This window comes from Xenopus tropicalis, chromosome 10 (genome assembly GCF_000004195.4).
Source record: "Xenopus tropicalis strain Nigerian chromosome 10, UCB_Xtro_10.0, whole genome shotgun sequence".
Taxonomy (NCBI): Eukaryota; Metazoa; Chordata; class Amphibia; order Anura; family Pipidae; genus Xenopus; species Xenopus tropicalis.
In genome coordinates, this window is record NC_030686.2 from 49,869,760 (window position 1) to 49,941,848 (window position 72,089).

A 72,089-nucleotide genomic window follows, 5' to 3' on the forward strand; every position below is an offset into this window, starting at 1 on the left:
CTGGCAGGACTGGGGGAGACAGTAGGAATATGCAGGAAAATGAAGCTGTTAGCGGGAAGTAAATGTGGTGTAATGATCAGTTGTTCTATCAGGTACCAGTATAGTAGGAAGGTAAAGTAAAGGCTTTGCAGATACAGTAAGCACAGCCAGCAAGGGTTAACAGCGCAGTCTTTGCAGGGAAACAACCAGCATTTATAAGTTTAGTTAAAAAAAGGAGGTTAGTCTGGGAATGTGCCAAGTCACACCAGAGACCCGTACACACAAGTGAAGTACAGGAGGGGAAACCAAAAGCCTAAGATCCACGTTCCCAAGTTCTGCGCGGCAGGAAAGCAGAGTTTATTTTTTGACTTTACATCCCCTTTAAATTACAAACCAGATTGAATGAACAGCTCAGGGGATTTAGATTTAGGCATTTGTCCAAAGGTGAATGTGTCTTTTATCTTTACAAATTGGTCTCATTTGCTAAGAAATAAAGTGCAGAGAAGAAATATTTCTATTATCCCCCCCTGCTGCTATAGGAACCGTCACTGTTAAGTGCAACTAAATATGGAATAAAAGTAACCAGGGTTTATGAGCTCCATGAACATTGCTGTTCCCATCAGTGCCATATAGTGTATAGTGTGAGTGCCGGACTTACCTGTGTATAAAGCCGCCCAGAGTCTTCCTTCCAGATGTGACAGAAGCTGGATTCCCAGTCTGTATAACAGTGAGTGTAGGAAGGGTCAATATATTCCCATTATTTCCCGGGCAAGTAGCTCTGCAGCCGGCGTCACTGAACCAATAGGAACCTGACTTTGTACTTTGTTACATTTATCCCCAACTTTAATATTAACTGGAAAATCAAATGTAATAAAAGGTGCAAAGGTTCCTAATGCTCAATACTCCCAATTAGCAAGTCACAATATAAGCAAACATCTTATTGGCTGCTATGGGTTATTGCACCGGGGCAAACTTTGTACCTTATATTATATATGGGGGGGAAGGGTACTTCTGCTATATTTATTTTAGACTTTGGAAAGTAAAGTTAAAAAGTTATACAGGGAATTCTAAGAATCACTCATGTATTGTAAGGGATAATGTACCCCCTACTGTAAATGATAAGGATATTAGCAGTCACTGAGGGGTTCTGTGCCCCCCATATAAAGGCACAAGGCTGCAGGCTGAGTTATACAGGGAACTCTGAGTATCACTCATGTATTATAAGGGATAATGTACCCCCTACTGTAAATGATAAGGATATTAGCAGTCACTGAGGGGTTCTGTGCCCCCCATATAAAGGCACAAGGCTGCAGGCTGAGTTATACAGGGAACTCTGAGTATCACTCATGTATTATAAGGGATAATGTACCCCCTACTGTAAATGATAAGGATATTAGCAGTCACTGAGGGGTTCTGTGCCCCCCATATAAAGGCACAAGGCTGCAGGCTGAGTTATACAGGGAACTCTGAGTATCACTCATGTATTATAAGGGATACTGTACCCCCTACTGTAAATGATAAGGATATTAGCAGTCACTGAGGGGTTCTGTGCCCATATAAAGGCACAAGGCTGCAGGCTGAGTTATACAGGGAACTCTGAGTATCACTCATGTATTATAAGGGATAATGTACCCCCTACTGTAAATGATAAGGATATTAGCAGTCACTGAGGGGTTCTGTGCCCCCCATATAAAGGCACAAGGCTGCAGGCTGAGTTATACAGGGAACTCTGAGTATCACTCATGTATTATAAGGGATACTGTACCCCCTACTGTAAATGATAAGGATATTAGCAGTCACTGAGGGGTTCTGTGCCCCCCATATAAAGGCACAAGGCTGCAGGCTGAGTTATACAGGGAACTCTGAGTATCACTCATGTATTATAAGGGATAATGTACCCCCTACTGTAAATGATAAGGATATTAGCAGTCACTGAGGGGTTCTGTGCCCCCCATATAAAGGCACAAGGCTGCAGGCTGAGTTATACAGGGAACTCTGAGTATCACTCATGTATTATAAGGGATAATGTACCCCCTACTGTAAATGATAAGGATATTAGCAGTCACTGAGGGGTTCTGTGCCCCCCATATAAAGGCACAAGGCTGCAGGCTGAGTTATACAGGGAACTCTGAGTATCACTCATGTATTATAAGGGATAATGTACCCCCTACTGTAAATGATAAGGATATAAGAAGTCACTGAGGGCTTCACTGCTAAACAACTTTCTATTATGCATTAATTAATACATTTCAATAGTTCTTTGTAAAAGAGAAAATTATTTAATGTTTACCAAGATTTTCCTGGCCATCCCCTGGCAGCATAGCAATTTGGATTTTACCCCCAGTACTGGCCGGACACAGTTAATGATTAAAGCATCTCATAAATACCCCTGCCCTGCCCAGTCTTTGGCTGATGCCCCGAACAGATATGAAAGGGTTGGGCATGGTGCCAGGGGATGGTCAGGAAAGAAAATCTTGGTGAGTATTAAATAATGTTTTTTTTCCCTGCCCATCCCCTGGCACCATAACAAGTTGGGTTAATACCCTAGCGATCAAATGGACGGGAGATAGAACTAATGTTTGACAACAGAAATGTAATTAAATAACAGCTGCGATTCCAAACAATCACCTCTCACATTCTCACTTTAACTTGGAAAGGAACGAGACTCAGGCTTAAACTGGCCTTATTAACGGACCCCACTACAGCTTACCCCTCCCCACAGTTGCAACTAACACAAATTTCACACTAGTTCCAAGGACAGAGTCAGCACAGCGCAATATGAATGGGGTTTACTGGCCAAATACCTAAAACTAGGTACCCAACCTAAACTGTTACCCCGCCCAGCAGGACTGAGTCCTACACTCCCCTATGGGAAAATCGTTCCCTACCCGAATGTTGTACAATGCAGGACACTGAGCTCTGGGAAGGGAAAGGCATCTGGTACTTGGGCCAATACTATCAAGTCATTTGAACAGCTAAACTAAGAATACAACCACCCTAACCCTCCCTATCCCACTACCTACAGTTACATCAGGCCCTATCGACACAATACCCCACAGGGTAACCTACCCTTGATACTGGCCCCTATATTACCAACATCCAAGCTGGGTACGCCAACGACATGATATCCCAACACCCAGACAAATATCTGGGGCCAATGGCTGGAAAACCCCCATACACTCCAAAACCATGGTGTCTTCTATTACTAACCCATAGTTAACCCATAGATTCCTTTACAAACTAAGTAAAAACATATGATGCACTACTACATGACTTGCCAAATTTGAATCTTACTGTAAATGTACTACAACTCAGCTATTAACCCTGTTATTTGTGTTTGTAAACTCAATAAAGTGTTGAATAAAATAACACCGGCGGCCTGTAGTACTGAATGGCCCAACGGCGCCAACGGCTCAGCCCTAATATCTAATTTGTAATGTGTGATAAATGAGTTTGAGGAGCCCATGTTGTAACTCTGCAAAGTGACTGAGGTTGTGGCTCCTGCTTCTGGCGCCCATGATGGTGCCCCGGCCCTGGTGGAATGGGCCTTTATCCCCTCCAGCACCGGCTTCCCCTGTTCCTTATAGGCCTTCTGTATATCTACTATCCACCTTCTTACTGGCACCGTCATGGCCGCCTCTCCCTTCATGAACAGCCTGTCAGTTTTCCTGATTTTTCTGTTCTCTGAAGGTTACTTGCAAACAGGATCGTACATCTAAAGCTTTTGACCTCCCTTGTACTTCAGCCTCTAGAGCGAAGGCCGGTGAAACGATTGGCTCAATGATATGCTGCTCCGTGACAACTTTAGGCAGGAACTGTAATATCAGTGTAAGAATCACAGAATCTGCCCTATAAATAGTATAATGTGGTTTCGCTGACAAGATTTGTAACTTGCTTTCCTGGCCAACATCAGGGCCACTAACGGGACAGTTTTTAGAGTAGCTTTTCAAAGCGTAGCCTGATCCATAGGTTCAAAAGGACTATCTGAAAGGGCCATGTAGATCCCAAACAGGAGAAACTGTGTTGACTGGTTGTACAATTCTTATTGTTGCCTTAAAAAAACTGGAAATTAAAGGCTCCATCTCCTTCCTAGAATTGCAGATAAGGCTGATAATTGTACATTCAGTGTACAAGAGGAACTTAAGGACCTCTGGCACTAATGGACCCCATTGATCAACAGATCTCCCCTTTGCCCATGACTGGAACACTTTCCAAATGGCATAATATCTCTGAGACGTATTGCTCTTCCTCGACCTCAGCAAGGAATTAATGACAGCTTCTGAGCAACCCTGCTGCCTTAGCATTCCCCTCTCAGCCTCCATGCCATCGGAGTCAACTTGTCAGGGTCGGATGCCACAGATGTCCCTGAAGCAGAAGATCTTCCCTGTTCTGTAGGCAAATTGGTCGGCCTCTCACCATCCTCTTCAGCAGTGAATACCATGGGCAATGCGGCCAGTCCGGGAGTATCGCCACAACCTCCATTTGGGTAAGAAAGATCTTCTGCAGAACCCTGAAGATGAAATGAAAGGGGGGAAAGACATATGCCTGCAAGTCTGTCCAATCCTGGACTAGGGCATTCACCGCTGCTGCTTGGGGACAGGGGAATCTGGTGAAAAAATTCTTCACCTTCCAGGTCAGTGCTGTGGCCATCAGTCCTACTTCTGGCTGAGCCCATCTGGCTGTGATCATGTTGAATACTTCTGGATGAAGACTCTACTCCCCATTGGCGATTCTACTCCTGTTGAGGAGATCCATCTGCACATTCATCGTTTTAGGTATATGCAGAGCTGGGATGTGTAACAATTGTGTATGAGCAAACTCCATAACTGGAGATAGTTCCTCCATCATGTTGTGGTTCCCAGTTCTTCCTTGCTTCCTTATGTATGTAACAGCTGCTACATTGTCCGAACTCTGAAAGGGAGGCCTCGTAGTTGTTCCTTGAAGGTCTGAAGAACACAAACTACTGCGCTCAATTCAAGGATATTCGATGGAAGACAAGTCCCTGCCTCAGCTCCCGTGAGCTGACAGCTCCTCTACATGGGCTCCCCATCCCGGACCTGAAGTGTCTGTAAATACATCTATGTACTCCGGCTCTTGCAAAGGCATTCCCTTCCTCAGATTGGACATAGTTGCCAACCACTGCAGATGACTTCTTAGATCTTCTGGCAACCATATCATCTGACTCCATTTAACCTGCAATGTCTCCACTGATCTAGAAACACACGTTGATTCAGGCGCATCCACCACCTCGCCCATTTGACCAATCCTATTGTTGAATTCAGGGAACTCAAGTATCTCCTGAATTGCCTGGCAGGCAGATAACTTAGCTCGGATATGGTTAAAGTTAACTCTCTGATCTTGGTGATCCTTACTCAAGGAAGGGAAATCATTCCTAGAACAGTATCTATGGATGCTCCTAAATTCGTTAATCTCTGGACCGGCCTTAGTTGCCTTCTTCCCTCGTTGAAAATTGAACTAAACTCCCGAAGAGTTGATCTGGCCTTGTCCCTGTGCCGTTCCACCACCTCCCTCTCTCTCGCTACCAATAAGAGGTTGTCTAGGTAGTGATATATTTCCAGGCCTTCCTCTCGCAGCTTTGCAATAACCAGCACCAGTACCTTGGTGAATGTTCTGGGAGATGAGGACAAACTGAACAGCAGGCAAGAAAACTGAAGGTGATGATGACCTATTGGAAACAAAAGAAACCTTTGGTGTTCTAAGGCCACTGGTACATGCAAATAGGCATCTTTTAAATCAATGGTGCAGAGCCAATCTCCTAGATGTATGACCACCTTCACAGTCTGGATCGTCTCCATCTTGAAGCCTTGGACCCTTAGCCGCTTGTTCAGTTTTCTTAAATCCAGAATAGGCTTCATAATAGAATCCTTTTCCCCTCTCCTCTCTTGGGATTTCTGTTGCTGCCCCTTTGAGAAGCAACTCAGAAACGTAATGTTTAAGTGCCTCTTCTTCTCTGGTTCTTTGTTCTAGATCCTCTATCCACAAGGTAAAGGCTTTCACCACCGAAACCAAAGATACGGATGGTCTTGGCATAGCTCCTGTCCCCATATACAAGATATAATTGTGGTTCCATCCTTCTTTCCATAGGGTGTTTCAATGCGGATACATCATCTATTGGGAGGGCAGTCATCTTGGCTAGCCTTGCCACTGGAGCACCTACCGGTGGAGACTGCTTCTTCTCTTCCCTGAGACTCTGAAGGAAAGGGGTACAGTTTCTCCAACTTTGGCCCCACAGGCACTTTCCTTGACATCTTCTGCCATTCTGAAGGAATAGCAAATTGCACTTCCTTGGACTGCAATGCACTCCCCCAGCCGCATAGGGGGCCTATGGAAAAGGTGCAAAAACTGCACCTGGAATCTGATCCCGTAGGACCAAGTGGGTAACCCAATTGTCTGGTCCAGCCAGGGCAAGAGAAAAAGACTGGTGAGGGCAGGGAAGGGGGGTATTTATGAGATTGCTTATTAACTCTTCTGTGTCCAGCCAGTACAGGGGATAAAACCCAAATTGTTCAGCAGCCAGGGGACGGCCAGGAAATGTAATGGCTATTGAAAGCAATATCTGTCTGGCTGTTTCTCTTCTCTGTACTGCTGGTTCAGACTTCTGAAACAATGTAGCAGAAGCCACTATATTATAGACATGGCGGAGATCTGACTTCTGGTATATTGTTACAAGACTCAAAACGAGAGAACAGAGAGGGGCAGGCAGTTGGTTACACATAAATCTATTTTGTGAAAAGGAACGGATATTTGGAAGTTGCTGAATGACATTTTCTTTCATTCCTTTGAACATTTTTCCAAGAACGCAGCAAAAACCACAGTTTTCCATGGGTTCTGTACGTACGTTTACAAGGTCCCAAAGGGAAGCTACACATAGAAATTCACATTTATTATTATTTGTGTGTGTGTTTGTGCAGTTGTACAGGAATATATGCACATTATCTACTAATAAAAGGGTTGGGGAATGATAAGGGCACATTACCAAGTCTAAAGGTCAGTATAAAAAATATATAAAAATAAACTACCTTCTATCCGTAATGGCATCTGCCGAGGGAGGAGCAAACCTGCTCCGTGTAATGTGAGTTAATATTAACCCTGTAATGGTGGCGCGTGGGCACGACTTCTGCCTGGACTGTGTTACTATAAATCATGGCCCTATCTGCTAAATATAGGGGCTAAATTTTAAAGGCAAAATGTTGGGGTTTGAAAAACACATAATGAGGTGGTGAAACTTTCAGTCCACAGTATTTGGCACCCCCTTTAGCCCTAATGACCAGGATATGCCTCTATAATCACTGATAGGGTTTAAATTGCTTAATGCTGAATTTACACAATTTTGTTTTGAATCACGAAGGTCTGAGAAAGTATTACTTCAGTTGTTATGATTATCCTCACTATCTTGTCTGTCCAAGTTGCTCCGGCCTTGTTTATCTCAGCTAATATTCAAGGCTAAGAGATCATAATAAAGCTTCAGCAGTAGAGATGTAGCGAACTGTTCGCCGGCGAACTAATTCGCGCGAACATCGGGTGTTCGCAAGTCCGCAAATTTGCGAACTTTTCGTGATGTTCGCAATTTGGGTTCGCCGGCACCGAAAAAATCGCAAAACTTACGATAACGGTACGAATTCTCCGAAAAAATCGCAAAACTTACGATAACGGTACGAAAAAGTCGCAAAACTTACGATAACGTTACGAATGATCCGAAAAAGTCGCAAAACTTACGATAACGGTACGAATGATCCGAAAAAGTCGCAAAACTTACGATAACGTTACGAATGATCCGAAAAAGTCGCAAAACTTACGATAACGTTACGAAAGCTCCGAAAAAGTCGCAAAACTTACGATAACGTTACGAAAGCTCCGAAAAAGTCGCAAAACTTACGATAACGTTACGAAAGCTCCGAAAAAGTCGCAAAACTTACGATAACGTTACGAAAGCTCCGAAAAAGTCGCAAAACTTACGATAACTTTACGAAAGCGCCGGAAAATACGAAAAAGTCGCAAAATTACCGATCATTTCGAAAAACGGCGTGTGTCAATTTTTCAGAGGTTTTTGCCCTTGATCCCCCTCCTGCATGCCACTGTCCAGGTCGTGGCACCCTTTAAACAACTTTAAAATCAGTTTTCTGGGCAGAAATGGCTTTTCTATTTTTTAAAGTTCGCCTTCCCATTGAAGTCTATGGGGTTCGCAAAGTTCGCGAATATTCGCAATTTTCGGCGGAAGTTCGCGAACAGGTTCGCAAACTTTTTTTTTGAGGTTCGCTACATCCCTATTCAGCAGCTACTTAAATAATTTCTGTATTTCTACTAATAATTGCAATGTACCCACCCATGATACCTAAGCATGATGGGATGTGTTTTTCTATCTACTATATAAGTAATATCAAAACAAAATAAAGTTGAACTTGTTTGCAATACACATACTGGTTGTATCGTTTGTACAAGTTCCCTGATCAGCGCACATGCGCAGACGATATCAGATGTTTCGCCGACGCACAGATTAAATCGAACCGGTTCGTGACTGCTTAGATACAGTGCAGAGAAGCACAGACGGAGTTAAAGAGATTAACCCTTACAGTTTGGTGTCAAGAAGTGGGGTCGGCGGGAGAATCCAGCGGTAAGTAGAATTTACATCTTAATTGATGGTTTTCCTCTTACCTCTGGCTCTTCCCTACAAGCCGATCTAAAAAGGGTACAGTTAGCAGTCTAATAATAATCCTCTAGGGTAGAGGTGAAACAGTCTCTAGGGTAGAGATGTGATTAAAATAGTCTCTAGGGTAGAGAAAGTCTCTAGGGTAGAGATATAGTTAATAAGAGAATAGGGAATTCTCAGGACGTGTGTGGGAAACATTATTTTCTGACTGATTCGTCTCTGCATGTGTATTCCTGTGTTGTCCTGTCTTTGTTATATGTACCTGTAACTGTATTTTATGTATCTGCTCATATAAGCACACCTGGTATTAAGAGTGATCGCAAGTCATTGTGGGTCTTGTTGGGACCTTGATCTCAGTTCAGCCCTAATGATTTTGCTTTGCCAAATGTGTTTATATTTTTTCAATTTTGGAAATTTATGGTATTAAGATTTGATCGTGAGAGAAAGTCAAAGGTAAACCTCTAAAGGAGGGGCGTTAGGTAGGTACGGGTCTCTTGTTGTGATACTGTTGGATGAATTACTGTTTGCCTGTGTTGTGTCTTTGTTATTTTCTTTAGAAGTAAATGTTTTTAATATTGTAACACTTATATTTTTAAACTGGTCATCTAAAATTTATTACAACATTAAGGAATACCTCTGACTGAGCTAATAAGGTTTTGTAGGGACCTTGATCCCAGTACAGCCTGTTTGCTTTTTTGGAATTGTTGCAATTAATTTTCATTATACGAAATTGAAAATAAAGGAAATAATAATGCAACTTTGGTGGGTTAACCTAGTACAGTGTGCGTGGGAGCTATGAGTTAGAAATTTAGGACCCTGGGTATCTCTTTCTACTGGGTTCCAGTGATCAAACCAATAGTAAGGTGGAGGAAGGGATCTCAGTATGTGAGCTGGTGGCAGTCAGAGAGGGGAAGAAATATCAGATAAAAAGGAAAGAAAGAAATTGTAAACTGTATTTCTTTAAAATTTTGTTTGGGTCGGTTCCCAGATTAAGGTGTTACTATTATTATTATTATTATTATTAACATTTATTTATAAAGCGCCAACATATTCCGCAGCGCTGAATGTTTGTTTTCCCAACAGTTACAATTACACTCTGATGCTTTAACTAATTTTGTATCTCTAAAAATGGTCCATCTATCTACATACAGAAATTTCCCCAGAAACCTTAACAAATTGCATAAAGCGTTTTGATAAACTCATCCATACAGAAATCTGGAGGGAGCAAAACTTTAGACTAATCCATCTAGCCTATAAAGGTTTTAACTTTGATTACAAAAAAAAAAAGAAAAATTTCCTTAAAAAATTGTCCCAAATGTAATATACCGCTTCCAAACATTATTCATCTACTTTGGGATTGCCCTCATATTAAAAGTTTTTGGCAAGTCATTGAGAGCCATTTAAAATCTATATTGGACTTTAAACATAATCTGACTCCAAAATCTGCCTTATTACATTTTTCAGAAGACATTATACAAGTGTCTCGCCTAATTCAGCCTAAATTCGGGAACATTTCCTACTCCATAAATTACCTGAACCTTATTTTGGCAGCAGCAAAGAGGATTATTTTCAAAAAGTGGATCGATCCAAACTCCCCATTATTATTGGAGGTCATTTCGGAGTTACAAATTCTCTGTACAAATGAAGCCATTGCTTTCAAATTTAGTAATACAAAAACCCGCACAAGATTCTTATCTAAATGGAGATTCCTCATGCATACCCTTTCTCCCAATGATAGTTCTCATTTGGACTCATTTCCTTACTATCCATAGTTCCATGAATATTTCCAAACTCTACTAGCCTGTTTAATTGTATCAATAAGAATTGTTTAATGTAGTATTAATCTTATCCAATTGTATCACAAAAATCCATGTTTTTCTGCCATTACCTTTTCATCCATAGTCACTTGTAAAATTGTTTGAATTGCTCATTGTATTGATCTACTTATGTACCTTATTAATCCCGTTTGGGATTGTTTGTTTCCCAATGATTATTGTACTTGTCTAATATAATAAATTAATAAAAAAATAATTTTGTATCTCAATTAACTTATGAACTAACTAAAGTGCATGGCCAGGTGTTCTCTTTTGTAACAGATCCCATCTTCACTGAGGGAACTGCAGCCCGAGGACTAAGTGATGCTAAAGAAATCTGTTTGGAACTACACCTCCCACTGCAAAAGACCCCAGCACTGGAAGGAACACTTACATCCGTGCAATGATAACTTATATCCTTTTATATTATTATTATTCTTGTTAACATTTATTTATAAAGCAATCAATAACCGATACAAGAGGTGAAGAGGGCTCTGCCTAAAAGAGCTTACACTCTACAAGGAGTAACATATAAAGCAATCAGTAACCGATACAGGAGGGGAAGAGAGCCCTGCCCAAAAGAGCTTACACTCTACAAGGAGTAACATATAAAGCAATCAGTAACCGATACAGGAGGGGAAGGGCGCCCTGCCCAAAAGAGCTTACACTCTACAAGGAGTAACATATAAAGCAATCAGTAACCGATACAGGAGGGGAAGGGCGCCCTGCCCAAAAGAGCTTACACTCTACAAGGAGTAACATATAAAGCAATCAGTAACCGATACAGGAGGGGAAGAGAGCCCTGCCCAAAAGAGCTTACACTCTACAAGGAGTAACATATAAAGCAATCAGTAACCGATACAGGAGGGGAAGGGCGCCCTGCCCAAAAGAGCTTACACTCTACAAGGAGTAACATATAAAGCAATCAGTAACCGATACAGGAGGGGAAGGGCGCCCTGCCCAAAAGAGCTTACACTCTACAAGGAGTAACATATAAAGCAATCAGTAACCGATACAGGAGGGGAAGGGAGCCCTGCCCAAAAGAGCTTACACTCTACAAGGAGTAACATATAAAGCAATCAGTAACCGATACAGGAGGGGAAGGCAGCCCTGCCCAAAAGAGCTTACACTCTACAAGGAGTAACATATAAAGCAATCAGTAACCGATACAAGAGGGGAAGGGAGCCCTGCCCAAAAGAGCTTACACTCTACAAGGAGTGACATATAAAGCAATCAGTAACCGATACAGAAGGGGAAGGGAGCCCTGCCCCAAAGAGCTTACACTCTACAAGGAGTAACATATAAAGCAATCAGTAACCGATACAGGAGGGGAAGAGAGCCCTGCCCAAAAGAGCTTACACTCTACAAGGAGTAACATATAAAGCAATCAGTAACCGATACAAGAGGGGAAGGGAGCCCTGCCCAAAAGAGCTTACAATCTACAAGGAGTAACATATAAAGCAATCAATAACCGATACAAGAGGTGAAGAGAGCCCTGCCCAAAAGAGCTTACACTCTACAAGGAGTAACATATAAAGCAATCAGTAACCGATACAGGAGGGGAAGAGAGCCCTGCCCAAAAGAGCTTACAATCTACAAGGAGTAACATATACAGCAATCAGTAACCGATACAGGAGGGGAAGGGAGCCCTGCCCAAAAGAGCTTACACTCTACAAGGAGTAACATATAAAGCAATCAATAACCGATACAGGAGGGGAAGAGAGCCCTGCCTAAAAGAGCTTTTCTGTGTGTTTACAAACATCTTACTAGCCCAAGAGGTAGCAATTAGATAGAAAAATGGGGTTACGTAGTTCTGGTACAACTCCTTTAATACACAGCCTAACAAAGCTATGCCCTTTCTCACTTTAGGAGATTCATTAATTATGAAACCCCTAACTCCTTCAGATTTTAGGAACTTTTTAATAAATGCTCCAGATCCTAGAAAAATCCTGGTGCCTGCCTTATCTATCTTGTATGTATGTGTCAGGGTCAATGCATGTAGAAATGGAAAGATTATGGACTGATAGTCTATGGCAGTTGCCTTAGCCTGTAAACAAAAGGTTTCAGAGAATATTAGAGGACATATGGCACAATTAAAGTTATAAACTTGTTTTAGTTAATTACTGAATGGCCTAGCCTCACTGCTATTTTTATAAGAAAGATAAGAAAGTGTTAGAGAAAGAAGCAGCATGTTTGAGAGTACAAAGAAAGAGAAACGGGACACTGACAATGCCTATCGGTAACAGCCCAATGTCCCATTCCAATAGAGGAAAGGGGGAATAGAGATTGAGGTTATTATGTTAATAAGCCACAAAGCCGCATTCAATATTTTTGTTCCCAAAACCAATACTATCTTCCCTTTAATAGGAATTCCCATTTCAGTGTCGGTAGATTTCAAACGTAACTTGTTGACTGTACCCCATACAAAGCTTCTATACGCCCGCATTCTCACCCTGTTCTCTCAAACAGTATCCTATCAGTAAATGGTATTTGTCCCCTTGTTAACTCCTTCCTACAGCAAGGCATTTCACGCCTGATTGTTCTCCCCTTACAACACACCAGTCAACCCAGTCTGAATATTGTTTAATCCAAGACCTAAGGGCCATTAACACTTTAATTACACTTATTGTGTTCATTATTCCTGATGTGACAGTTCTACTTACATCTATACTCTGTGATGTGTCTGTATTCACAGTTATGATTTAAAGTAATGTTTTTTCCTCGGTCCCAGTTGACCTTGAGACACAGTTACTATTGGCTTTTATTTTCGATGGGACCTAATATACCTAGACCCATCATCCCTAAGGTTATTGGATTTCATCAGTGGCCATTCCCTGATGCTCCAATACTCCTTGAAGTCATGGACTCCTAGCCATGGTTCCGTCCTGCTTCAGTACGGCAATGACCTACTGTTGTGTAGTCCTAATCAGGCTACTAATGTTGCTCACATGGTTAGTCTTTACAACACTTTGCACTTGACGGTCACAAAATTGCTAAACACAAAACTCAGATGGGGGCTGAGTCTGTTGAATACTAATACAATATTCTTGGGCAGTGCACAAAGAAAGATCAATATGTGTTAATTATATGGTCACCAGCTATGCAAAATGTGTTTTATCAGCTTAATAAATCTCTGGTTCAAGCCCCTGCTTTAGGACTACCAAATTATTGTAAACCTTTTCTTTTGTATGTTAAGGACCCCTGTAAAACCATGACTGCAGTCTGTGCTCAGGAGTCTGGAGGCAATTTGCGTCCGGTAGCCCATTTTTCCAAAGTAATGCTTGTTCCGGTACAGGGGATGCCGGCGTGTCTCAAAGCTTTAGCAGCTAGTGCTATGGCTGTAGAAATGTCATAGTCAGTCACGATTGGTCACAATACTATCTTGCATACTTCACACCAAGTCACACATTTGCTAGAAAACATTACCACCCAACATAAGACTTCCCAATGCCTTAGTGGAGACATCTTACTTGACACGCAAAATTTTAACTATTGAATATGCTTCTACAACACAAGGTCCCGCAGCAGTTTTCAATGCATTATTATATTTTTCTAATCCTGATAGCAATCCATTGTTACAAGCTCTGTGTGTTACTGAAATTCATAATAGTACTACACCAAGAGGGGATTTATAGGATATCCCTTAGAGAATACTATTAACATTTTTGTTGAGGGTTCTTGTTCCAGGACCTTAGATCACGAGTACCAGGCAGAATACGCAGTTGTGCAACTCCCTGATATAGTCATTTAGTCAGGTCCATTAACTGCTAACTCCTTGGGTTAGAAGTCCACTTATTATTCCCGGTGATTTAGAACTAATCTTCGAAGAATATGTACATAACTTTATCATTACTTTGAATGGCAACTATGGTGATGTCTCTTTATCTTTTCCTTTACACACACAGGAACCTACATATACCTCCCGCCCTGAAGACTCTCTTGTTGTTCTACAGATGCATCGTTATCGAAACGGGGGATTTCCATTTGGACCCAAAGCCACAGTGATTGCCATCACACCAACCTCCATTCTAACAGACTCCAGTGACCAGTGGATTCACGCTTCGAGAGTGAAACTTGCCCGAGTTGCTACCACCACCAGTACCTTCTAAAGATTATAACACTACCAAAGATGACCTCTTCTTGCCTGATAACACCGCCCCAAGACATCAGGACAGACAGAATGACCAGGATGACCAGGAGGATGATCAGAGAGAAACTCAAGAACTGATAACTACCTGTAATGAACAGGAAATAGACAAAATATGCACTTTGGTGCAGCCTCTTATTTTCCTTTTGATGTTTATCCCATTGTGAATATTACTTAACTGCATCTACTCTTCTTCATTTGCAGAAACTCTTCAGTCTCTGTTATAAGCCTCCCATTAATGACATTTTTTCTATTTCTACAACCAATTTATCTATAGTATCTAGGGTTAAACATGAAGTTTAATCACCTTACCTTATTAGTTTCTTTGTTTAAAGGTTTTAATGGAATTGTGATAATGCAATGAGGTTGGTTCAATGCTATTACTATTCACACTTAAAGATAATTTAACTTGCTCTGCTAATAATCACTGTACTATATGGAATATGTCTGCAACTTTCTCTATCTATAAGGTTCCAGATCTGTTAAAAGGTTATTTTATGTTTTCTAACACCACCTGTAACTGTTCCATATCTAATATCACTGCATTCCAATCTATTATTCTTTACTTTTCTGTTGTTTATGATTTAACCTTTTTTGAATAACATTGTGTCCACTACTTATACCTGGACTTATGTCACTAATTTTTCTCTTCCTGTAGACCTTGCGTTAGTTTTTATTAATTATACTCCTATCACTAACCGCACATAGTTTATTTTTAACATCAAGTGTGTCCATCTTGATACACCTTAACACATAGTTATTCTATTATACCAACACTCGTTACTTGTGTCAATGTTACTACTATACTAAGATCTCACTATAATTGTTTCTATTCCAGTAGTTCCCATTTGCTATCTTTCTTCCCGTACTAAACGTGGGACAGGTACCACGCTAGAGGTTCTTAATGGTGTTGATATGAAAATTTTACCTACAGCTGCTTCTCACCTTAAAACTGCATTCCATATTATTGCTAAATGAGCCCTACTGTTGTTGAATCACAAGTTACTCCATTAACATTAGACAAGCAAATGATCCAATACCTAGGTAATCTAACATATAACCCTTTTAGAACTTGAAAATATGCTTACAATTCCTAATATGTTTGATATTGTATGTAGTAGTAAGGTTGATATTTTGTTGTAGCAAATACAGGATCAGGGGATGATAGACGACAACCAATGAGAAGAGGTTTTATCTATTGGGCCCCTGAATAAGAAATATACATTCTTCTTCTAGTCAGCGGACTCTGTGCTTCAATTTTCTAAGCAATCACATCTAAAGAAACTAGATAATCATATGTATAGTTGATCATTTCATGATCTAAGAGGGGATTGAAGGGTTAATATGATTATGAACTTAGTGCTAAAAATCTGTATACATGTTTTTTTTTTTGTCTCTGTCCTTCTTAAATAATCTTAGCCATCCTGTTATTGGACAAGCTGTTTTTGTTTTTCTTTTTGCCAATACCATCAAGGTTAAAATGCTCAAGGCTGAATACCAAGTAAACCACAGCTGAACCTTATTTTTTACACAAAGATTTGAATGTATGTCATTAGAATGTTTATCTGACTATTCTGTAATGATTACAGTTGTCCCACAGTATGTTTGCCTAGCTACAGACTGTCCTGTCGGTGCTTATGCTGTTGATTCTTCTCTACCTTTTAGTGGCTGCTTTGCCAATGTCACTCTGCTACGATGGTCCAATTGTATTTACTATTTTTCTCCTATTTCCTACTGTTCATAAGTCATTCATGTATTTCCCATCTGCTTTACCTTAGATCAGTATCAGATCCCTATATCAGTGTACTGTTCCTTAATCACTGATAATACTAATGCTATAGCCGCTTGTCACATGACCAATAACTGTATGACACAGCTATTAAAACCGTAGCAACTTAGAACAAGTTAATATCCCTAGGATCTCAAATACAGGACAATTTACAGCATCATTGGTATGATATATTCTCAGGTTGGTCACACATTGGCTATTCTATTGTTCAAAGCTTCTTCTATCTGTTTATCATTGTTGTAGCTATATTTGTTTTGCTTATTTTTTGTTCAACTTGTATTTGTCATGTACATTTTGCAAACACATACAAAAGATGATTTCCATTTCTCAACTAGAACAACTCAAATGAATTCCTGCTATAGATTCCTCACTACCTTTCAGTGGTTGCCTCACTAACGTCACCCTTTTACGTTGGTATAATTATACCTATTATTTTTCTCCTATCCCCACTGCCATCGTTTCTTTCTGTATTTCCCACCTACCTTACCTGTAGGATCAGATTCCCAATACTGTACATCAATCACTTATTATCCATAACACTAACATGATTGCTGCTTATCGTAAGCATGATACCCAATTGCATGACACTGCTATTAAGACTGTTGCTCCCAAGAACAAATTGCTCTCTCTGGGCTCTAAAATACAAGATGAGCTGCAACCCCATTGGTACGATGCCTTCACTGGCTGGTCTCCAACAGGTTCTACTATTATGCAAAGTCTTTTTATCCACTTTTTGCTGTTATTACTGTGTTTGTTTTACTTGTATTTTTCAATTTATATCTCATATGTACTTTTCGTAAACGTATTCAAAAAAAAAAATGATTTCACATGCTCAGTCTGAACAACTTAAGCTTATTTATGCTTCACATATGTAGTCACTATTGTGACTAAAAGGGGGATTGATAGGGTTTAAATTGCTAAATGCTGAATTTACACAATTTTGTTTTCAATCACGAAGGTCTGAGAAAGTATTACTTCAATTGTTATGATTATCCTCATTATCTTGTCTGTCCAAGTTGCTCCGGCCTTGATTATCTCAGCTAATATTCAAGGCTAAGAGATCATAATAAAGCTTCAGCAGCTAATTAAATAATTTCTGTATTTCTACTAATAATTGCAATGTACCCACCCATGATACGTAAGCATAACGGGATGTGTTTTTCTATCTACTATATAAGTAATATCAAAACAAAATAAATTTGTACTTGTTTGCAATACACATACTGGTTGTATCGTTTGTACAAGTTCCCTGATCAGCGCACATGCGCAGACGATATCAGATGTTTCGCCGACGCACAGATTAAATCGAACCGGTTTGTGACTGCTTAGATACAGTGCAGAGAAGCACAGACAGAGTTAAAGAGATTAACCCTTACATCTATAAGTAAAAACGCTGATGAATATCATGTGAGACTATATATACTATATTTATCATGCTGGGTAAAAAGTGGAGTGAAGCATTACCAGTAATGTTGCCCAAGGCATCCAATCAGCAATTAGATTTCAACAGTTAGAAAACCAAAGCAAAGCATCTGATTGGCTGTTATGAGCAACATCACCAGTAATGTTTCAGTCAACTTTTTACACAGCATGATAAATATACCCCTAAGACATCTTGCCTCTACTTTGCAGATGCAGACAAAGACATTGGCATGTAGCTTATACAGGCACTCAGGGACCCCGCTATGACTTTAGCGAAATTACTAGAGACTGCCCGCATTAATGATACAGCAGAGAATCAAGGTAAAATGATTGAGCAAACTGATAGCATTCCAGATCAGTCATTGTCTTTAGCTAATTTCACACAAAAACCCCATCAAGCCCATAAACCAACTGCAACCTGCTGTAACTGTGGGGCCCATATCCACACCAGCAAAACTGTCCAGCAAAAGGGGTAATTTGCTATAACTGTGGGAAACACAATCACTTTGCAAATGTATGCAGATCAGCTCCCAAACCGCATCTACCTGTACCTGTACCTGTTCAAACATCTCCCAGAAAGAGAGTAATAAGCACAGTAGCGCCAGCAGTAGCTGAAGGCACAGGCAGCACAGACCTGTTTCCAGTTACGGAATAGGATTTGCCTCATGACCGTGCCATTCCTAATCCACGGCAGATAATTCTAATAAATGGCAATCCATTTGATACAGGGGCATCTCTTTTTGATACAGGGGCATCTCTTTTTGATACAGGGCTAATGGACTTTGGACTATGGACTACTTAACCACTATGTATTTATCAGGAGCAAATAAGTTGATTAAATATGTGATGTCATTGCTGCACTGCTACACTGGTTGGTATGTCTGATGAAGGGTTGTGTTCCCAAAATGCTATATTTTGTAGTTTGGAACGTGGGGGAGAGTGACGAAGTCTCTCCAAATACTGTGCACCAGGCGGAACAGAGTGGAAAGGCCGGGGTGTGCTGTGAGTGTGGATTGGCATATATGTTCAGCTTCTCACTGTTATAGCACCCCATCATTTCTGCCTTCCTCAGACTGTCCTTTGCGGATATTGCAGCCACTACAGACCAGAACGCAGAGATTTTCAGTGTCACAGAAGTGGAATGGATAAACTGTTGGATAGGCCAGTTTGATTGTAGCTACATTTATTCTTACAAAGAGAGTATTCCAAATGCATGATTGCTGCATATCCTGTATACTCTGTCTGTTGTCCCAAAGCATGTTAGGACTCTGGCACATAGGGAGATTAGTCTCCCGCAACAAATCTCCCATACACGGCGGCGCAATTTCACTGAAATCGCGCTGCCGCGTATGCCATCCCACCGGCGATTTACATTTTCGCCGTTGGGATGGCATTTTGGGGAGATTAGTCACCCACAAACAGGGAGATTTGCCGCAGGCGACTAATCTCCCCGTGTGCCAGAGCCCTTAGTCTTATAATCCTGAAACACTCTTATCAGTAGTAGCTCTGTTATCTCTAAGAACAGAACAGGCAAATAGGCCCAGTTGACCAACACCCATGGGGCTCCTTTGTCACAAGTTCAATGACTCTAAGGGGCTGATTTACTAAGACACGAATTCGAATCCGAATTGGAAAAATTCCGATTGGAAAAAGAACATTTTGCGACTTTCGTATTTTTTGCGATTTTTTCGGCGCCTTTACGACTTTTCAGAAATTATCGCGACTTTTTCGTTACCAATACAATTTGCGCGAAAAAACATGAGTTTTTCGTAGCCATTACGACTTGCGCGTAAAAACGCGAGTTTTTTGTAGCCATTCCAAAAGTTGCGCAAAATCTGGCGATTTTTTCGTAGCGTTAAAACTTGCGCAAAAAGTCGCGCCTTTTTCGTAGCGTTAAAACTTAAAAGGCGCGACGTTTCGCGCAAGTTTTAACTCTACGAAAAAATCGCTACGAAAAAATCGCCAGATTTTGCGCAACTTTCGGAATGGCTATGAAAAACTCGCGTTTTTTCGCGCAAATTGTATTGGTAACGAAAAAGTCGCGATAATTTCCGAAAAAATCGCAAAATACCGATCATTACGAAAAAAACGCAATCGGACGCATTCGGCCCGTTCGTGGGTTAGTAAATGTGCCCCATAGTTTTTAACAGAACAACAATTTAAGCATATTTCAAACCCTCCTATAAATTAAATGATATGAACAAGATGGAGTACAGAAAACAAGATGGTTCCTGTTTTCTTTCACAAAACTAATACTATTTGCTACACGAAGTTTACCGGTACCTGCAGCTACTACTGATCAGGATACCTTCCGGAAGTTGGATCAGCTACGCCGCCGAGAGACAACATGGGCGCTTCATTCAGCATCGCTTGCAGAGTACATCAAAGCACAGCGCATCCCCAGGGGTCTCAGAGTATCTTAATGACCAGCACTATGGCCGAATGGAATGGGAACAAATGCAGCCTAGACCTCATGACACTTACCGATCAGCAGCTGCAGAGTGGGCTCAAGGAGGTGAGACAGCAGGTACATACATGGAGGAGCCACTCGAGGGGGGGCGAAATAGCGGCGGAACTACAGGAACTCAGCCAAAGGATCGACAAGCTTCAGCAGGATCTGTTACAAATGAAGTTAAAGTAGTTCCGGCAGGACACAAGGGACTATGAAAGGAGCGAGGTCTACACATGGAAGGAGACTCAACACCAATTTCACAAGCACAGACCGCTTCTCAAAGTATTTCTACACCCCATACATCGGATGCAGAAGGTGGTTCTCCTGCCTCTTCTCAAGCCTTTTTTACAGCTAGGCCAACATCGAAGGGTAACAAAAGGAAAAAAAACAAGGAGGGGAAAGAAGTCAAGTCAAGTAGGTTTTATTGTCATTTCAACCATATACAGTACAGTACATAGTGAGACAAAACAGCGTTCCTCCAGGCCCAAGATGCTACATACATGCAACCCATGAAAAAAATTTACAACACAACATAAGTTTAACAGCATAAATTAAAAATTTTAAAAATTAAAAAAATATAGTGCAAATAATTGCAGATTGCTAAGAGCAGTTCAGGTAGATCAGGTGATTTACCATAAGTGATTGTGAATTGTCAGTTCAGACCTGAAGAAAAGATCATGTATAGAGGACCAGCAGCCACAGCAAAGGGAGAAAACAATGGAGGTAACTAATGTATTTAATTTGTCTTCTTATAATCCAAGGGATGCTGAACTATTAGTCTTAAATAAGTGACCCTACAATACAATTAAGGATTCCCATTAACATAATGCTCAATGCTGCAGTTATGGAAGGTGTGATTTCAGAGGAGTTACAAGAGATACAAGATATTGTATTATAAATGTCCAAAGGTACCATATGTATTTATATCTTTATTTATAAAGTGCTACTTATGTACGCAGCGCTGTACAGTAGAATACATTCATACAAACAGGGGGTTATTAAGATAATAATAGATAAATACAAAGTATAACAATAAATACAAATAAATACAAGGTACAGTTGCAAAGAGTTAAAAGTCAAAGACACAAGAGGATGGAGGTCCCGTAGAGCTTACAATCTATATGTTTATTTTTTTACCAAAAATACATAAAAGCCTTGTCAATCCACCTGGCAGACCGGTTGTTTCTATCTGGTTTGTGGTCTATATTGCAGCCGTTGGCCATGTACATTGATTTATTCCTACAGGAAGTGTTGCCGACTTTGAAACCTTGTCTAAAGGATACAACAGAAGTTTTGAACAAACTAGTGCCCCCAAGTGGTGAATTTTTACTATGTTCTTTGGATGTCAAGGACTTATATTCATCAATATTACACAATGAGGGTATAAATAGTACATGCATGTACCTAGCTCGTACTAAATTACCTATCAGATCAATTTCATTTGCAGTCTTCTGGAATTTGTTTTAACTAACAACTATTTTTTGTTATGGGTCTGAATTTTACTTATAACTGCAAGGCTGCGCCATGGGTGCTAATATGGTGCCGGCATATGCCAACAGGGGTTTGAGCCCACTTACATATTGTCTAATAATGCGTACAATGACTATATGCAATCATACACGTGGTATGTAGATGATACCTTCTTTTTGTGGACAGGAACAATAGAACAGTTGCAGAGGTTTATGGAGCACCTGAATGATCTACTTTCCACAATTACATTTACAGTGGAAGTACATAACACTTGCCTACATTTTTTAGATGTTAATATAACCTACACTGAATCTCGGTTTACTACCTCAGTCTATAATAAAAAAGAACAACAGAACAGTGGGAAAAGGATATCGTATCCCATTTGTTTCAACATATGGTATCAATTCAGGGCTGGTCAAAAGGACAATGCTGAAATACTGGGGAATACTAAAATCTGATCTTAGATATGGGAAACTTTTTAGTGAACCCCCATTATTCTCCTATAGAAAGGCTAAAGCTATTGGTGGCCTAATAAAACCAGAGACTGAAAAACCCCAAAGTAGGCAAGGGGGAAGATTGAAAGGCTCACACCCATGATTAAATTGTGGCCATTGTAACGGCTTCATTCCAGGGGATTTAATCCCCTCATTGTTCTTCGTTATACCCAGTTCAAGGGGAACTTAATCCCCTCATTGTTTCAGTTATACCCAGTTCAAGGGGAACTTAATCCCCTCACTGTTCTTCGTTATACCCAGTTCAAGGGGAATTTAATCCCCTCATTGTTCTTCGTTATACCCAGTTCAAGGGGAACTTAATCCCCTCATTGTTCTTCGTTATACCCAGTTCAAGGGGAACTTAATCCCCTCATTGTTCTTCGTTATACCCAGTTCAAGGGGAACTTAATCCCCTCATTGTTCTTCGTTATACCCAGTTCAAGGGGAATTTAATCCCCTCATTGTTCTTCGTTATACCCAGTTCAAGGGGAACTTAATCCCCTCATTGTTCTTCGTTATACCCAGTTCAAGGGGAACTTAATCCCCTCATTGTTCTTCGTTATACCCAGTTCAAGGGGAACTTAATCCCCTCATTGTTTTCTATTTCACACTTTTCAAGGGAAGTTCATGGGCAGAGCGCCTTGTGTTCCACCGAACCAGATTTGCAAAGCTGCTACAAGGTCAAGCCATAATGTGCTTAATTGATTCACTCGTCCTACCTTACAGGAGGGGGGAATTAACCCCATATGTGCTGCTGTAGGAACTTGAAGGAAAAAGAAATTACGGTAAGTAAAATTTCCTCTTTACCACTGGTTGTAAAACAGGTTTATTTCATATGATGCTCTATCATTTATCATTGCACTAAGTGCCTGTTACAGTCAGGTGATCAAACTGAAGCCAAACATGGGGGCGGGGGGCATGTAACCAGAATCTGAGGGGCAGGGGGGTATTTGTGGTTTTACCGTCTATGTAGAGGCCAAATCCCACACTCTTCCACTGTGTGCCGGTCATTCAGGTAACAAATAACTTAGCCCTTAGCCCAATGGATATTCATGGGGGGTCCAAACACTACTTTTTATCTACAATTCAGTCCAGTGTATATGTGCCCCCCTATTACAGCCACATTTTTGCACTCCATTTTGGGGGCACTAATGTATGTGTAACTTACTGGCTCCCCCATTACCCCAACGTTGGTAATAATGATCTCTTTCAGTCACATATTGATTATTATACATCAACCAGGAACCCCACTGGCCCCTCTGTACTTGTGGGGCTCAACCCCTAAACCCTTTCATCTGTGTCTCACCCATAGTACAATGCTCTCGCCCTGCTCTCTGTATGGTTGTGCCCATATAAAGTTCTATATGTAAAGAGCAGCCCGGGTGCCTCAGGACTTCTGATTGGTATGTAGGAAGCCAATGCAGTGGGGCCACCTTTATAATAAGGGCACAAACAGTTACCCCTCCCCTGCCCCACTGTATGGAAAGCTGCAGGAACTGACACATCCCTATTATTATGGAACCCCCATACATCTGAGACAAGCCCCTTACTGTTAGATGTATCTTATGTGCTTATTTATTATGCTGTGTAAAACTAATTCGCCGAAAAAACGGAGTAAAAAGCTGTGTAAAATAAATGGAAAAGATCGCCATCTGAATGCCGGATATTACGCAATTATTTTCCATAAGTTCCGGTGGAAGAAAAAATGCGTAAAACAATTACGCCGATTTTACGCAGTTTTTACGCCATTTTTACACGGCGAAGCCTGGCAGTGTGTGGCGAATTTTCTCGCTGTTTTTTACACAGCATAATAAATATGCCCCTTAGTATTCTTACAGAAGCACCGGCCCCTACCCAGAATGCAGCATGCAGGGGCTCAGTGAAGGTGGCAGTGAATGTGTGTAAGCGCCTGATTGGTCGGCTCAACTCATAAAAGGACAAACTGCCTCCCTCGTAGTCTAGTGTGCTCTTTGCACTAGCATAGCCAAATTTCTGTTTTAAAAAACAGAAATTCAGCCCTTAAAGTTACCAGGAGCGGCTTTTTGCTGCCCCTGGTAACTTTGGGGGGCACTGCCGCCTGAGGCGAGTTTCTCAACCAATATCATAGCATTAGATTTAACTGTAGGAGGTTCCAAACTAGATTCCTCGCCTTGGGCAGTTGGTTTGATAGGATCGAGTGCCTCCATAACCTGGCTGGCTGAAAGAAAAGGAAATGTAATTTTGTCCCTGTTGGGAAAATTCTGCCAATGACTTCACAGGGCTCTCAGGAATAAGGCAAAGTTGTTTATTTCTCACAGCGAGGAGACGAGCATATAGAAGCAAGCAAAATGATTGTCTGCAAGTGGTCGTCTGATTCGCACAGGATATGTCAGACTTTTTATAGATTCTGTAAGTTGTCTGTAACTGATCTAACCTCCCGTTCTTCTCTGTTTATTTGGTGGCTAGTGAGCCACTTACATCTGCAACTGTTAAAGCGTCGGTTATTTCCAAAGGAAGCTAGAATATAGGTACAGGAAGCCGCACTTTCACACATTTTAGCACATTATGCTTCTTAAGTATTAACCAGGGGCGGGCCAAGCCGACTGGGCGCCCTAGGCAACCCAGTCGGCCAACTCCGCCCACCTCCCCGCCCCTCCGAACGGTGCATGCGCACCAAAGCACAGGAGGAGGTGCAGGGGGGGCGGTGCGATTAGATCGCTCATTGCCTCGCTGCTAATGACAAGTGGCGCCAATGACAAGTGGCGCTAATGACAAGCGGCGCTAATGACAAGCGGCGCTAATGACAAGCGGCGCTAATGACAAGCGGCGCTAATGACAAGTGGCGCTAATGACAAGCGGCGGAGGCAATGACAAAGTAGAACTAGGGGTAGGCAGGAGAGGCTGCCTGGTGCCCCTCAATCGCTGCGCCCTAGGCAGCTGCCTCTTCTGCCTACCCCTAGTTCCGGCCCTGGTATTAACTCTTATTTTTTGTCACCATCTGAAGAAACTTTACTGCCAGGTGTTGCTCTAACACTGGGGCGGCCCCCCTCCTCTAAAGCCTTAAGCAATAGCATAGCAGGAGATAGAACTTTAGGAGGTCTCGCACTAGATTCCATTCCTTGGGCAGTTGGTTTAATAGGATCGAGTTGCTCCAGAACCTGGCTGGATGTAAGAAAACCGTCTGAAGAAACGTTACTGCCAGGAGACACCATCACTGAAAGCAAAAAAAAAATGTAAATGATCATTTACCAGCAATGATCCAGGCCTTTAATGTTATCACACAGGGGCTCCCTATTTTCAGTTAGAAGTGTCAGTGGCACCGCACATGCTCAGTGGGCTCTGAGAAGCTGTTAAGAAGCTGAGCTTAGGGGTTGTTGCAAATTATCAAGCAGAAAATTAGATTTGTCTGTCATATAAGCTGATACTACAGGGCGAATTCAATTCTGATGCAGACTGCACTGATTTCAGAGCTGCCCTGTAGTCATTATCTGTATTAATTACTAATCAGCCTTATATTGAGACATTTATATGCTATATATACTGTATATAGTGAGTAGGTCACAGTTACAGTAGCCCAGAGCAGGTGCAGTAGAAAGGAAGATGGGGGGCAATTGGGGGCACCTTCCCTGGCACAGAGCTTCCCTGCTAAAGGGCTGTGAGCTGGTACAGGAGCCCAAAACATAATGTACAACATTCCTGCCCTACTTCTCTTGTTAGGCTTTAGTTCTCCTTTCTTTGCTTTTCCCCCCTAAGGCACCATCATCATCATCATTTATTTATACAGCACCGGCAGGTTATACAGCTCTTTACATTATTTCACTGTAACAAACAAGGGTCTTACAATAATTTAACAAGCGATACAATATAGGCCAATCTAAAGGGTTAACCTACAACACTGCTCCCTGCCCGCAGGCTGCCCAAGAATTAAGTTCAGAATTGCAGCCCATTCATATCAGTATCACTGATCTGATTGGCTCATGAAGCAGGGACCTACGTAGTCCCAAAAGCTTGCATTCTATAGTCGATGAAGTTAGCCAATAAAAGGTACCCCCTACCCTATATTATCAGGCTGTGAGGTACGGCTGGGTTAGGCTCTGATGGATCATTTATGTTATGAATCCCTTGGCCAAGCAGCAACAGTGGCATGGATTTGGGTAAGGAAGGGGTAAGTAAGAATGACCCACAAAACCCTTGAGCAGAGAGCCAGGTAGTTACCGACAAGGATGAAGAAAGGAGGTTAGTCTGGGAATGTGCCAAGTCACACCAGAGACCCGTACACACAAGGGAAGTACAGGAGGGAAACCGAAAGCCGAAGATCCACGTTTCTGAGTTCTGCGCGGCAGGAAAGCAGAGTTTATTTTTTGACTTTTCATCCCCTTTAAATTGCAAACCAATAGAACCAATAGAAAAATGTTCCTAACGGCTCAGGGTGTTTAGATTCAGGCATTTGTGTTAGGAAAATTTGCCAATGACTTCACATGGCTCTTAGAAGCAAGCAAAATGATTGCAAATGCTTGTCTGCTTTGCACAGGATACGTTAGACTTTTTAACATACTCTATAGTTTCAATAGTACGGACGGGGCAGAATTGGGTGCGGCCAAGCGCCATTTTTACTCAATGTTTACTCAACATTAATATAAAGTTTTACTTTACCTGCAGGTTAATCCGGTCGCAGCCGCGGTTACACTAAAGCAGTCAGTCCAGGCCGCAGCCGCAAGTCCTGGGTGTACACGGAGGCAAAGGGCTCAGTCGCTGGTTTATCCGGCAGGGCAGGCTGAGTAGTATGGCAGAGTCAGACAGGCAACTACAACTCTCTGATGCTGTGTGCAAAGTAAAATAGCATAAAAGTATAAAATAAGTATAAAATAATGGATGCCAGGAGGTTCTCGCTGATGAACAAATGATAACTGGGTTTATTGTCAAAGACAATTAGTGCACAGGGTTAGATCATATACTCACACTCTCGCAGCGAGGGGACAAGCATATACAGCAAGCAAATGATTGTCTGCCTTGCACAAGATATGCTGGACCTTTTATAGTTTCTGTAAGTTGTCTGCATCTAAAAGACCCTCTTTCTCTTTCGTTTATTGTGAGGGGGAGCTACTAAATTGTCAAAAGTCCCTAATCTCTAATCTCTATAAACAGGATGTTACACAATTCACATTTCACCACATTATATACCTTAAGTATTAACTCTCAATTTTCCTTACTCCGAGTATCACTCATGTATTATAAGGGATATTGTACCCCCTACTGTAAATGATAAGGATATTAGCAGTCACTGAGGGGTTCTGTGCCCCCCATATAAAGGCACAAGGCTGCAGGCTGAGTTATACAGGGAACTCTGAGTATCACTCATGTATTATAAGGGATAATGTACCCCCTACTGTAAATGATAAGGATATTAGCAGTCACTGAGGGGTTCTGTGCCCATATAAAGGCACAAGGCTGCAGGCTGAGTTATATAGGGAACTCTGAGTATCACTCATGTATTATAAGGGATAATGTACCCCCTACTGTAAATGATAAGGATATTAGCAGTCACTGAGGGGTTCTGTGCCCCCCATATAAAGGCACAAGGCTGCAGGCTGAGTTATACAGGGAACTCTGAGTATCACTCATGTATTATAAGGGATAATGTACCCCCTACTGTAAATGATAAGGATATTAGCAGTCACTGAGGGGTTCTGTGCCCCCCATATAAAGGCACAAGGCTGCAGGCTGAGTTATACAGGGAACTCTGAGTATCACTCATGTATTATAAGGGATAATGTACCCCCTACTGTAAATGATAAGGATATTAGCAGTCACTGAGGGGTTCTGTGCCCCCCATATAAAGGCACAAGGCTGCAGGCTGAGTTATACAGGGAACTCTGAGTATCACTCATGTATTATAAGGGATAATGTACCCCCTACTGTAAATGTTAAGGATATTAGCAGTCACTGAGGGGTTCTGTGCCCCCCATATAAAGGCACAAGGCTACAGGCTGAGTTATACAGGGAACTCTGAGTATCACTCATGTATTATAAGGGATAATGTACCCCCTACTGTAAATGATAAGGATATTAGCAGTCACTGAGGGGTTCTGTGCCCCCCATATAAAGGCACAAGGCTGCAGGCTGAGTTATACAGGGAACTCTGAGTATCACTCATGTATTATAAGGGATAATGTACCCCCTACTGTAAATGATAAGGATATTAGCAGTCACTGAGGGGTTCTGTGCCCATATAAAGGCACAAGGCTGCAGGCTGAGTTATACAGGGAACTCTGAGTATCACTCATGTATTATAAGGGATAATGTACCCCCTACTGTAAATGATAAGGATATTAGCAGTCACTGAGGGGTTCTGTGCCCCCCATATAAAGGCACAAGGCTGCAGGCTGAGTTATACAGGGAACTCTGAGTATCACTCATGTATTATAAGGGATAATGTACCCCCTACTGTAAATGATAAGGATATTAGCAGTCACTGAGGGGTTCTGTGCCCCCCATATAAAGGCACAAGGCTGCAGGCTGAGTTATACAGGGAACTCTGAGTATCACTCATGTATTATAAGGGATAATGTACCCCTTACTGTAAATGATAAGGATATTAGCAGTCACTGAGGGGTTCTGTGCCCCCCATATAAAGGCACAAGGCTGCAGGCTGAGTTATACAGGGAACTCTGAGTATCACTCATGTATTATAAGGGATAATGTACCCCCTACTGTAAATGATAAGGATATTAGCAGTCACTGAGGGGTTCTGTGCCCCCCATATAAAGGCACAAGGCTGCAGGCTGAGTTATACAGGGAACTCTGAGTATCACTCATGTATTATAAGGGATAATGTACCCCCTACTGTAAATGATAAGGATATTAGCAGTCACTGAGGGGTTCTGTGTCCATATAAAGGCACAAGGCTGCAAAGTAGTTAAGCCACTGCTAAAAAGTTTCCATTATGCACTAATTAATACATTTCAATAGTTTAATGACTGGTATGGGAAGTCCTCAGCATATATACTCTTCCACTAATCCAATCACAATGGCACTATGTAACTCTTCAGAAAGGTGACCCCTGAAACTCACAGAGGGGTGAATGCTGGGGGGTCACTGTGAAAGGATTACCAACGATCATGCAACCCATTGAGACAGCTTTTACGTGTTAGAGTTGCATGAATGGATGTGTGAAGAGTTCTGAAACTGCCGGGGTACAGATGTTAGAACAGCATTGTATGTAGCAGACAGATGGTGTCGAAGTCCCCCGCCTCTGTTTAGGGATGGTTTCTCCACTTTAACATGAATGGCCTCTTTTACACCTCTTTCAAACCAGCGGTTTTCTTTGACCAAAATTTGGACGTTGCTGTTTTCAAAGGAGTGTCCCTTGTCTTTTAGGTGTAGAAATACAGCAGAGTCCTGGCCTGTAGAGCTCGCACTCCTATGCTGAGCCATTCGCTTGGAGAGCAGTTGCTTTATCTCCCCAGGTCTGTGCACTCCTCGCTACACTGGGCTGAGTATACAACATTGCTTTGTTTTTCCTTTGGTGTTGGATCCTTTGGGTGCACAAGTTTTTGTCTCAGTGTGTTTATAGGATTTAAAAAAAACACAGGGATGTGGTGTTTGTTGAAAATTCTCCTGAGTTTCTCCGACACTCCTGCTACATATGGGGGTGACTATATTGCGCCTTCTCTCTGCCTCAGGACGGTTATTCCTTTTGGGGTTCCTGTTGGGCTTAGTCGCTGTTGTTTTGATAAAGGCCCAGTCTGGGTAGCCACAAGCTTTCAGTGCTCCTCTGAGATGTTTGCGTTCCTTGTCCTTGGACTCTGTATCGGGTGTCACATTTTCCGCCCTGTGGGGTAGAGTTCTAATGACACCCAGTTTGGGTTCCTGTGGATGGTGGGAATCCAACAACAGATATTGATTAGTGATGAGCGAATCTGTCCCGTTTCGCTTTGCCAAAAAATTTGCAAATCTTTTTAAAGGGTTCGCAAACAGCGAAAATGGCGTGCAGAGAAAAAATGGTCGCCCGCAACTATTCTTGCGACAATTTTTGGACGAGCGACTATTCTTTTGACTCCCGCAACTATTCTTCCAACAATTTTTGAACGAGCGACTATTCTTGCGACTATTCTTTTGACTCCCGCGACTATTCTTGCGACAATTTTTGGACGAGCGACTATTCTTTTGACTCCCGCGACTATTCTTGCGACAATTTTTTGACAAGCGACTATTCTTGCGACTATTCTTTTGACTCCCGCAACTATTCTTGCAACAATTTTTGAACGAGCGACTATTCTTGCGACTATTCTTTTGACTCCCGCGACTATTCTTGCGACAATTTTTGGACGAGCGACTATTCTTTTGACTCCCGCGACTATTCTTGCAACAATTTTTGGACGAGCGACTATTCTTTTGACTCCCGCAACTATTCTTGCAACAATTTTTGGACGAGCGACTATTCTTTAGACTCCCGCGACTATTCTTGCGACAATTTTTGGGCGCGCGCCTATTCTTGCAACTATTTTTGGACACGCGACTATTCTTGCGACAATTTTTGGACGAGCGACTATTCTTGCGACTATTCTTTTGACTCCCGCAACTATTCTTCCAACAATTTTTGAACGAGCGACTATTCTTGCGACTATTCTTTTGACTCCCGCGACTATTCTTGCGACAATTTTTGGACGAGCGACTATTCTTTTGACTCCCGCGACTATTCTTGCGACAATTTTTGGACAAGCGACTATTCTTGCGATTATTCTTTTGACTCCCGCAACTATTCTTGTGACAATTTTTGGACAAGCGACTATTCTTGCGACTATTCTTTTGACTCCCGCAACTATTCTTGCAACAATTTTTGAACGAGCGACTATTCTTGCGACTATTCTTTTGACTCCCGCGACTATTCTTGCGACAATTTTTGGACGAGCGACTATTCTTTTGACTCCCGCGACTATTCTTGCAACAATTTTTGGACGAGCGACTATTCTTTTGACTCCCGCAACTATTCTTGCAACAATTTTTGGACGAGCGACTATTCTTTTGACTCCCGCGACTATTCTTGCGACAATTTTTGGGCGCGCGACTATTCTTGCAACAATTTTTGGACACGCGACTATTCTTGCGACAATTTTTGGACGCGCGCTGAATTTTTCTGCATTAAATTTTTTCTTCCGTTTCACGAAACAATCCGCCAATGGCGAAACGTGGAAATTCGCCACGAATCCATGCCTGGCGAAACATTTTGCCCATCACTAATATTGATCCGTGTGAGTGGGTTTCCTGTATACGTCTGTTTTCAAGCTACCCCCCTCTTGAATGGATATCAAACAGTCCAAAAAAGCAAGTTTGTTCCCATGGACATCCTCCCTTGTGAACTTGATGTTGTTGTCCACTGAGTTAATGTGCTCTGAAAAGGCCGCCACTTTGTTGGATCTGATTTTAACCCACGTGTCATCTACATACCTGAACCAGTGACTCGGTGTAGTTCCATTGGGTGTGAGTAGGGCCTTCCTTTCCACTTCCTCCATATACAAGTTTGCTACAATGGGAGAAACTGGTGAACCCATTGCACAGCCATGTTTTTGTCTATAAAATTGGTCCTTGTATTTGAAGTATGTGGTGTTAAGGCACAAATCTAGCAATAAACATTAGGACTGAGCTTTATTCTGCTGCTGAGGTTGTTATCCCACTGCAGTCAATTCCTTACAGTCTCAGTTGCCCCTGGGGTAGGTATATACATGTGAATAGGGACATTGTATGATACCATCTTCTGCCTCTAGTTGAACTCCTTGAATCTTGGTGACAAACTCTTTGGCATATGATGCACTGGTTTACCTACCAATGGGCTAAGATGTTGGCCAAGTATTTAGCTGTAAGTCACTGAATTGATGCTGCTGCTAATAGGCCTGAGTGGTGCTCCATCTTTGTGTATCTTGGGGAGTCCATATAAGCAGGTGTAGCTTGTCTGGGGTACAGGCGGTGGTATAAAGCTCGATCAATGGCTTCCTCCTTTTCAAGTTGTTGTAGGCAGTCTGTCACCTTTTTCTTGTAACTGCTGCTTGGGTCGCTCCTTAAAGGAGAACTATACCCCCCAGGCTATAATAAAAGCCCCTTTAACTAGTACTGCCTTGACCCCCCTCACCTCTCCCTTATCACATAGTTTCTAACTTTTAAAACTGTGCACATGGCTAACCCCTAGCTAATCCCTTGCTTCTTAGCAACTCTTAGGGGGGAATTCACAAAAGTGGAGAGAGATATTTTTGGAGTAAAACTGGTGGGAAAACACTTTCTCCAGATTCACAAACAGAAATCCGCCTAAATTCCGACTCATCCGCCACTTTTCCGTTTTTGGTGAAAGAAAGACAGTTTACAGACACTTTTGTGAATTTGGATTTTAAACGAGATTTATATGACATTTTAACAACATTTTTTCCTGACATTTTCAAAATGGAGTGAAGCTCAGTGTAACTGTTTGATCAATCCTAAGCTCTGCTGTTTTGTTTCACCCAGTCTCCATTTCACACCTCTGGTAGGGGCCCCATTGGGGGGTCAGTAACCTATTAATGGGGATTATCAGCCTATTGTTAGGGGGCAAGTCTCTGTCCAACCCTAGAACTATAGGGGCAAAAGCCTCATTAACGTTTTATAAACAAGTAAAACACTGATTAAAAAAAAGTTTAATTAATATCTTATATATAATAAGTTCCCCCCCGACATTGGCAGGATTATGGGAGATTTAGCTGAATCAGTGGGGCAATAATAACATTTTGTGTGAATATATTGGAAACATTTTTATTAAAAGGAAAAGTAAAGCCTCCGGGGCAAATGTTTAGTTTTAGCAGCAGTGCCCCCTCTGTAATCCCTTCACTTTTGCCCCAACTTATCTGCACCCCCATAGCCTGCCCAGAGCTACAGAGCTGCCCGACAGCATTGCCCCCACCTTTAGCTGTGCCCCTTCTGTTCCCAGCAGCCACATTGGCACACTGGCACCCAAACTGGGATATTGGGGTACAGAAGGGGAATTACACAGAAATATAGGAAACATTACAAATCCCAGATTGTCCTGAAAAAAAAGATGTATAGTTTCCCTGGGCAAACTGAAATTACCCCTCAGGAAATGCCCCAAAGTGAAATGCCAAATCCTGTGGGTAAAATCCTCCCCCCGAGGCTCCTGTCGCTGTGGGACAAAATCTAATAACTGTATAAAAGACAAATTCACAAAAGGGGAGATAGAGGTTTGTGAATAAGGTGGAAAATCCGACAAATCTATTTCCACTTTTATTTTGTCTCAATATCAGCAGTTGTGGGAATCCCCCTCTTTCAGTTGGTCACTTTTCCTTTCGAGGGCCTCAATGGTGAAGTTGATCTGTCTAACCCGTACATTTAGTAGATGTTTTTGGGCCTCCTGTAAGATATTGCTGCCTCTGTGACCTTTTACAGTGGAACCCAGGCGTAGGCTACAAGGAGTGATGTCTGCGTCTGAGATTAAAGTGTAGATGGTTGCGATAGTCTGTCAGTTTTCTTGCTGTTCTTTCATATTCCCGAACCAGTTTTATTTATTTATTCTCTCCAAAACTCTCTCTCCATGGTGTATCTAGTACAAGTAAATCTACAGCAACTGGACTTGCTAAGTCCAGTTGCTCTAGATTTTCCAGTTGAAGAAGCTGCTCGGATGAGTAGTGAACAAGTCCAGTTGCTTTAGATTTACTTATACAGGTAAAGGACCCATTATCCAGAATGGCCGGGACCAAGGGTATTCTGGATAAGGGGTCTTTCCATAATTTGGATCTCCATACCTTAAGGGGCTGATTTACTAACCCACGAATCCGACCCGAATTGGAAAAGTTCCAACTTGAAAACGAACATTTTGCGACTTTTTCGTATGTTTTGCGATTTTTTCGGATTCTGTACGAATTTTTCGTTACCAATACGATTTTTGCGTAAAAACGCGAGTTTTTCGTATCCATTACGAAAGTTGCGTAAAAAATGCGCAACTTTTCGCGTAAGTTTTAACGCTACGAAAAATGCGCAACTTTTTACGCAACTTTCGTAATGGATAGGAAAAACTCGCGTTTTTACGCAAAAATCGTATTGGTAACGAAAAATTCGTAAAGAATCCGAAAAAATCGCAAAACATACGAAAAATCGCAAAATACCGATCATTACGAAAAAAACGCAATCGGACTCCATTCGACCCGTTCGTGGGTAAGTAAATCAGCCCCTAAGTCTACTACAAAATCAATAAAACATTAATTAAACTCAATACGATTGTTCTGCCCCCAATAAGGGGTAATTATATCTTAGTTGGGATCAAGTACAGGTACTGTTTTATTATTACAGAGAAAAGGGAATCATTTAACCATTAAATAAACCCAATAGGGCTGTTCTGTCCCAATAAGGGGTAATTATATCTTAGTTGGGATCAAGTACAGGTACTGTTTTATTATTACAGAGAAAAGGGAATCATTTAACCATTAAATAAACCCAATAGGGCTGTTCTGCCCCAATAAGGGGTAATTATATCTTAGTTGGGATCAAGTACAGGTACTGTTTTATTATTACAGAGAAAGGGAATCATTTAACCATTAAATAAACCCAATAGGGCTGTTCTGCCCCCAATAAGGGGTAATTATATCTTAGTTGGGATCAAGTACAGGTACTGTTTTATTATTACAGAGAAAGGGAATCATTTAACCATTAAATAAACCCAATAGGGCTGTTCTGCCCCAATAAGGGGTAATTATATCTTAGTTGGGATCAAGTACAGGTACTGTTTTATTATTACAGAGAAAGGGAATCATTTAACCATTAAATAAACCCAATAGGGCTGTTCTGCCCCAATAAGGGGTAATTATATCTTAGTTGGGATCAAGTACAGGTACTGTTTTATTATTACAGAGAAAAGGGAATCATTTAACCATTAAATAAACCCAATAGGGCTGTTCTGCCCCCAATAAGGGGTAATTATATCTTAGTTGGGATCAAGTACAGGTACTGTTTTATTATTACAGAGAAAAGGGAATCATTTAACCATTAAATAAACCCAATAGGGCTGTTCTGCCCCCAATAAGGGGTAATTATATCTTAGTTGGGATCAAGTACAGGTACTGTTTTATTATTACAGAGAAAAGGGAATCATTTAACCATTAAATAAACCCAATAGGGCTGTTCTGCCCCCAATAAGGGGTAATTATATCTTAGTTGGGATCAAGTACAGGTACTGTTTTATTATTACAGAGAAAAGGGAATCATTTAACCATTAAATAAACCCAATAGGGCTGTTCTGCCCCAATAAGGGGTAATTATATCTTAGTTGGGATCAAGTACAGGTACTGTTTTATTATTACAGAGAAAAGGGAATCATTTAACCATTAAATAAACCCAATAGGGCTGTTCTGCCCCAATAAGGGGTAATTATATCTTAGTTGGGATCAAGTACAGGTACTGTTTTATTATTACAGAGAAAAGGGAATCATTTAACCATGAAATAAACCCAATAGGGCTGTTCTGCCCCCAATAAGGGGTAATTATATCTTAGTTGGGATCAAGTACAGGTACTGTTTTATTATTACAGAGAAAAGGGAATCATTTAACCATTAAATAAACCCAATAGGGCTGTTCTGCCCCAATAAGGGGTAATTATATCTTAGTTGGGATCAAGTACAGGTACTGTTTTATTATTACAGAGAAAAGGGAATCATTTAACCATGAAATAAACCCAATAGGGCTGTTCTGCCCCAATAAGGGGTAATTATATCTTAGTTGGGATCAAGTACAGGTACTGTTTTATTATTACAGAGAAAAGGGAATCATTTAACCATTAAATAAACCCAATAGGGCTGTTCTGCCCCAATAAGGGGTAATTATATCTTAGTTGGGATCAAGTACAGGTACTGTTTTATTATTACAGAGAAAAGGGAATCATTTAACCATGAAATAAACCCAATAGGGCTGTTCTGCCCCAATAAGGGGTAATTATATCTTAGTTGGGATCAAGTACAGGTACTGTTTTATTATTACAGAAAGAAAGGAATTCAGTTTTAAAATTCTGAATTATTTGATTAAAATGGAGTCTATGGGAGACAGGCTTTCCGTAATTCGGAGCTTTCTGGATAACGGGTTTCCGGATAAGGGGTCCCATACCTGTACTAGATATCTCTGTAAACATAATCGCTAATGAAAGCAAAGTGTGTCTAGCTGTTTCTCATCTCTGTACTGCTGGTTCAGACTTATGAAACAATGGGCCTGATTCACTAAAGTGCGCTAAAATTTATCTCACACTTTTTTGCGTTAAATAAGTCGCGATAATTAGCGCGCGATTCACCATAGTATTATCGTGTGCCATAAGTCGCCGCCAGTTTGCAGGGAAATGGTCATTTTTAATACAGTCATTTTCCGCAAGTATTGGCGTGTATGGCTAACATGGCGTGCGTTCATTCACACGACTATTTATATTCGGCTACAAGTGATGAAATGTTTCACCAGGCATGGATTCACAGCGAATTTTTGGACGTGCGCAAAAATTCACCGCACGTCCAAAAATTATTAGTCGCGGGCAACAATTTTTTTGCCCGCACAACATTTTTGCCATTTCGTGGATCTTTCAAAAGATTTGCTAATTTTTTAACAAAGATAACCAGAACACATTCGCTCATCACTAGTGGCTACTATTTATATGATACCATTTATATGTGGCTAATATTTATATACACTATTTATATGTGGCTAATATTTATATACACCATTTATATGTGGCTAATATTTATATACACTATTTATATGTGGCTAATATTTATATGATACCATTTATATGTGGCTAATATTTATATACACTATTTATATGTGGCTAATATTTATATACACTATTTATATGTGGCTAATATTTATATACACCATTTATATGTGGCTAATATTTATATGATACCATTTATATGTGGCTAATATTTATATACACTATTTATATGTGGCTAATATTTATATGATACCATTTATATGTGGCTAATATTTATATACACTATTTATATGTGGCTAATATTTATATGATACCATTTATATGTGGCTAATATTTATATACACTATTTATATGTGGCTAATATTTATATGATACCATTTATATGTGGCTAATATTTATATACACTATTTATATGTGGCTAATATTTATATACACTATTTAAAGCTACTATTTATATCCGGCGACTAAACGCGAGCGTTATTTAGCGCATGTACTGGCAAATACCGCATTGAAATAGTCTTCGCGAGTTAAATAACGCATGCAATATCGCGCGTAAAATAGCGCAAGTATGCTTATAGTGAATCGTGCGAAAAGTCGCGAAAATGAAGACGCGATAAAATTTTTACCGCACGCTATAAATAGCGCACATTTGATCACACTTTAGTGAATCAGGCCCAATGTAGCTGAAGCCACTATAATATAGACATGACGGAGATCTGACTTCTATATTGTTACAAGACTCAAAACAAGAGAACAGAGAGGAACAGGCAGTTGGTTACACATAAATCTATTTTGTGAAAAGAAACAGATATTGGGAAATTACTGAATGACATTTTCTTTCTTTATGGGACAGAACTTCCCTTTTTCCCACGGATCAAAAATCAGTTTTACTTACATTTCTTGATGGGTTCTGTACGTACTTTCCCAAAGTCCCAAAGGGAAGCTACACATAGAAATTCACATTTATTATTATTTGTGTGTGTGTTTGTGCAGTTGTACAGGAATATATGCACATTAACAGAAAGGCTGGGGAATGATAATGGATAATGAGCATCTTTCATCCCCTTCAGTGTAGATGATGGGGCAGTGAGTGAGCAGCGGGCAGAGACAGAATGGCATTACCCCTGGGCCGGCCCTGCTACCAACTTGGGCAGTGAGTGGGGACAGACCGGGGGAAGGTTCCTGCCCTGAATGTGGTGCTGGAGCTTTGGTTTTGGCCAAATCACTGCTGTTTGGGGGTTGGTGATCCAGGAAGTGAAATATTCAGGCCTATCCTAGTTTACTAAGGAAAAGACTGCCCCCCCATACTGGGAATAATAGCGTCTTCTCAGGGACAGACTGGTGCAAGACCCACCAGGCCTGCCACCACAGGGGCCCCACACCCCCTCAAGGGACCCCTGATGCCCACCCAACCCCCTTCCCCCGAGTGCAGGAGAGCTGCAGACCCTGGAGCTCCAAGAAGGGATCAGTTCTGGGCCGCAGGGGCCTACTGGGTTTTTTCCTGGTGTCCCCCCAACCCAGTTTGACCTGGGTCCTCCAGTTTGGATAGGAGAGTATCCATGGGGCAGCCACCCCAATTGCCGCATATCACTGCCCAACACAGCCACCATATTTCCCCACCCACTAGGCATCTCCAAACCACCCCCATCCCCTCCTGTGGCACAATCTGCCCCATTACCGACTGACATGGAAAAGCTGAATAAATTACAGAGAAAGGAAAGGAAAGAAAACCCCAAGTCCAACCAAAGCTACAGCAAGAACTGTAGGGAGCACCTAAAGGGGCCGCTGTGGCCCGTGGACCAGGAATGGTGGCAATAAATAAAATGAGAGCAAACCAGGGTCAGAGTGGGCACTGGGAAAAAATCCAATGGGCCCTGCCCCGATCCCTGCTGGGCACTCCCCCGAGCCATCCCTCTACCCCCAATGTGCTGAAGGTAAGTTTAAATTATGCACATTTGGGGGAAGGGTGGTGGGGCCACTGAGGCAGCAGCAGGGAGGGCCCAGCACCCCCTAGTCTGACCCTGGAACAAACTGCCATTATTTAGACCAGTGATTCCTCTATAATGTTATTTATATATGTTATTTGTACTGAATCGGATGAAGTCTCTGTATAACGACTCTGGGAATAAAGCACGTGGCGCCGCGTTGTCCATTAACCTTTTATTAAAAAAAATATAGAATAAGCAATAAAATCTAGCAGTACTCGTCACACTGTGTGTAGGGAAAGTTACTGAGGTTTCCGTATATAGAGGGGTTCTGCCCCCCAGCGGCCAAATCCACCGATCCTTCCCTGTTGCCCTGCAGGGTGTTTATATAAATATCCCACACCGGCTGCGTCCCCCCCTGCTCCCCCACATTGTGTTTTTGCTGTAAACTCCTCTCCAGGTTCCGCCGTCTCTGCTTGAACTCCAGGATGGTCTTTGTGTATCTGTTAATCGTCGTCACTGAGGCCGCCATACAGCATGTGAATGAGCCCCACGCCAGGCTGACGGGAACAAACACACGCAATTACTATGAGAATATATAATAATGGCTGACATGGGGCAAGATGGAGACAGTAGGGCAAGATGTAGGACAGTAGGTCAAGATGGGGACAGTAGGGCAAGATGGAGACAGTAGGGCAAGATGGAGACAGTAGGGCAAGATGGAGACAGTAGGGCAAGATGGAGGCAGTAGGGCAAGATGGAGACAGTAGGACAAGATGGAGACAGTAGGACAAGATGGAGACAGTAGGACAAGATGGAGACAGTAGGGCAAGATGGAGACAGTAGGGCAAGATGGGGACAGTAGGGCAAGATGGGGACAGTAGGGCAAGATGGAGACAGTAGGGCAAGATGGAGACAGTAGGGCAAGATGGAGACAGTAAGGTTATAGTAGAGCAAATTGGCTACTAGATCAAACAGCTCTCAATTGGGATGAGAGGAAACAATGAGGTGCAGTTACCAACAGTTGAAGGAACACAGGCTACAAAGTCCTATTTTATATAAAACCAGTTGTGCCCTGGGCTACATGACTAACCCCAGCCGTGATTCTCTGTTTGCCCACTAGATGTCACTGTGCCACACTATACAAGGCGCCAGGTTACTGCAAAATTTGGTTTGGGATTAACGAAACTAATAAACTGGGCCTCGTTACTTAAAAAAAGGAGCCACTGCCAATAATCAGCCTGCTTGGTGCAATCCTCTTAGTGTATCAGGGACTCGCCATCCCCTTGTGCCTTGTTATTCTCATCCCTGCTGCCCCGACTGAATCATATTAACCCCAGTGTTCTACCCCCCCGGGAGGCATCACTGTGCCCCTGCCCCACCCTGAGGGCTCCTTTTAACTTTTATTAAATAAAATAACTTTCAAATGTGTATTCTGTTTTTATTCTGACTGCCGGAGGTAATAAAGGAAAATAATACTGAGGCTGTTTTGATGCTCTTTAAAGGACAAGTTAACACCTAATGACTTGTTTATTATAGGGGCGATGGCAGGGGGCAGATATTCCATGATACCTATGCAGAAGGTGAGGGCAGAAGGGCAGATACACATCAGCTATATAGGCTGTTATATATGAGAGTCTGTACAGCAGCCCCATGTTGTTCAATGGAAAATGTAAACCATGAGGATTAAGTTACCCTTTAATGTTAACGTGTTGCTGCTGTTTCAATGCCAAGTCCAGTTCAGCTCAGTAATAAAAAGACACAGAGACTTTCCCAGCGCTGAGCAGTGAGACACAGACGGCTCTGAAGTGGGAAAGCAGCCGGCAATCTCCTTACGCTCAATGAGCTGGGGGCACCGGGGGGGATTGGCTGAGTTACAGGCAAGGAACATCCGGGGGAGACAAGAGCAACAGATGGCGACTTCTTATGAGTGTGAGGGGTCTGTGCCAAGGCCCTGGGGTGGCACCCTGCCTGGCATCTGCCCAATGGCACAACCCGGGGGGGCACTAATGCGCCTTTTATTCCAGCAGATGTTTCCCTGGCACAATCCCAGCGCTACAGGCTGCGGCGGCGCAATCTGACTGCCATTATCCTGTACAATACATGCGCTGGGGGTGAAGCAGAGTTTATATTCAGCCTCTCACTGGGGGGGGGGCAGAGAAGGACAGACAGACAGACAGAAGGGCCGGGCACCCATTGGGCAGCAGTGCCAGCCAATAGCAACACTTACCAGTACGACCAGCCGTAATCCCAGTTCTGCGGCCTCCAGTCCTCCGGGCCCAGATTGACGGTCATTTGGAACACAGTGGTGTACATCATATGCGCCACCATCCCTAGCAACCCTGGGGGGGGGGGAGATAGCAACGCATTATCAGTCGCCATGGTGACTGCCAAATACAGTAACCCCCCCTCTCATCTTTACTCATTATATATTAGTTATTTGCCAGTCCCGTAACTTTCAGTATGTTACAGAATGGCTAATTCTAGGCAACTTTTCAATTGGTCTTCATTTTTTATTTCATATCATTTTTGAATTATTTGCAGCTTTCAAATGGGGGTCACTGACCCCAGCAGCCAAACCCTATTGCTCTGTGAGGCTCCAGTTTTATTGTTATTGTTACTTTTATTTACTTACCTTTCTATTCAGCCCCCCCCCTATTCATATACCAGTCTCTATTTAAAATCAATGCCTGGTTACTATGGTCATTTGGACCCTAGCAACCCTAGAAATTCCCAACAGAAGAGCTGCTACATAAAAAGCTAAGTAATTAGAAAAAAAAACTACAAATAATAAAAAATGAAGACCAATTGCAATTTGTCTCGGAATATCATATAAACGTTCATTTCAAGGGGAACAAGCCCTTTAATCTGCTGCATTTTTCTCCTTGGCCTGTAGGTGGCAGGCTGCTACAATGGCCTTTTTGCCAGCAGCACATTTATAACCCTTTCACCCCCGGGCACTTAACTCAAACCAAGGGGGTGGGGTTACAGTTTAACTGCAGCCCAACCCCCCCCCCCCCCCCCCCGCTGTGCTCTGAAACAACAGAGGCTTTATTATAGGATGAAACCTAAAGGATTATGGGAATGGAGCAAATTAACCAATGTGCCAAAATCAGCCAACAGCATCCCTGTCTGCTCAGGACTACATCTCCCAGCATGCCCTGCCAGAGAATCTTTTCCAATCTTTCCGAGAGACTGTGCTTTGTAATGACCGCCCCCTGGGGGTGCAATACCCTTGCCCCAGAGTAGGTGCAACCAGCAAATCAGTCCCCGGCACCAGTGTAGAAGCAGGGGAACCTAATGCTACAATGAGCAGACAAACAGCGTGCCCCCCCCCCTCTGATCCAACATCTTTCTCTGATTTTAAATTTATGGATGTCCAATTGCATAACACTGTTTTGGTGGAGGATGCTGGGAGTTGCAGTTCAGAGTGAGAGTCAAGATGCCCATTTCCAAAGTTCTTTCTGCAGTTCCTTGTAATAAATTTGCACCACTAGGTGGCGCTGTTATACTTTCTGTGGCTGATATTTCTTATTCCTTTAGCAGAGTAAGCAGTATGGCAGCTTCCCGCTTGTATCAATATATACACGTAAATAAGTTAACTGTTAGTAGGTTACAGAATGCTCTATTCCTGCACACTTGCAATTGGTCTTCATTATTTATTTATTATAGTTTTTGAATTATTATTCTTTAGACTCTTTGCAGCTTTCAAATGGGGGTCACTGACCCCAGCAGCCAAACCCTATTGCTCTGTGAGGCTCCAGTTTTATTGTTATTGTTACTTTTTATTCCTTATCTTTCTATTCAGCCCCTCCCCTATTCATATTCCCGTCTCTCGCTTAAACCACTGCCTGGTTGGTAGGGTAAATAAGCCCCTAGCAACCAGATAGCTGCTAAAATACCAAATGGAGAGCTGCTGAACAAAAAGCTAAATGAAGACCAATTGCAAATTGTCTCGGAATATCAATGCCTACATCATATTAAAGGTTAATTTAAAGGGCAACTACCCCTTTATATGACCTCTGCCAGTATCCTAGCTGAATCAGCTAATGGCATCGCTCGGCAGCAGTGCTGTAAATAAATACTGATGCTTTCCCATAAGGGTAACTGCCCCTCTGTGCCTTATGAGATTACAGATCTGCCCCTCGGGGCCCCACTCACCTGATAACACGGTGAATATCGCCGCGAAAGCGTTCAGCTTTAACCCATCGATTACCGACGTATAATAACAGACTTCCACGGACATGAGGCTGACGCCGGTGAGCAGTAACGTGATGTACAGAACCTCGGCCACGATGGAGAGCCACAGCACCCCTGTGTGGGAGGGACACGGTTAGTACCGGCTGATTGGTAGATAAACACCGCTGAACATCCAATAGGAAACCTCCCCATTCCATTAATAAGGCCAAAGCCTGAGCAACATTATCCTGTTTATTCCATTTAGTTTTACAAGCTGCCAACCTGCCTTATTGCAACTGCTAGAGAATTGCATCCCATAATATGGCTCCTTGGGGACTAGAACTCTCTGACAGCATTTTCAGGGGGAGGGGCAAGGAGTCTGTGAGTCAAGCAGTGGGTGGGGCTAGAACCCCCTGAATGGCAGCTTACAGGAGGCAGAGAGTCTATAAATGAAGCAGGGGGCGGGACCAGAACCTCTGAAGCAGTGGGCGGGACTACACAACACTGATGGCAGCTTACAGGGGCAGAGTTAGGGAGTCTATAAATGAAGCAGTGGGAGGGACTAGAACCTCCTGAATGGCAGCTTACAGGAGGCAGAGAGTCTATAAATGAAGCAGGGGGTGGGACCAGAACCTCCTGATAGCAGTTTAGAGAGGGAGGGGGAGGGTTCAACTCAAGCAGTGGGCGGGACTACAGAACACTGATGGCAGCTTACAGGGGGCAGAGGGAGGGAGTCTATAAATGAAACAGGGGGCGGGACCAGAACCTCCTGATAGCAGCTTAAAAATTGACAATAATCTGCATTGATATTAGGCCTGATCCCCCCCTACAGTCCAACCCCATCTGCTCCAACAAAAAGTGCATCCTGGGTAATTAGGGATGCCTATCCTGTAACCTATCATTACTTAGCTCTGAGGTGGGAGGGGTTAAGATAATAGTTTGTTATTGGCTAAGAAAGATCCTGATACCTTTTTAAGACCCCCCCCCCTTAATGTCCTGAGAAAATGTATGAGGGGACCCCCTGATCCAGGGGTACAAATATAATGGAGCAGTTTCAATGGATAGTAGTAAATATTGGGGTTTCTGTGTGACCCTAAAATGAATTTGTTGTGGGCCCCAGTTGAATCAAGATACCCCACTGGGGGGGGGGGGGATAAAATTACTAGGATCATAAATTGATTAACAGTCAGTATTCAGATCTATTCAGCTTTTATCCCTATAGCGTGTATTTATATATCACTGCACGTATACAGACACAGGTGGATGCTGGGAGTTGTAGTTTGAATTAAATCCCTCCCTGATGTTTATTCTTCGTTACACTTACCCTTTAAATAAAAAAGAGAAATCATTTCCCCGCTGCACTTTTATCTCTGCCCACTAGGTGGCGCCCAACCCAATGGCATTGGCAGTGCAGCTGTGCCCCACTAGGCCTATTTATCTTCCCGGCAAGGAAATGACACATTTATTAATAGTAACGGCCAATCTCTTTATCAGTCCGGTCACAGTGCATTCTGGGCCGCCATCGCCTCATTTTTCAATCTCAGAGACTTTTTTTAACATTTTCATTGGCTCAAAGATATAATAAAAAATGTGAGCAAAGGCTTATGGGCCCCAGGGCCCCCTGCACTGTACCCCAACTCCCTCCTATGTTTCACTGTCCCACTGGGGTCCTGGGGTAAGATCCTGATGGGCCCTATCCCCCCTCGGCTCATCCTACACCCCACACACTCTCTGCCATCAGTTAAAGGGGAAGTTCACCTTTATATTAACTTTTAATATGATTTAGACATTGATATTCTGAGACAATTTGCAATTGGTCTTCATTTTTGTATAGTTTTTCAGCGATTTAGATTTTTCAGCAGCTCTGCATTTGTTATTTTAGCAGCTATCTGGTTGCTAGGGTCATATTTACCCTAGCAACCAGGCAGTGGTTTAAACAAGCGATGGGAATATGATTAGCAGAGGGCCTGGTAAGTAATAAAAAAGTAACAGTAACAATAAAACTGGAGCCTCACAGAGCAATAGGGTTTGGCTGCCGGGGTCAGTGACCCCCATTTGAAAGCTGCAAAGAGTCAGAAGAGGAAGGAAAATAATTCAGAAACTATAAAAAATAAATAATGAAGACCAATTGCAAAGTTGCTCGGAATAGGCCATTCTGTGACATACTCCTAAAGGTGATGCTCAGGGGGAAGGGGGCATTGGCTGAAAAGTGTAGTGATGGTGATGGCCAGCAGGGGGCACCCTAGAAGTCTGATTTTCTGGGGGGGGGGGCAAGGTGCATAGATAACAGTGCAGTAAGTATTATCTCTATGAGAGTCTGGGCAGCAATGCGCCATTTCCCAGAATCCCCCTGTAATTACAGACTTGCTTCGCCGGCCTTCGGCATTGGCCTTCGGAGCAGGAGAGGAACGCAATTCCCTACTCAACCACTAGACTGCTCTATTGCACGTTTACTGCCCCGGTGAAGGGGTTAAACCAGGGGTCCCCAACCTTTCTTACTCGGGAGCCACAGTGAAATGTAAAAAGACTTGGGGAGCAACACAAGCTGCCTCTATGCACCCTATCAGCATACAGGGGCTTTATTTGGTAGGAAATCTTGTTTCTATTCAACCAAAACTTGCCCCCAAGTCAGGAATTCAAAAATAACTCCCTGGTTTGGGGGCACTGAGAGCAACACCCAAGGGGTTGGGGAGCAACACAAGCACCATAAAAGTTCATGGAGGAGCCAAATAAGGGCTGTGATTGGCTATTAGGGGCCTCTATGCACCCTATCAGCTTACAGGGGCTTTATTTGGTAGGAAATCTTGTTTTTATTCAACCAAAACTTGCCCCCAAGTCAGGAATTCAAAAATAACCCCCCGGTTTGGGGGCACTGAGAGCAACACCCAAGGGGTTGGGGAGCAACATGTTGCCCCTGAGCCACTGGTTGGGGATCCCTGGGTTAAACGCATTTCCCAATCATCCTGCGCCGACACCGTTCAGCCGCGTTTCTCCGAGGCGGGCAGCGAGGGGTTACAGGGCGCCCGTGCCAAATGCCAGGATTGGCCGTCGAGTGCAATAAAATCAGCCTCCCGTTCCTGCCGGAACCGCTTTATATCCCGCTCCTTTGCGTTCAGCGGAAACAGCGCCATAAAAAGGAGAGATTATTCCCAAAACGGACGTTTTCGGAAGGAAATCTGTTGCGCCAAATGGAGTTTTCTCAGTTAAAGATGATTAACGGCGCATTTATGTTCTGCTGCGACTCGCGGCGTGAAAATCAGAGCGGGGCCGTAATCACATGACCCTGCGAGTGCCTCCGTCTGCGCCAAAACACTTTAAAGGGGAACTGACCCTGCAATAGAAAGAAAACCACTAAAGCAGCGATTCTCAACCTGTGGGTGGGGACCCCTTTGGGGGACGGGACCCTTTCGCGGTTGTCGCCTAAGACCATTGGGAAACATATATTTCCGATGCGCAACGTCGGACGCAAATCCCCGGGCGGTTGATAGCGAGCTCTTGGGAACAGCACTTCTCCTATGACGTGTGATTCGTTTCCATTAAAATTCCAGTTTCTGATGAAAATCTCGCCGGCGCCGCCGCGTAGGAGCCGACCACCTGGCGGAACTGTAATGCGAAGCCTCGGAGTGGCACTTAATAATAATTACTGGAGCTGTCAGAGTCGGCGGCGCGGCCAGGGGCCCCCCAGCGGCACCCACGGACTCATCACATGGCAGCTGGGAATAGACGCCGCGCCGACTGACACATCATCAACATTACTTGCCCCTACCATTTGTATTTGGGGATAAAAATAGAGCGTTAGCATTGGAAGGCGGCTTTAAAAGTGATAAGGCCACGCCCACCTTTAATATATTCTACATTCCCTGCTTTGCCGTTACAGGCGCCAGCACACGGGGTCAATTGGCCTTCATTTTATATATTTTATTTTTCAGTTATTTAGCTTTTTGTTCAGCGGCTCTCCATTTGGTATTTTAGCATCTATCTGGTTGCTAGGGTCTTATTTAACTTAGCAACCAGGCAGCGGTTTCAACGAGAGATGGGAATATGAATAGGGGAGGGACTGAATAGAAAGATAAGGAATAAAAAGTAACAATAACAATAAAACTGGAGCCTCACAGAGCAATAGGGTTTGGCTGCCGGGGTCAGTGACCCCCATTTGAAGAAGAAGGGAAATAATTAAAAAAATAAAACAAATAAATAATGAAGACCAATTGCACAGTTGCTAGGAATAGGGCATTGTGTAACTAAAGGTTAACTTCACCCATGCCAGACTCCACCCAAGATCCTTCAAAACCCCGCCCCAATCATCACAAGCCCTGCCCCTTTTAAGACCCACAAATCAAGTTTCCTGGCCCCCAGTATCTGAGGGCACTAAGGTACAGTGATTGGGTGCTGAAGTTGGGGAGATAAGGGCTTGCAGCACCCAGGGTGGGGGGGCATCATGAGTTTTTACTTTATTAGGACCCCTCTCTCTGTCCATGGGCCCCTCGGAGTCACGGGCCCTGCTCCCACGTATTTACACCTGTCTCTGCTGTGCCCACACCAAATGTTGCCTTACTTGCCCTTTACACGGAGTTCCCTGGGATACGCCCCCCAACACTGTAGGGTTTAATTTTAGCACAAAAATAAGATTTCCCAGACCCCGGCGGCGTGGGAGCTGCGTTGGTGCCCTGGTACCGAGCAGCAGGAATGCGCCATAAATCCTCTACATTAAACAAAGCTCCATCCCTGTGCGTTGGAAGTGGGTGGGATCTTGTGGGATCTGGGAACCGCCCACAAACGAATGCAAAATTGCTCTTCTGAGCACAAAAGAGTCCGGAGGCCAAGAAGGCAAGTGCCGGCCAATGGTAACTGAGGACAGAGGTAGGTAGGGTGCTGCATGTGTGATCATGGGGGGGGGGGCTTTTATGATCAGGTATTAATGACTAAACCCCCCCTTTCAGGCCCCTTCCTTATCCCCCCCCCCCCCCCCGGCTACTTTCTCTGCCAAGTAAACAAGAATGGGAGGATCACAGATGGAGAAGGCAAATCAATAGGTTTCACTGTGATTTATTGCGACAGCCTCATCGCTGTAATGAAATGGCGCGTGGGGTTCAATACATCAACCGCGGCCGAGAGAAAGCAACAAGGGGCTTCCACGTAACACAGACACTTCCCTGGGCGCGTAGGCGGCCATCTTGAGAAGGCTATAAATAATGTCCAGAAGGGGACGGTGACTGGGCAGTTTGGGACACATTTGGGGGGGGGGGTGTCAGACATGGCTTTAATCTGAATAATCTCTACGACCCCCCCCCCCCCCGGCCGTGGGGACCATTTCAGTCGCCCTTTAGAGTCGAGAAGGGTAATTAAGGCACAAGGATTGACAGAGACAAGTAGCGCATTATAATACATTAACGGCATGTGCTGCCTGCTCATTGGTTGGTATGGGGCCTGTTATTACACATTACTGCGCTTAGCGGGGGTATCCCAGGCCGCAGTTGGCGGTATTTCCAGATTAGTCTGTTTTGTTACAGAGCAGTGTTTCCCGCCATTATTTAACCCTAACGAGGCGCCGCCCCCTCTGAAATGCATTTTGGGAACCTGTGAGTCACAAGCCAAACACAGGGCCCCACAGTGAGTGTCTCAGTGTGTCTCTGGGGGATAATTATCTACTTGTCTCTCCCCCCACACGGAACCTCCGCTCATACAATGGTTCCCACTTTATCTGAGCAGAAGCGGCCGATTCCCTCTGGAGACTGAAATGTCTGTAGTTTCCCTTTATCTCTCAGTGAATGGAGCATTGGCGCAACTTGTGGCTCAGACAGTGACAGTACCAGTGCATGCTGGGAGTTAATGACACTTACTCGTTAGTCACTGGCTGTGAGATTACATTTATATAATAAAGAAAACAGTTAAATTCAGGATTTTACCTCGGTCGGCCGGAGGCGTGAGGGTAATGAAGCTCCGACATCTCTCACCTGGAGGAAACAAAACCACAAATCAGCCTGAGACCCCAGAGAGACAGTCCCACACACAGAGAGACAGTCACACACAGAGAGACAGTCCCACACACAGAGGGACAGTCCCACACACAGAGAGACAGTCCCACACACAGAGAGACAGTCCCACACACAGACAGTCCCACACACAGAGAGACAGTCCCACACACAGAGAGACAGTCCCACACACAGAGAGACAGTCCCACACACAGAGAGACAGTCCCACACACAGAGAGACAGTCCCACACACAGAGAGACAGTCCCACACACAGAGAGACAGTCCCACACACACAGAGACAGTCCCACACACAGAGAGACAGTCCCACACACACAGAGACAGTCCCACACACAGAGGGACAGTCCCACACAGAGAGACAATCGCACACAGAGACAGTCCCACACACAGAGACAGTTGCACACACAGAGAGACAGTCCCACACACAGAGACAGTTGCACACACAGAGAGACAGTCCCACACACAGAGACAGTCCCACACACAGAGGGACAGTCCCACACACAGAGAGACAGTCCCACACACAGAGAGACAGTCCCACACACAGAGAGACAGTCCCACACACAGAGAGACAGTCCCACACACAGAGAGACAGTCCCACACACAGAGGGACAGTCCCACACAGAGAGACAATCGCACACAGAGACAGTCCCACACACAGAGAGACAGTCCCACACACAGAGACAGTCACACACACAGAAACAGTTGCACACACAGAGAGACAGTCGCACACACAGAGAGACAGTCCCACACACAGAGGGACAGTCCCACACAGAGAGACAATCACACACAGAGACAGTCCCACACACAGAGACAGTTGCACACACAGAGAGACAGTCGCACACAGAGAGACAGTCGCACACAGAGAGACAGTCCCACACACAGAGAGACAGTCACACACACACACACACAGAGAGACAGTCCCACACAGAGAGACAGTCACACACACACACACAGAGACAGTCGCACACAGAGAGACAGTCACACACACACACACACAGAGACAGTCCCACACAGAGAGACAGTCACACACACAGAGAGACAGTCGCACAGAGAGACAGTCACACACACACACACAGAGAGACAGTCACACACAGAGAGACAGTCGCACACAGAGAGACAGTCACACACACACACAGAGAGACAGTCACACACACAGAAAGACAGTCGCACTCAGACTGCTTAGTGAGACATTCACAATATTTTCATTTCTAAACTTCGGCCCATTCACAGCGGTACTTAAAGGCCAACTAATAAAATGTCACAGCGACTTATTTGAATCAGTGATTTCTATTTTCATTTTGACAGCCACCAGTGTACAGATTGGGATAAGTACTTACCCACACCCCATATTCTCACCTTCTGTGCTTGTGGACTAAACCCTACCCCCCATCATTTTTGTAGGCCTTTGCGGTTTCCTACCATTTTCCTCCACAGCAACCTTTTTTTTACAGCGTGGCAGCTTCACTTTACAACACGTCTACTGTCATGGATACACCTCCAGTTTTAACCTCTTCATTGCCTAGGCAGCTACTACAGGAAATTAAATATAAATATACAGTTGGGTCATTTCCCTATGGGACCAAACTGTAAATAATATCCTTCTAAATGGTGCTTAGTGATGTCATCGGTTATAATCAGAGCTTAGTGATGTCATTTCTGTCACATGACTCACTGAAACTTGTATATTATAATAAATAAAGTCCCCTCTGTTGTAAAATATGAGGATATAAGAAGTCACCTCGGCCTCGTCCCTTTATATGGTCATGGAACTCCTCGGGGGCTTATAATATCCCTATATGTTACAATAGGGGGTACTTTATTCACTATATATTATAAGGAACTCCTCTGTGACTTATAATATCCCTATATGTTACAATAGGGGGTACTTTATTCACTATATATTATAAGGAACTCCTCAGTGACTTATAATATCCCTATATGTTACAATAGGGGGCACTTTATTCACTATATATTATAAGGAACTCCTCAGTGACTTATAATATCCCTATATGTTACAATAGGGGGCACTTTATTCACTATATATTATAAGGAACCCCTCGGGGACTTATAATATCCCTGTATGTTACAATAGGGGGCACTTTATTCACTATATATTATAAGGAACCCCTCGGGGACTTATAATATCCCTGTATGTTACAATAGGGGGCACTTTATTCACTATATATTATAAGGAACCCCTCGGGGGCTTATAATATCCCTATATGTTACAATAGGGGGCACTTTATTCACTATATATTATAAGGAACTCCTCTGGGGCTTATAATATCCCTATATGTTACAATAGGGGGCACTTTATTCACTATATATTATAAGGAACTCCTCAGTGACTTATAATATCCCTATATGTTACAATAGGGGGCACTTTATTCACTATATATTATAAGGAACCCCTCGGGGACTTATAATATCCCTGTATGTTACAATAGGGGGCACTTTATTCACTATATATTATAAGGAACCCCTCGGGGACTTATAATATCCCTGTATGTTACAATAGGGGGCACTTTATTCACTATATATTATAAGGAACCCCTCGGGGGCTTATAATATCCCTATATGTTACAATAGGGGGCACTTTATTCACTATATATTATAAGGAACCCCTCGGGGGCTTATAATATCCCTGTATGTTACAATAGGGGGCACTTTATTCACTATATATTATAAGGAACCCCTCGGGGGCTTATAATATCCCTATATGTTACAATAGGGGGCACTTTATTCACTATATATTATAAGGAACTCCTCTGGGGCTTATAATATCCCTATATGTTACAATAGGGGGCACTTTAGTCACTATATATTATAAGGAACTCCTCAGTGACTTATAATATCCCTATATGTTACAATAGGGGGCACTTTATTCACTATATATTATAAGGAACTCCTCGGGGGCTTATAATATCCCTGTATGTTACAATAGGGGGCACTTTATTCACTATATATTATAAGGAACTCCTCGGGGGGCTTATAATATCCCTATATGTTACAATAGGGGGTACTTTATTCACTATATATTATAAGGAACTCCTCGGGGGCTTATAATATCCCTATATGTTACAATAGGGGGTACTTTATTCACTGTATATTATAAGGAACCCCTCGGGGGCTTATAATATCCCTATATGTTACAATAGGGGGTACTTTATTCACTATATATTATAAGGAACTCCTCGGGGGCTTATAATATCCCTATATGTTACAATAGGGGGTACTTTATTCACTATATATTATAAGGAACCCCTCGGGGGCTTATAATATCCCTATATGTTACAATAGGGGGCACTTTATTCACTATATATTATAAGGAACTCCTCGGGGGCTTATAATATCCCTATATGTTACAATAGGGGGCACTTTATTCACTATATATTATAAGGAACTCCTCGGGGGCTTATAATATCCCTATATGTTACAATAGGGGGTACTTTATTCACTATATATTATAAGGAACTCCTTGGGGGCTTATAATATCCCTATATGTTACAATAGGGGGCACTTTATTCACTATATATTATAAGGAACTCCTCGGGGACTTATAATATCCCTATATGTTACAATAGGGGGTACTTTATTCACTATATATTATAAGGAACTCCTTGGGGGCTTATAATATCCCTATATGTTACAATAGGGGGCACTTTATTCACTATATATTATAAGGAACTCCTCGGGGGGCTTATAATATCCCTATATGTTACAATAGGGGGCACTTTATTCACTATATATACAGATATGATTCAGCTGCCAACTGTATCTCTCTCCTGAAGGTCACAGGGCAGCCAGTAAATAACGAGGAGTCAGTAAATGAGGCCCAATGTGCAGTTAAAGCCTGGGGGGGGCCCTGTAGCGCAGTCATTAGCAGGTGAATTGGGCGACTCTAGCCCCCTGTATCTGAAAGGGAGGGGTAAATTCCAAGGATTCCTGGCAGGGTGCATTAGAGTAGCTGAAACAGAGGGGGACAGAGTACGAGGGGCGGATTCAGATATAAATCACCATTTTTTTTACCCACAATGCAGCGTTTCAACCACAGAGGGCCCCTGCCCAGACAGAGGGGAAGGTGAGGGGCACATACAGAATGGGGAGACACAGAGGGACCCTGCCCAGACAGAGGGGAAGGTGAGGGGCACATACAGAATGGGGAGACACAGAGGGACCCTGCCCAGACAGAGGGGGGGCACATACAGAATGGGGAGACACAGAGGGACCCTGCCCAGACAGAGGGGGGTGGGGGGCACATACAGAATGGGGAGACACAGAGGGACCCTGCCCAGACAGATGGGGGTGGGGGGCACATACAGAATGGGGAGACACAGAGGGACCCTGCCCAGACAGAGGGGGGGCACATACAGAATGGGGAGCCACAGAGGGACCCTGCCCAGACAGAGGGGGGTGGGGGGCACATACAGAATGGGGAGCCACAGAGGGACCCTGCCCAGACAGAGGGGAAGGTGAGGGGCACATACAGAATGGGGAGCCACAGAGGGACCCTGCCCAGACAGAGGGGAAGGTGAGGGGCACATACAGAATGGGGAGACACAGAGGGACCCTGCCCAGACAGAGGGGAAGGTGAGGGGCACATACAGAATGGGGAGCCACGGAGGGACCCTGCCCAGACAGAGGGGAAGGTGAGGGGCACATACAGAATGGGGAGCCACGGAGGGACCCTGCCCAGACAGAGGGGGGGCACATACAGAATGGGGAGACACAGAGGGACCCTGCCCAGACAGAAGTGGGGCACATACAGAATGGGGAGACACAGAGGGACCCTGCCCAGACAGAGGGGGGGGCACATACAGAATGGGGAGACACAGAGGGACCCTGCCCAGACAGAGGGGGTGGGGGGCACATACAGAATGGGGAGACACAGAGGGACCCTGCCCAGACAGAGGGGGTGGGGGGCACATACAGAATGGGGAGACACAGAGGGACCCTGCCCAGACAGAGGGGAAGGTGAGGGGCACATACAGAATGGGGAGCCACGGAGGGACCCTGCCCAGACAGAGGGGAAGGTGAGGGGCACATACAGAATGGGGAGCCACAGAGGGACCCTGCCCAGACAGAGGGGGGGGCACATACAGAATGGGGAGACACAGAGGGACCCTGCCCAGACAGAGGGGGTGGGGGGCACATACAGAATGGGGAGACACAGAGGGACCCTGCCCAGACAGAGGGGGGTGGGGGGGGCACATACAGGAGGAGGAGCCTATACTTTATATGAAGGATAACAGGCCAGTGCTACGCAGTCAGAACTCCTTCTTTCTAGAATTCAGCACCCAATAAATTATAGTGGAAACAAGTAACATGTCACCCCGGGTTTATATATCACTAATACTGCAGCTAAAGGGGACGTCAAACCTCGCCAACATTTCCTGGAAGGATTAGAGGGGAAATATGAGGGGCGTCACGTTCTGCACCAACAAACTCCCATATTAAATCTGCAGCACCGGGTAACTGACCCAGAAGGTACTGATACCTTGAGCCCAACCCGGTAACAGGGGGCAGAACCAAGCAGAACCTTTCAGCCGCGGAGCTTGTATAGCAAATTGGTTAAGAGATAATCCCCCCGGTGTAAATGGATTCCAGTCTCTAAGGAAATCTCTGCCGCTCTCTGTGCCGCTCAAGGTCTGATCTTGGCGCTGATCCAGTCTGGCCGGATCCATAATGTAATATCTCTGTATCAGCCGGACTGAATAATAATGTATTGGTTTCACTGGCGGAGCATTGATTTATTGTGTAACAAGGTGTGACCGGGTCCGACCCGCGTAATCAGGGGGGAACTTTAACCCCGTCGCTTCAGGGGCTCATAGTGTCGCTACCGGTCTGTGAGGTGGGGGGGGGGGGGTTCTCTTCTATGTAACATTTTTAAGGGAAACTTACAGATATATAGAAACATTGGGGTAACAGTCACCCCGCTATAGTTCCAGGGGTACCCAGGGCACAAATAAGCACTCACCCCAAATCCCCCCCTAACTGGCCTTCAGGCTGGGCCCCCTTAGCCCATAACAAGGTTACAGATATATAGAAACATTGGGGTAACAGTCACCCCGCTATAGTTCCAGGGGTACCCAGGGCACAAATAAGCACTCACCCCAAATCCCCCCCTAACTGGCCTTCAGGCTGGGCCCCCTTAGCCCATAACAAGGTTACAGATATATAGAAACATTGGGGTAACAGTCACCCCGCTATAGTTCCAGGGGTACCCAGGGCACAAATAAGCACTCACCCCAAATCTCCCCCTAACTGGCCTTCAGGCTGGGCCCCCTTAGCCCATAACAAGGTTACAGATATATAGAAACATTGGGGTAACAGTCACCCCGATATAGTTCCAGGGGTACCCAGGGCACAAATAAGCACTCACCCCAAATCCCCCCCTAACTGGCCTTCAGGCTGGGCCCCCTTAGCCCATAACAAGGTTACAGATATATAGAAACATTGGGGTAACAGTCACCCCACTATAGTTCCAGGGGTACCCAGGGCACAAATAAGCACTCACCCCAAATCCCCCCCTAACTGGCCTTCAGGCTGGGCCCCCTTAGCCCATAACAATGTTACAGATATATAGAAACATTGGGGTAACAGTCACCCCGCTATAGTTCCAGGGGTACCCAGGGCACAAATAAGCACTCACCCCAAATCCCCCCCTAACTGGCCTTCAGGCTGGGCCCCCTTAGCCCATAACAAGGTTACAGATATATAGAAACATTGGGGTAACAGTCACCCCGCTATAGTTCCAGGGGTACCCAGGGCACAAATAAGCACTCACCCCAAATCCCCCCCTAACTGGCCTTCAGGCTGGGCCCCCTTAGCCCATAACAAGGTTACAGATATATAGAAACATTGGGGTAACAGTCACCCCGCTATAGTTCCAGGGGTACCCAGGGCACAAGCACTCACCCCAAATCCCCCCTAACTGGCCTTCAGGCTGGGCCCCCTTAGCCCATAACAAGGTTACAGATATATAGAAACATTGGGGTAACAGTCACCCCGCTATAGTTCCAGGGGTACCCAGGGCACAAATAAGAACTCACCCCAAATCCCCCCTAACTGGCCTTCAGGCTGGGCCCCCTTAGCCCATAACAAGGTTACAGATATATAGAAACATTGGGGTAACAGTCCCCCCGCTATAGTTCCAGGGGTACCCGGGGCACATAGCACCCTATGTTGGGAGATGCGTCACTCCCGGCGCAGTCGGCTGATTCCCGGCTCTGGGCGCATTTCATCTTGTTTTTCACAGAAAGGAAACAAATAATATCTATTGATTTTATTCCCCTTGGCACGGGGCGAGTGATACATCTTGTCTCTTCCTCTTGTTAAGCACCGAGGTAACACAAAGCCATAAAATGGAGAGTTTCTGCCCCCCCCCTGTATACTGGTTCCATTTAACCATATCTCTGCCAATAGTCAGCAATAAACTAGGAGTAGGATTAGACATATCCCAGTAGCCTTGCACCTATAGGGTGAGCCAAGACCAGAGTGAATGAAAGTGATTGGTCCAACAGCCATAAACCAGGAATGAACCAAACAGCACTGATCAGCAGCTCTCCAGTTTGGAGTTTCAGCAGTTGCTTGGTTGCTAGGAACCAAATTACCTTAGCAACCAGGGAGTGGTTTGAATGAGAGACTGATATATGGATAGGAGAGGGACTTGAATAGAAAGATAAGGAATAAAAAGTAACAATAACAATAAAACTGGAGCCTCACAGAGCAATAGGGTTTGGCTGCCGGGGTCAGTGACCCCCATTTGAAAGCTGCAATTAGTGGCAAGAAGGCGGCTAAAAATTCAAAAACTATAAGAAGTAAATAATGAAGACCAATTGAAAAGACTTGGCCATTACTAAAAGTTAACTCAAAATGGGTCAGAGCCTGGGGCAGAACTTGGGGCAGAACCTGGGGCAGAACCTGGGGCAGGTAGGAGCCCGGGGCACATTACTGAGCTCAAGGGCAGACAATAAACTCTCATATCAGGTAATTAACCCACACGCCGGAGCTAATGAGCAACATAACGAGGCAGAGCGTGCCCAGTAATGCCCCAGGCGGGGGCGGCCCATGGGGGATATTAGCTAGCTATTAGCCCGCGGAGCGAGCCAGGAGCGCGTCCCACCTGTCAGGATTAATCTGGGGGCTGTCTAATCACCGGAAAGGGGGGGGGATGATAAATCTGCTGAGGGCTTTATTTGAACAACGAGGAGCCCAGATCATTCCCTGCCATCTCCCCCCCCCCCCGGCACCCACACAGGGGGGGGCCGCGCATCGCTGGTGCCACCCAGTCCCACCGGGGACGCAGGACAGACGTGACAGGAATGAAATCACAGCGCACAGAACTTTACTGCACTTTGGGATCAGCAGCTAAAGAGTTAAACGTTACTGTCGCTTAACCCCTTCATGTACCACAACCAGCAATTAAACCCATTAGCGAAGCTGCTGGCAGATAATTGGGTTAATAAGGGCATCAAACCCCCATATATATATATTATATATTATATATAAGGGCCTGGGTGAGGACCGAAACGTCGATCTAAATAAAATAAGTATCTTTTTTTGATGAAATTTTCCTGGTGTATGAGCATTTTGTACATATTTATATTATATATATATATATATACCTGTATACAGACAACTAGAGATAGTTATATATATATACACAGTATATAGACAACTATATATAGTTCCAGGTATAGTGCAGCTTTAACTCTTTGATAATATTCCCTACACCGAGTTGGCTGTGGGGGAAGCAGTTTCTCTTGCACGGCCCTCACTTCCTGTTGTGTCCAACACAGAGAATAGTAACAGGAAGTGGCAAAGTGGTATGTGCAAGGAAAATATCCCCCCCCTGGGGGTAAACCATCACATACAATGCTATTCTCCCTGAAATCAGTATATGATATTAAGGGGGTTGTGTAATACAAGGAAGCAAAGTTTGTGGCAGTTGTTATCTCCTATGGCAACCAAACAGCAGCCCCATTTCCTGGTTACCTGTTTAAAAGCAAACCTCTTACTGGTTGCTATGGGTTACTACACCTGGCAACCTCTTTTTTTTTTACATATGTATGTCTAAATATATCAAACCATGCAACTGGTTACCTCCTAACCCAGCAGTTTTTTTTTTTTTGGGGGGGGGGTTCAGATACAAGCACCCCCCTAACATTTGGTCCAGCCCCCTCTCTCTCATAATAACACAAACACTGCAATGGCAGCGGTTCAGACCAGTGTCCACCCCAATTTGACTTTAGGGTGAAGACACACAGAGCTACTTAGTAGCAGCTACTAAACGCCAGAAATTCCCCTGCCATAGACAATACTGAGAATTCCCTCTGCTAAACACACGTAGACACAATTACCAGTAAATGATCAGCATTGTCTGTTTTAGTAGCTGCTACTATGTAGCTCTGTGTGTCTTCCCCCTTACTAGTAGCAGCTACTAAACCCCAGAAAATCCCCTGCCATAGACAATACTGAGAATTCCTTTTGCTAAACACACGTAGAGACAATTATCAGTAAATGATCAGCATTGTCTGTTTTAGTAGCTGCTACTAAGTAGCTCTGTGAACACCCCCTGAACATTGCCCCATTGCCCCCCCCTCAGATTGGGAACTCTAAGGGGCAGGTTCTATTAGTTTCTATGGGATTTTTAGAAGTGTATATATCAAATGGGCAGTTCTAACTTTCACCGGTTGATAAATCCCTTTCTGTAAATCCCATAGGAATGAATAGAACGTGGGTGAGTTTTTATGTATTAAGCTCTAAACTCACATTGGGATAAATCTGCCCCTAAGGATCAGATCAGAGGGCACAACTTGTTACCCCCGGATGTTGCCGAACACCAGAGGAGCCACAGGTTACATTATTATACATTATACAAACCAACTATTCCCCTATTATTAGATATCTGGTTAAACTACATCTCCCAGCATCCCCTGGGAGCCAGCTTCCTATGTAAAAGTGCCGCTCACCGTCCCCGCTGATGTTCTCCTCGCAGGAGTACCATATCCCGGCGTGGAAATGCCTCTCGATGAATTTGTCGTCGCCGGTCTCCCAAGTGTACTGGACCACGTTGCTGGCGTTGGAGTCGGAGTTGTTGAATCGGATGCAGAAGCCCGGCTTCTCCCTGTCTTTCCCCGTGCAGAAGGGTTTGGGGACCTTCCGGACCCCCTCGCACCAGTAGCTGCTGCTGAAGGCGGTGATGGAGAAGAGCAGCGAGAGGAAATTGAGAGTGAGAGCCACGGTGGCCCTTCTCCGTCTGTCCATGTCAGTCCCTCCGATCCTCTGGATGTGCCGAGGGGAGTCAGGATGTGCCTTCAACTCCCCCGACTCCCTTCCATCAGCGGCGGCGGCCGGCACCCAATGAGAAGGCAGCCCATTGATTCTGCTCTCTCCCACTCCGTGCCGTGTCTGACAGGCAGATGGACGAGGGGCCGGGGAGGCAGCAGCATCAGGACCACAGCCGGCACGTCACGTGCTCATACGTATTCCAAATAATAATAATTAAAAAATATCAATAAGGCAAAGCAAACTTTTTTTTCAAATAAATTATATTAAATTCAGAATTCAAATTCACAAAACTTTCCTTATGTAATAGGGATGCACCGAATCCGGGATACAGTTCAGGATTCACCCGAACCGAATCCGAATCTTTAAATTTACTTGACTTTTTGTCACATAAATAGTGATGAGCGAATCTGTCTCGTTTCGCTTCGCTGAAAAATTCATGAATCTTTCAAAAGATTAGCAAAACGGTGAAAAATTCGCGAAATTGCGAAAATGTCGTGCGTCAAAAAAAATTGTCGCTTGCGGCTTTTCTTTTGTCGCAGGCGGCTATTCTTTTGTCGTCTGCGGCTATTATTTTGTCGCTCGGGGCTATTCTTTTGTCACTCTGGGCTATTCTTTTGTCGCACGCGGCTATTCTTTTGTCGCACGCGGCTATTCTTTTGTCGCTCGGGGCTATTCTTTTGTCACACGCGGCTATTCTTTTGTTGCTCGGGGCTTTTCTTTTGTCGCCCATGGCTTTTCTTTTGTCGCCCGCGACTATTCTTTTGTCGCCCGCGACTATTCTTTTGTCGCCCGTGGCTATTCTTTTGTCTCCCGTGGTTATTCTTTTGTCGCCCGTGGTTATTCTTTTGTCGCTCGTGGCTATTCTTTTGTCACCCACGGCTATTCTTTTGTCGCCTGCAACAATTTTTGGACATGCGGCAAATTTTTTCATCGGTTTCGCAAAACAATTCACCAATGGTGAAATGCGGAAATTCGCTGCGAATCCATGCCTGGTGAAACCCCATCACTACACATAAACACAGAAGTTCAAAATGCTCTTTAACCCTTCCATATCTTCATTTATATACGTAAATTAGGATTAAGACAAATCCGATTCGGACGAATCAGAAAATAGTGGATTCAGCGTATCCCTAACATGTAAGTCAAAATATTTAATATTTACTGACGTTCAGCCCTATTGTTTACTATTCAATTTTATCAGTTACATATTTACAAGTATAATTTAATGTTTCCTGTTTTTATATAAATTATATACAGTCCCTAAATCTGGCACAATAATAATCATATTGAACGTAATAAACATGCCCTGCTTGTTCAACCAATGCCAATTAATGCATCACACAGAATAATATACAGGTACAGGTCATCTCCCACAGACTCCATTTGAATCAAATAATTCACATTTTAAGAAACAATTTGCCTTTTCTCTGTAATAATAAAACAGTACCTGTACTTGATCCCAACTAAGATATAATTACCCCTTATTGGGGCACAACAGCCCTATTGGGTTTATTTAATGGTTAAATGATTCCCTTTTCTCTGTAATAATAAAACAGTACCTGTACTTGATCCCAACTAAGATATAATTACCCCTTATTGGGGGCAGAACAGTCCTATTGGGTTTATTTAATGGTTAAATGATTCCCTTTTCTCTGTAATAATAAAACAGTACCTGTACTTGATCCCAACTAAGATATAATTACCCCTTATTGGGGGCAGAACAGCCCTATTGGGTTTATTTAATGGTTAAATGATTCCATTTTCTCTGTAATAATAAAACAGTACCTGTACTTGATCCCAACTAAGATATAATTACCCCTTATTGGGGCAGAACAGCCCTATTGGGTTTATTTAATGGTTAAATGATTCCCTTTTCTCTGTAATAATAAAACAGTACCTGTACTTGATCCCAACTAAGATATAATTACCCCTTATTGGGGCAGAACAGTCCTATTGGGTTTATTTAATGGTTAAATGATTCCCTTTTCTCTGTAATAATAAAACAGTACCTGTACTTGATCCCAACTAAGATATAATTACCCCTTATTGGGGGCAGAACAGCTCTATTGGGTTTATTTGGGATTATGTATATTTATATAACAATAACCAATCGCTGCCCTGGGACAGATACAAAGTCGCCGCTACATAACGTTTGCTCGTTCCCTACAGTCGCCGGTGGCGCTCGGCTCATTTCTGCGGCTTCTGCACATTTTTCAATTTGGCGTTGGGGGCGCCGGCGAATGAAGCGGCTCCGATAAAGGTTATCTGATAATCTGATTGCCGGGCAGAAAATCTTTTATTACACAGGGGGATTTGAGGAAATAATGTCATTTTTCAACCCCTTCCCCCCCCCCGGATTAATAAATACGATGGTATCGGCGGTGGTGGCGGCGGTTGCAGCTCATTACAATTGGCCAGGATACTAATTAGAGAATAAAGGAAGGGAGGGGGGGCCGGACACGATGGAGGCTCCGGATTTGCATTATAAAGCCCTTTGTTGGGAAGAGAAGGCCGTGAATTTTAACGATTCGACACGTGCCCCCCCCGTGTCTTGGGAGAGCAGGAGGGGGAGCGGGAAAGAGTGCAAGCTCAGTGGCCCTGAGATGGGGATTTGCAGGTAAACGGCACCCCCAATGGGGGCATAAACCGCCCATAAATTTCTTCCCTATTTTTCCAAGTCGGGGGGGGTCCCAAACTTGATTAAGATGCATAAGGGCTCCCCACTGAGATAGAAAGTAAAAAAAAAACAATAATGCAATTTAGTGGACGATGAGGGGGGGGGCGCCTCCCCCAGGTACCTTCGAGCTGTTGTTGAACTGCAACTCACACCCCAACCCGAGGCGACGCATCCATGGAACATTTGTGTTTAAATGTCTTATTGCCCCGGCCCAGGCTGCCTTTGCTCCCAGGGCATGAGTGGGGTAAGTAAGGGGGGGGAGGGCAGAAGGCTTAGCTAAATCCCCAATCTGTACAGCAGCCCTTTGTATTGTTACCAACATCCACGCAATCTGCTTCCTTCCTAGGCTACGACACCTATTAAAGGACAAGTAAACTGCTTATACAATAGTCATTTTCTACTAATAAACCCAAAGCCACATCTTCTGGAAAACAAAGTGCAGGGAGTTAAGGTGCCCATACATGTTGGCAATGTCGCCAAGCGAGCGGATCTTCTCCCAATAGCGCCACCTACGGGCGGGCAATATCAGGGGAATTTAGGCTAATTCCATCTTTTGGCCCTGGGGCCAAACGATCAAATTATAATGACGGGTATAGGCAAAGTCGGTCCGGGAACCGCATCAAGGAGCTTTTCTAACCTGCCCGATCAAGATCTGGCCAATTTCGGAAGTGCCCATACACGGCCAATTAGGTGCCGAAGGGACCCATATGGGCAGCTACTATTGACGTGTATATGGGGGGCTTTACTGCCCCCGTTACCCGCAGGCTGCGTCTCCTTCACACCAAACGGCGATGAATTTGCCCCTTTCTTCTGATCCCTGAAGCCCCAATCTATATCATTGCACCCTACCGGCGATTAAGTTCCACTCCTTGGCGACAGAAGGGTTAATCACAGTTTAGAGATTCTAATTGCCCCATTGCCCCCCCCCCCAATTAGCGAAGCCTTTTCTCATCCTTGTAGGGACTATGAATGATTATTAGAGGCAACGAGGACTGGATCAAACACCCTCGTTAGCCGGGCCTGGCTTCTAATTAATCAGCTAAGGCCTAAGGTCAGCAGAAGCCCCCGACTCCGGATGGCAGACCCCCGTCGGATCAATACTAATGGGCAGCGCTAACCAGACTGCTCCCCGGGGAAACTCAGCTGCTGCCAATAGGATTCTCAGTAACTAAATGGGGCAAGAAACTAATTCCCTGCCCAGATTGTGGGGCTTATTCTCCATATAAACTGCCCCCCCCCCATATATACCCCTACACTATAGGGCCTTTATCACTAGGCAGGCAAAGGGAGAGAATGGGCCCCTGCGGTCTCATCCTGCGTCGCTGGAATTTATCACTTGGACTTTATGGGGGGAAATAGAGAGCTGGGGGCTGCAGTTCCGCAGGACGAGGCACAGGGAATACTCAGCAGCAAAGTTAATTAAAGCTCTGAAACGGCGCAGTCCTGGCAGCACTTTCCTGCCCTCCCCGAGGCGCCAAAACCTTCATGTTTAATGATCATTTATATAAACCCACAAAGGGGGAAGGACAAAGTACTAAAGGGAAACTGCTCCCTCTAATGCAGAATAATCCTTTGCACTTGTCACTTCCTGTCCTGCAGGTCAATTCCCATTGCTTTCCTTTTTATTTCCTTGTTTGTTCCTCCCATATGTATAAATACAAATATACAGAGAAGGAATGTTCTGGGCACACAATAAGCTGTACCCCCATACTGTACTGTCTAAGGGAAACACTATGGCACCCCCTACCCATATGTATAAATACAAATATACAGAGAAGGAATGTTCTGGGCACACAATAAGCTGTACCCCCATACTGTACTGTCTAAGGGAAACACTATGGCACCCCCTACCCATATGTATAAATACAAATATACAGAGAGGGAATGTTCTGGGCACACAATAAGCTGTACCCCCATACTGTACTGTCTAAGGGAAACACTATGGCACCCCCTACCCATATGTATAAATACAAATATACAGAGAAGGAATGTTCTGGGCTCACAATAAGCTGTACCCCCATACTGTACTGTCTAAGGGAAACACTATGGCACCTCCTACCCATATGTATAAATACAAATATACAGAGAGGGAATGTTCTGGGCACACAATAAGCTGTACCCCCATACTGTACTGTCTAAGGGAAACACTATGGCACCTCCTACCCATATGTATAAATACAAATATACAGAGAAGGAATGTTCTGGGCACACAATAAGCTGTACCCCCATACTGTACTGTCTAAGGGAAACACTATGGCACCCCCTACCCATATGTATAAATACAAATATACAGAGAGGGAATGTTCTGGGCACACAATAAGCTGTACCCCCATACTGTACTGTCTAAGGGAAACACTATGGCACCTCCTACCCATATGTATAAATACAAATATACAGAGAAGGAATGCTCTGGGCACACAATAAGCCGTACCCCCATACTGTACTGTCTAAGGGAAACACTATGGCACCCCCTACCCATATGTATAAATACAAATATACAGAGAGGGAATGTTCTGGGCACACAATAAGCTGTACCCCCATACTGTACTGTCTAAGGGAAACACTATGGCACCTCCTACCCATATGTATAAATACAAATATACAGAGAGGGAATGCTCTGGGCACACAATAAGCCGTACTCTCATACAGTTGTTTTTAGGAAAGGAGCCGCTGGCTTATCAGTAAAGGGTCGGGTTCTGTAAGACGTCTCGGCGCTGACAGTTAGAATAAGAAGAGGAGACAGAGATCTGCTGGTTTATTATAACATGACAAGGATCTGACATTTAGTTGCTCAGTTCTGGGAAAGAGTTTGGCCGCTCCCGGCCGCCTGTCGGTTGCTGAATTGGCTGTGCGTGCCGTGTTAGCGAGAGGGGGGTATCGGGGGTCACAGAAGCGTGACGAGTGACAGGGCCGGCAGAAGGGCCGATGGGGCCGGTATGGGAAAGTCACTTGCCATTAAGAGCGTAGGAGCGGGCTGCTCAGTATTCTGTTCACTCAAACATCTGTTTCTCATACCAACATGTTGGGTTTTACTAACATTGGGGCCCAAAATAATCAGTTTTCCCATTTGCTTTGGAAGCTGCCATTTTGAATGCAAAATAACACCTTTGTAAGCAGGAAATACTGCTGTGATGTCACTTCCTGTTGTGTCCCCTGTTCCAAATACAAACATCATCATTTGTTTTCCTCTCTTTATCTCCGCACACCCATCCCCCCTCACTTGTATTTGCTATAAAAGGAAGCCGCCATCTTATTTTCTAACTGCAAGACCTTGTGCTGACTTGTAGGTGGAGCTCCTGTTTTGAAAGTTAGCTCCACCCCCCTGGTTGGAGGGTGGAGCTGGGCCTGCAACCAGGAAGTAGAGGAAAAACAGAATAGAAAACAGGGCGGGGCTTGGGAGAGAGTTGTACATGTGGGAATATAGAGTATTTTCTCCATGTGCCCCATCGGCCGACTGTAATTACCCTCAGCCTGGGGGGGACCAGATGTTTTCTGACACCTTATTAAAAGGCCCAAGGCCCCAGCAATCAATCAATAATCATCAAACAGGGAAAGGCTGAACATATGTGGCAGGTTTCATTTAATAACAGCCCCATTGATTGGACGATTGCCCTGTGACCTCATTGACTGGCCGTTGACATCACAGCTCTCCGTCGCGCTTTGTATTCATGCATCTTGCAGATTAGTTTGGCCTCATCCACAATGTCTCTCCCACAATCAAATTATTATATTATAGATTGTAAGCTCTTTGGGGCAGGGCTCTCTTTCCCTCCTGTATCGGTTACTGATTGCTTTATATGTTACTCCTTGTAGAGTGTAAGCTCTTTTGGGCAGGGCTCCCTTCCCCTCCTGTATCGGTTACTGATTGCTTTATATGTTACTCCTTGTAGAGTGTAAGCTCTTTTGGGCAGGGCTCCCTTCCCCTCCTGTATCGGTTACTGATTGCTTTATATGTTACTCCTTGTAGAGTGTAAGCTCTTTTGGGCAGGGCTCTCTTCCCCTCTTGTATCGGTTACTGATTGCTTTATATGTTACTCCTTGTAGAGTGTAAGCTCTTTTGGGCAGGGCTCCCTTCCCCTCCTGTATCGGTTACTGATTGCTTTATATGTTACTCCTTGTAGAGGTAAGCTCTTTGGGCAGGCCCCTTCCCCTCCTGTATCGGTTACTGATTGCTTATTGTTACTCCTTGTAGAGTGTAAGCTCTTTTGGGCAGGGCTCCCTTCCCCCCTTCGTTTGATTGCTTATGTCTCCTTGTGGGTAGCCTTTGGCAGGGCTCCCTTCCCCTCCTGTATCGGTTACTGATTGCTTTATATGTTACTCCTTGTAGAGTGTAAGCTCTTTTGGGCAGGGCTCCCTTCCCCTCCTGTATCGGTTACTGATTGCTTTATATGTTACTCCTTGTAGAGTGTAAGCTCTTTTGGGCAGGGCTCTCTTTCCCTCCTGTATCGGTTACTGATTGCTTTATATGTTACTCCTTGTAGAGTGTAAGCTCTTTTGGGCAGGGCTCCCTTCCCCTCCTGTATCGGTTACTGATTGCTTTATATGTTACTCCTTGTAGAGTGTAAGCTCTTTTGGGCAGGGCTCCCTTCCCCTCCTGTATCGGTTACTGATTGCTTTATATGTTACTCCTTGTAGAGTGTAAGCTCTTTTGGGCAGGGCTCCCTTCCCCTCCTGTATCGGTTTACTGATTGCTTTATATGTTACTCCTTGTAGAGTGTAAGCTCTTTTGGGCAGGGCTCCCTTCCCCTCCTGTATCGGTTACTGATTGCTTTATATGTTACTCCTTGTAGAGTGTAAGCTCTTTTGGGCAGGGCTCCCTTCCCCTCCTGTATCGGTTACTGATTGCTTTATATGTTACTCCTTGTAGAGTGTAAGCTCTTTTGGGCAGGGCTCTCTTCCCCTCCTGTATCGGTTACTGATTGCTTTATATGTTACTCTGCCCAATGTATGTAACCCACTTATTGTACAGCGCTGCGGGGTATGTTGGCTCTTTATAAATAAATGTTAATAATAATAATATTTAATGTGTTATCCCCTTTAATGAAAAGAAAAACAAAAGAGATGTATGAGTTTAAAGGGGAAGTAAAACAACAACAAGAGAATGATATCTCCTTATATGAGGCAGATAGTCAGGCCAGCAGTGTATAATACACAACACCAGCTAGTTATACTTGTTACAAGATGCACGAGGGTGGAGGACCGTTGCCCGCAGAGCTTACCATCTAAGTTAGCTGAACTGTCCTTTTCCTTCAGGCAAAAGGTTTGGGAATGGGGGTCGCCTGCGGTCCCGGCTGAAGTACAAAAACAGGCACGTGCTGCGGATCATTAGAACAAGTGGAGCCGGAACAGGCGTCAATTAGTGAGGCGACTCCTGCCAAAAATCCGCCAGCTGGCTGACAGGCCCTTAGCTGGTACCGAGCGTCTCCAACGTACATTTTATCTCTTTTCCCTTCAGTCCCACTCTCAGCCGGAGCCGAGCGACTGTCACTCCCGCCGCGCCGCATTGCTTTCATCTCTCCTGCCCCCCCCCCAGCAACACAATGACAGACATACAGGTGGGGCTTATTTACAAACACAAACACTAGGGGGCACATTTACTAATCCTCGAATCCGAATCCCGAATGGAAAAAAAACGCATTGGAAACGAAAATTTAGCGGTTTTTTTTTTGCGATTGTTTCGTATTTGTCGCGACTTTTTTAGCACTGTCGCGACTTTATCGTATTTTTTCGTCGCCGTCGCAATTTTTTCGTATTGCGCTATAGTAAACGGTGGAAAAACCAATCCGAATTTTTTGCGACGCGACAATTCGCGAACAAGTCATGACGGCGACGAAAAAGTTGCAACAATTCGCGAAAAAGTCGACGGTGACGAAAAAATTGCAAAAATACCGATCATTACGAAAAAAACACATTTCGGATGTTTGTGGATTAGTAAATGTGCCCCAAAGGGTTAACATGGATGCACAATGACTAGTGATGGGTGAAATGTTTTGGCAGGCATGGATTCGCGGCGAATTTCCGCGTTTCGCCATTGGCGCATTATTTTGCAAAGTGGGTGAAAAAATTTGCCACGGAAAAATTTGCCGCACTTCAAAAAATTGTTGCAAGAATAGTCGCGGGCGTCAAAAGAATAGTCGCACGTTGAAAATTGTCACAAGGATTTTCGCAACACAATTTTTTTTTCCGCGTGACATTTTCGCCGTTTCGCGAATCTTTTGAAAGATTGACGAATTTATTGGCGAAACGGGACAAATTCGCTCATCACTAACAATGACGCCATTCAGACAGGTACTTGCCCCAGTGTGCTCCTTAAGGGGGTTGTTTACCTTTAAATTCACTTTTTGTCTGACACAGTTTGCAATTGGTCTTTATTTTTTATTATTTGTGGTTTTTCAGTTCGGCAGCTCTCCAGATGGGGGGGGGGGGGTAAAGTCTGCCGCAACTTGGACAAAATTTATTTTCGTAAATGATCCGTATTGTCCGTAATGACTCCATATCTGCACTCGATGTTTTGAGACCTGCCCTACTGAGTGCAGGAAGATTACACAGCACCATCTGCTGGTTGAGGGTGGAATTGCATCATGGGAATGAAACCAAGTAACAAACACGGGTCCATTGAATGAAACATAAGGGCAATTTCAGACACAAATCATTACAATTATTTTTCCCATAATGCAGAGTTCCCCTTCCCATAATTCCAGTGTTTCCCTTGTCTCTCCAGCAATGTGCAGGGTCCCCTCCCCGGAGCGAGCGTATATTATACATATCTTAGGCAAGTCTGGGGAGTGCCAGCGATGATCGGGTCTGGTCAATGGGGCCCATGGGTGCTGGGGCCCACCAGGCTTTTTCCCAGTGTCCCCCCCAGCCCAGTCTGACCCTGATAATGTGCCAAAATGGCTGTAAATGAGGTGCAAGTTGGGGCGGCTGCACTTCTGGAGCTCGTGGCTTATTGCCCCCGGCGGCGCTGCTCCCTGCGATGGGACGGGAGAGACAGGGGCAATTTGTCACAAAGAATAGGGGGAAATTTACGGGACGAGTAATCAAGGCATTTAATGTCACTCTGAGGCGCCCAAGACTTTAATCACTGAGCGAGTGAAGGAGCCGTTGGCCATCAGGGGAGAGCGAGGAGTCAATATCGGGGCTGGGATAAATGATCCGTTTTAGTTCAGCAGCTCTCCAGTTTGGAGTTTCAGCAGCTATCTGGTTGCTAAGGTCCAAATTACCTTAGCAACCAGGGATTCATTTGAGAGGGTGACTGGTATACAAATAGGGGAGGGGCTGAATAGAAAGATAAGGAATAAAAAGTAACAATAACAATAAAACTGGAGCCTCACAGAGCAATAGGGTTTGGCTGCCGGGGTCAGTGACCCCCATTTGAAAGCTGCAAAGAGTCAGCAGAAAAAGGCAAATATTTCAAAAATGTTATAAAAATAAATAATGAAGACCAATTGCAAATTTACTAGGAATAGGGCATTCTGTAACATACTAAAGGTTAACTGCCCCTTTAATGAAACGCCCATAGACATTGGTAGTAACAACCAGTGGGGCTTATTTATAAGCTGGGGAGTAAACCATAGCAACCAGGTAGCTCCAGAAAGAACAATGGAAACAAACTTCCGATTGGTTGCTAGAGTTACTGCCCAAGTACAAATTTGCCCAGTGTTTGTTAATGACCCCCACTGAGTCCCTTCAGTTCCATGGGGTATCACTCCACCACTAACTCCCTTCACCCACCCGGCCATTATTTCCCACCATGTTGGGACTGAAGGGGGCTCATCTCCTCAGCCATTTCACTGATGCCGCCCAGCCATACGCGTTTTGCCATTTCTATGGCTTCCTCACACTTCTAATAGAGTCTTGGCCGGATATTGGTCAGGCCGCCAGTTGATAGGCTTCATTCACAGACAATAGGGGCCGAGTCGGCTGCTTTTATTGGCCCGTGTGTGGCCAAAGGCTACATTAGAACTCCGAGCCTGATAACGGCACAAGTGGGAACCATAAGCAGATTATTGGGCAAGACGCGACTCAATCAGACCCCACACAATTCCATTGAGCAGATGGAGAGGCCTCCAGTATAAATAAGCAGCCAATAACTTCTCATTAAGCACTTGGGACAAACAACGGCCATTGGTCCCTTTTGGGACCCGGAGAGGGACATCAATCCCATGGGGGTGTCTGAGCCCCCACTAACTGTACGTACATAGCGCAGCCGCTGGTTTGTAGGCTTTACTTTCCCATGAATGTGGCCCCCTCAATGGGGAAACATAGACTGATCCATAAAGGGAAAGTTTACTTGATAAAACAGCCAGGGATCGGAGCGTTGGGATTGTGTTTGTTGATGGAATTTATCAAGGCGCGTATGGGCTGGGCGCGAGGCACAGGAGCCGGGATGTAGGGAAAATAAATATTCACTGGAGCATAGCAAAATGGCGTCCATCCGTAGCGCCTCCCCCCCATGTGCGGCCGAGCTGATAATCCAGATGTTGCAGAGAGTTTGACTTCAATACGTTTTACTCCGAGTTCCGCGGATGAATGAGAAGTGATTTCAAGGTCAATGGGCCTCAAATAAACACTTAAATATGCCCCCCCCCCGCGCCTCTGGCCAGGGCCGCTCTATGGTACCGGGGGCGCAGGGCAACATTTCATTATAACTTTGTGATAGACTAACCCTCAAGCATGAAAGGTTCAATATAATAAGGCGGGCAATGAAGATATGGGCAGTGCCCAATGAAGTAGCCATGATGCCCAAATGTGTGCCACCCTGGGCCAATAGCCCCATGCAGATAAATGGCAAGATGGTGGTGCTACAAGAAAGAATATAAGGGAGGGACACACAGGAGTCCAGCCAGGGGCCCAGATGGTCAAACAAGGGGTGCAGATGGTCAAACACGGGGAGCAGATGGTCAAACAAGGGGTGCAGATGGTCAAACACGGGGAGCAGATGGTCAAACAAGGGGTGCAGATGGTCAAACACGGGGAGCAGATGGTCAAACAAGGGGTGCAGATGGTCAAACAAGGGGTGCAGATGGTCAAACACGGGGAGCAGATGGTCAAACAAGGGGCCCAGATGGTCAAACAAGGGGTGCAGATGGTCAAACAAGGGGTGCAGATGGTCAAACAAGGGGCCCAGATGGTCAAACAAGGGGTGCAGACGGTCAAACACGGGGTGCAGATGGTCAAACAAGGGGCCCAGATGGTCAAACAAGGGGTGCAGATGGTCAAACAAGGGGCCTAGACGGTCAAACAAGGGGCGCAGACGGTCAAACAAGGGGTGCAGACGGTCAAACAAGGGGTGCAGATGGTCAAACAAGGGGCCTAGACGGTCAAACAAGGGGCGCAGACGGTCAAACAAGGGGTGCAGACGGTCAAACAAGGGGTGCAGATGGTCAAACAGAGGGGCCCAGACGGTCAAACAAGGGGTGCAGACGGTCAAACAAGGGGTGCAGACGGTCAAACAAGGGGTGCAGATGGTCAAACAAAGGGGCCCAGACGGTCAAACAAGGGGTGCAGATGGTCAAACAAGGGGCCCAGATGGTCAAACAAGGGGTGCAGACGGTCAAACAAGGGGTGCAGACGGTCAAACAAGGGGTGCAGAAGGCCATGAAAGGGGTAGGGATTCCCATAAAATGGGTGAGGGTTGGGCAGGTTGGGCGGGTTTATGTTAGACTGAGGCAGTGTGGGTAGGGTTGTTAACTTTTAAATTTTGTTTAACTGGCTGTCTGGGGGGGCTGTCACAAAAGGGGGCGGGTTATGAAATAAATAAGGGCGTGGTGAGGGGGTGGGTGACATCATAGGGGGTAGAGATAAGGCACGTCAGGCATCTAGAGAGTCAATCGAGGGGAGATCAGGGAAGGGAGAAGGTAAGGCTGAGGCAGATTGATGGCTTAGGTAGGTGGGCAGCCAGAAGCTAAATTCAGGCATGGGTATTTTATTGGCTAGGCAGCTAAAATACCAGCCAGGGGGCATCCTTAAGTGTGGGCTAAGTCAGAGGCATAGGCAGACACGTGTAGGGGCACCTTTGGTTGGTCCATGTCTACTGCCCAACCAAGTAGCCATGATGCCCAAATATGTCCCACCCAGGACCAACAGCCCGG

The 72,089-nt window shown here is 44.2% G+C and overlaps 1 protein-coding gene and 1 long non-coding RNA gene across 2 annotated transcripts; both read right to left on the reverse strand.

The window, feature by feature from the left end:
• Positions 1-25,111: 25,111 nt before the first annotated feature.
• LOC101730921 lies at positions 25,112-27,284 on the reverse strand. The gene is made up of 3 exons (XR_209199.4): positions 27,174-27,284; positions 26,868-27,034; positions 25,112-25,428 (listed from the first exon to the last, which is right to left on the reverse strand). It is a non-coding gene; the product is annotated as an uncharacterized LOC101730921 (long non-coding RNA).
• An 11,789-nt stretch (positions 27,285-39,073) lies between these two features.
• On the reverse strand, positions 39,074-59,437 carry gsg1l2 (GSG1 like 2). The gene is made up of 5 exons (XM_031894661.1): positions 59,000-59,437; positions 48,941-48,988; positions 43,017-43,169; positions 41,086-41,197; positions 39,074-39,415 (listed from the first exon to the last, which is right to left on the reverse strand). Exons 1-5 carry the CDS (start codon positions 59,292-59,294, stop codon positions 39,124-39,126), a joined length of 900 nt encoding a protein of 299 aa, XP_031750521.1. The 5' UTR covers positions 59,295-59,437; the 3' UTR covers positions 39,074-39,123.
• Positions 59,438-72,089: the final 12,652 nt, after the last annotated feature.

What these genes read in the sequence shown, in the direction of transcription:
- gsg1l2 (XM_031894661.1), bottom strand. Translation starts at nt 59,294, where the DNA reads ATGGACAGACGGAGAAGGGCCACCGTGGCTCTCACTCTCAATTTCCTC. An exon ending in GGAGAACATCAGCGGGGACG is followed by an intron (nt 48,989 to 58,999) that starts GTGAGCGGCACT and finishes TGTTTCCTCCAG; the next exon opens with GTGAGAGATGTCGGAGCTTC. An exon ending in GATATTCACCGTGTTATCAG is followed by an intron (nt 41,198 to 43,016) that starts GTGAGTGGGGCC and finishes CCCCCCCCCCAG; the next exon opens with GGTTGCTAGGGATGGTGGCG.